General features: G+C 42.7%; 1 long non-coding RNA gene and 1 pseudogene across 1 annotated transcript; one reads left to right on the forward strand and one right to left on the reverse strand.

Moving 5' to 3' along the window:
- Positions 1–5,227: 5,227 nt before the first annotated feature.
- On the forward strand, positions 5,228–19,677 carry LOC116642434. The gene is made up of 5 exons (XR_004301339.1): positions 5,228–5,803; positions 6,458–6,767; positions 9,941–10,072; positions 16,114–16,266; positions 18,948–19,677. It is a non-coding gene; the product is annotated as an uncharacterized LOC116642434 (long non-coding RNA).
- Positions 19,678–25,773: 6,096 nt separating this feature from the next.
- On the reverse strand, positions 25,774–29,194 carry LOC116642634 (annotated as a pseudogene).
- Between the last annotated feature and the right edge of the window lie 42,895 nt (positions 29,195–72,089).

The raw sequence follows: 72,089 nt of genomic DNA on the forward strand, positions 1-72,089 counted from the left end.
CTAGTTAGCTGTCTGAGAGCAGGCTGGGCTTTCACAACATTGATTAAAGTCAGCATTAAAGTGAATCTGGCCCAAGAACTGCATGAATAGGCTTTTATTCTTTTCCGAGTTAATGAATTTTTGATCTATCTCCAGGAGTCAATAAAGGTTTGCTTTGTCTAAGATTTCACTTCCAAAGTTATATGTGGATTTTCCTCAGTCAGCCTCTTCTATTCAAATGAACTATGGTCGCACCATGTGCAAGTGGGGATAAGATCACGGTCAACCCCCAAATAGCCTGGTTTGCTTTTTCTGCAGGCTTGGCGTGGTGTGATGTTCCGTAGTTAGGGAAGTCTCTCTTACCCTCAGCCAGTATGACCACATAGCAGACAATTCCTGAACTAGGAGTTCTTTGCTCTGGATTCAACCTTGCTGGTTGGAACACAAATATCACCAGGAAGGGGGGCTCCTGGGTAGCTCAGTCGGTTAAGCGTCTGCCTTTGGCTCAGGTCATGATCTCAGGGTCCTGGAATTGAGCCCTGCATCAGGCTCCCTGCTTGGCGGGGAGCCTGCTTCTCCCTCTCCCTCTGCTCCTCCCCCCTGCTCGTGCTCTCTGTCTCTCTCAAATAAATGACTAAACTCTTTTAACAAATATATTACTGGGAAGAGAAACATATAAAACTGTTATTGAATGTTAACATCTTTGTGAGAATGAATTGTGAGCATCTTCCTTCTGCGCTAGCCAGTGTCCTTAGGGAACCAAGGGCGTGGGCATTTGGTTGTAGGGGAAGGACAAGAAGAAGGATGAGTGCCAAAAATATGCAGAGCTGGGTACTCTGGTGCTTTTGGCATGTTAATTTTCTCAACACTCACCTTTTAATTTTACAGATTGGGTCACTGAGGCACATGGAAGCTGAGTAGCTCGACTGAGATCACACTGCTGACAGTAGTAGAACTAGGTCTGCTTCCAAAGCTGTACAGCTCCCTGCACCCGCCTTGTGTAGTCTACAGATGTGGTCACATGGGGAGGGTGGTGATGGGGCGCATGGTAGGGAAAACGGGGCAAAGATGCAGAGCGTGGAGGCCCAAATTCGCTCAGGTCACAGTCACACTTGGGGCTGGCCCTGAGGATAGTACTGTCTCTCTAGTCCTGGAGTTGTCTCTTTGACCTTATTCATGTGCTGTCTATCTAGAGCCGTTGGACAGGGTAGAAGCATTATATGGATAGGCTGATAAAATTCTTGGCAAAATAAAACGTACCAGATAACCCTTTAAAGTGACCTGTGGGCTTTGCTTCTGCAGTGAATCTGTGGCTTGAAGATAATCAGAAAACCTTTTTCATCAGATGTCACATCACAGATGAGAAAAGCAGTACAAAGGAAGGCAACACGTGAGTCAGGCAAACAGTGCGAGGTACAGGTTGGCTTAAACCCATTGTCCCTCATCCTTTGCAAGGCTGGTGTGATTCTCTGCCAAGTCCCCTTCCAGCTCATCCCTTGAAAGCATCAAGCATGACTTCAGGATCTGCCACCCGGAAATGAAGACTCCAGGCCACAGGGAAATGGCCGCCTCCTGTATGTTATACATATTTGTCCTCCAGAGATTAGAGAAGATTGTGCAGGCAGCCTAAACAAAGAAGCCATTGTGTAGTTTGTGGGGAGGGGCAGCACACACACACGCCTACATGCACATGCGTGTGCACACACCCAGCACCAACGAGCTGGTCGTCTACTCCTTGTGGTGCATGCACGCCGCTGGGCTCTGACGTGCAGTTGTCTGCTCTGCAGCTCTGCTGGGGAGTCTAGCCAGCCAGTCAGGCTCTCCCAGTGTACAGCGGGCTGGGAGGTAGAACTCTGTGCTGCGACTCGGTGTCAGGTGTCCGTCCACTCTGGGACAGACCATTGTGTAACTTCTGAGAGCTGGAACCTGGGTAGTGTTCTCCCTTTCACTCCTCCAGGCAACAAGCACTGTATTCAGTGACCATGACATGTACCTTGAACACATCCGTGCCGTAGATTCAGTGGTAAAGGAGATGTTGTTGGCTCCTTCTGACACTGGACATAAATTCTCACTTTCAGCATCGGATACAATGTCCTTATTCATTTCACTCCAGCCACTCGGGCCTCCATTCTGTTTCTCAAACATGCCTTAGGCCCTTGCCTGGGACTCTCTTCCCTCATCTTGCAGGCTTCGGCTCAGGGGTTACCTCCTAAGAGAGGGCTTCCCTCATCATTCGGACTCAAGGGATCTCCCTCCCTCCCTGCCACACACCTGCTCTGGGCATTCTATATCCACTTCTTTTGCTACAGTCTTAGCATTTATCACCACCTGATTGATCCTTTTTGTTTTACCAGGTGTTTCTTGTCTGTTTTCTAACCTCTAGAATGGTAACTTCTTACAAACAGGGACCTTGCCTGTTTACTGTACTCTTAGCCCTTAGAATCTTCTAGACTAGCCTGTAGTTGTTGTTCAATAAATATTTGTGAATGAATGAATGACACGTTCCTGCATTTGTGCTTGTAGTCTAGAGAGGCAGTTTAGCATCAGAACTTAGACTTGAAAGTCAGCAAAGCTAGCAGTTTGAATCCCAGCTGTGGCGCTGATGACCCAAGGTCCCTGAAGTTCAGATTCTTCGTCTGTGAAAGGGAGGTAATAATAGCACGTACTTCAGAGGTGACGTGAGGATTAAATAAAATAATTCATCTGAAGTGCTTGGCATTGGGTTTGTGACGTAGTGACAAGTGCTGTGTTTTATTGTTACTGGGAGTGACTCTAATGAGAATGCAATAAAATGTTAGGGATGAGGGGGAGGGGGAGGGCAGGCGGCCTCAATGACATCTAAGGCGAGACCTGTTTCAGAAGGTTTCATTAAGGAACCACGTCCAGCCAATTATGCCCATGACCCAAATCAACAGATTCGAAGGAGAGGCATTCGTGAGGGTCCCCATGGGCATCATAGTACCAGAAGGACCTTACCCGAGTTCTCCCTGCCCCTGGTAGCTCTTGTCTAACTTATCTGCAGCCCAAGACTCAGGTTCCTCCTTATAGGGGAGGAAGGAGCCCTCTGGCAGCAAGCACAGCCCGGTTAGCGATGCCAGTGAGTGACGTTAATAATCTGATGGGGCTGAGATCGCTTTCACTCGTTTAGAGTCTGGGTCACGTATCGGAAGAAACATACTAGCCCTTTTTCTACTGTCGGTTCAGATTTCGTGCTTCCTTCTGCATGTGCTATCTAAATTAAATCTCGACTCCACGAGGGAGCCCTCTGGCTTTTAGCTCCTATTTTTGGAATAGTAGTTAAGACTTGGATCTCCAGAAAAGGAGGCTCTAGGGCTCCTGCTGGGGCCTGGGCTCCCCCAGGCTCTGCATGTCTGAGGGTTAGTGTTCCTCTTTTTCCTGCCCCTGGGATATTGTTCAGCCAGTGACACCAGTGATAGCTTGAAGCTAAGCCCTCGTCCACCAGTAGTTCCAGGACCTCCCCCGACAGGCTCTGAAGCCAGAGTCCCAAGGACAGCATTGAAGTCCACCTTTCATGCTTGTCTGCCTCTTTTTTGCATGAGTAGATAGACTCCCAACAAAGAATGAGACGTAGTAAGTAGCAGCTAGAGATCTGCAGGGGGAAGAAATGAGTGTGGACGCTGGGGTTTACATCCTGGATTGAGAACGTTGCCGAAGGCCAGCTGGTAACAGTACTGGCACGTGAGGCTATTTTCAGTAACACCTGTGGGTAGAGCTGGGGAAGTGGGGGATGCTCCTGTGGGCCAAGTTACGTGGAGGTCTCTCTTACAGGGCTGCAGGGGACCTGCCAGATGGGGACGTGTGGTGGGACCAAGGGCGGTGACTCATCCTAGGATCGCTACTGCCACCATGGGGCCTCGCTCCCAGGGTGGAGGGATTGAGCTGGAAAATTTGGACCCATAAACAGATACAAACCTCTTTCTTTGGTTCCCCTCAGCAGAGCTTGGACAAATTGGCATTTTCAAGAGGACTTTACCAAATTCTAAGAGCAAATGTAGACCATAAATGAGGTAGATATTAGAGGCATAAAAAGTTCAGCTCACACGGTTCCGGTCTCACGACACCCGGGTAGCCTGTTGCATTCTGCTGTGTCCTCCGGGGTCCCCTAGTCCCCTAGTCCCAGCTCTGAGACAGCCTCCCTGTGGAGGGCACCTTCTTTCTTCCCTGAGGCCACAGTCTGGCTTCCTGGATGTCAGCACCTGGTTTCCTTGACACTTTCAGCTCTTCAAGGTCAAGGCCAAGGAAAAATGCTACTGCTGCCTGTCTTGTAGGGACTTCCCACTGAGTTTTAGATTCTGGTCTGAAGATGGGTATTTCTCCAGCCACCCCAGAAGATGATGCATTTCAGGGGAGACCTTTCCTCTGCTTAGAAAAAGCAGTTTGTTCTTAACACGTCCAAGGAGGAAACAATAAATACAAGCATTTAAGAACTACCCACTTACAGCTTCGTAAGGAAGTCACTGGTCCATGGTGCTCCACGGGGGGCAACTCTAAACAGAGTGAAGGCCTGGAAAGACACAGTTGGGCAAACTCCCCCTCTTCCTCAGTGCCTTTCTCAGAGTGTGTTTGTTCTGGTATCACCCACTTAGGGCATTTCTGCATTGTCACTCATTATGCCCCTGAGCTTCCATAGGCTTCTCAGTAGGTGTGTATGGTGTGTGCAGTATTGCCTTGCCCTGGACAGGAGGAAGCTTGTCTGGGGGTGCTGGTGGGGCTGGTGGAAGGTATTTCCTCAACTGTGAGATGAAGGGTGCGCTGGACGGGTGGGATGCTCTTAAAGGGGCCTGATCTATCTCAGTGAGCCTTTTCTTTTTCCAGCCTTTCCCACCAAACCTTGCTTTCTCACTTTTTCTTGATCCAGGACTCGGTCAGACATTGGTTTTTATGACATAACCCGTGTGACTGCATTGAGGTGGTGTAATTCCAGTGCAAAGCAGAGGAACTTGGACGTGTTAGTTAACAGCTATGTGTGCCAGCACGTGTGATCTCCCCCCTCCCCATGTTTTGAAATAGCAAGGTATCCTCAGAGGTTTTAAAGGGACACCAAAGGAGGTGGTTGGAGGAAGAGTTGGTTGATGTGGGCTGCAGTGGGTTGGTCCCGGCTGGCGTCGTTGAGGGTGGTGGGGTATGAACTCCAGAGTTCTGTTTGACCAGTTTGGAGAGGCAGCAGGGGGGCGGGGGGGGGGGGGCGCACTGCAGGAGGGTAACGTGGGAGTGGATTGTGAACGGCAGTGTCGAGTCGTGGAAGCCAGAGTTGAAAACAGAAGGGGGTAGGTTGTGAATGTGCTCAAGCATCAGACCCAGGAGTCTGGACTACAGACAAAGGGGAGCCTTTAGAGGGATTTGAGCTCCGAAGTAATCTGATGAATCTGCCTTTAGGAAATCGGTCTGGCTGCAGTGTGTAAGACGATTGTATTAATTTTAATTACAGAGTTGTAGCCAGCAGTGTATTGAACGAAGAAACCATAACATATAAATATTTTGTTTGCAAAAGCATAACTCTTACATTATGTTGTAATGTAAGGCAGGAGAATATTGTAAGATACTAATGGATATTTTTTTTTTCTCCTGGGATTCACTTCTGTCTCTTCCCCATTTAGGCCGTTAGTTGGTCCTGAGCTCCATAGCACAGGGAAGGAGATGTAGAGATATCAAGGTGTGGGAAACTTCTAGAATGTGGTTTTCAAAAGTCTAAACCTCAAGGAACAGGGAGAAGTTTCTAAAGAATGAGTAAAAGTTCCTCGCCAGAAACTGCAGGGAGGTGTGACTTCTCAAGGACCAGAAAAAGAAAACTCTCCGTGAGACGGTGAGAGGTGATGGGAGCAGAGAGCCTGTGGCCTGCTGCCCAGGCAGAGCCCTGCAGAGCCCCGCAGAGCCCCGGCAGAAACCCGCAGAGCCCCCATAGAACCCTGCAGAGCCCCCACAGGATCCCCGCAGAACCCCGCAGAGACCCCCTGCAGAGTCCCCCAGAGCCCCCGCAGAGCCCCGCAGAGCCCCCGCAGGACCCCGCAGAGTCCCCCAGAGCGCCCACAGAGCCCCGCAGAGCTCAGAGCCCCAGTCCCGCAGAGCCCCTGCAGAGCCCCCACAGAGCCCCCGCAGGACCCCGCAGAGCCTCCGCAGAGCCCCCCCAGAGCCTCCGCAGAACCCCGCAGAGCCCAGAGTCCCACAGAGCCCAGCAGAGCCCCCACATAGTCCCCGCAGAGTCCCGCAGAGCCCCTGCAGGGTCCCCCAGAGCCCCCGCAGAACCCCGCAGGACCCCACAGAGCCCCCACAGAGCCCCACAGAGCCCCCGCAGAGCCCCCACAGAGCCCCGCAGAACCCCTGCAGAGCCCCCGCAGGACCCCCACAGAGCCTCGCAGAGCACAGAGCCCCACAGAGCGGCCAGTCTCCCGGAGACTCTGCAGCGGGAAGATGTGGCCAAGGCATCTGCCCAAAGGCCTGTACCTCCGTGTCATTGCAGCATCAGGGCCGTGGGACTTGAAGGGTTTCATAGGCGGCACCCCGTGTGAGCAGATGACATGGTCACCAGAGGGAACCCTGCCCCACAGCAACCTGGCACCGGTGAGATCCAGAACTGGAGCTGAGCAGGAAGCCTCCACTTGCCCTCCTCGTATCTCCTTCCCTCTCACACCACGACCGCACCCACAGCACTTCTGATGCCAGATATGGGCAGGTTTCCACAGCGAGCAGTTCTCCCATGCCAGCTGCGGTCCTACGATTTCCTTCAGTTCTATCACCTGCTCTCTGGAGACAGCGTCCCATCTCACAGGGTAAGGGCTCGGTTGCACCAGACTGCCCCTACCTCAGATGCAATGGCAAGGAGTAGGTCTCCAGGTAGCCCACAGCTTCTGTCCCACGTGGCTACACATCAGAGGTTCCCATGACTTCCTCCCCCTTGGAACTGATTATTTGCTAGAACAGCTCACAGAACTCAGGAAAACACTTTACCTGTTTATTATATAATAAAGGATGTGATAAAGGACACAGAGGAACCACTAGGTGAAGAGGTACGTAGGTGAGGTCTGAGAGGATCCTGAGCACAGAAACTTCTGTCCCTGTGGAGTTGGAGCGTGTCACCCTCGTATTATGTGACGTGGGTGTGTTCACCAACCTGGAAGCTCTCCTAACTTCATACTTTGGGGCATAGGTATGGTCAATTATTAACTCCGTGTCCAGCCCCTCTCCCCTCTCTGGAGAATGGGCGGGGCGGGGGGGCGTGGTGTGGAAGGGGGTGGTAGAGGAGAAGGGCTGAAAATTCCCAGCTTCTAATCTCCATCCTTCTCCCCGAAACAGGTCATAAAACCCTCAGGTGAGAGTCCCTTTGTCTTCAGAGATAAGAACACTCCTTTCCTCATGGTATAGGGAGGGCACCTCTCACTTTATTTGTGTAGCTGCCTCTCATGCTCTATCAGTGTAGACTTTTCAGGGACCCCAGAGACTCAATGGATATGAGGACTGATGGGCAGGTGCAGGTGGCAAGCAGAAAACCTCTTCCTCCCCAGCCCCGTCTCCGAGCCCCGAGCCCACCCTGCCCACCCTGACGCCCAGGCAGATTTCTTCAGCCGCTCTCCTTTCTCCAGATCTGTCTAGTGTCTTCTTTACCAGTTTTCCCTCATGAGTCATTTTTAACATTGGGCAGGTTTCACTATTGAAATAATCACGCCTCTCCCTGAACTGAGGGGCTGGACCCAAGAGTGGAATCAAGTATCTGTTTGTAGGGTGAAGAACGCATTTACATCCATCAAGCTGCATGGTCTGAGCTGACATAGAAGATGCCCGTTGGGAGTGACTGCTTTTTCACTTTTTTTTTTTCAGTTGAAGTACTTGTCATTTCATGTCATGTTTCTTTAGCAGCAAATCAATGCATGTTCGTGCAAATGCATGAGTCAAACATTTCTTTAAAAAAAAAAACTGCTTTCAAACATTATAGCCTGTGGAATTCAGATGTATTATCTTATAAAATTTGACAGTGTATAAGCCTTGTTATGTAAATCCATCTGCATATGCAATGGTAAATAATTCCTTGAAACCATTGGCTGGGTGGTGAAAGAGTCTTACAGGTTGAAAAATAAATCATGCTTTCTGCTAAAAGTATAAATTTTCCCCCTTTCTTACATTAGGTTCCTGTAGAGCAAAATCCAAGGGTCGTCTGGAAGCCTCCTACATTCATTAGTTTGGTTTCCCTGGTGACTCTCTTTAGATTACCTTGTTATCCCCAAGCCTCTTTCAGTTTGCTCTTTTCTCATTTTCTCTTTCTTTCTCCCAGAAAGCTTACATAGAAAAATCCATCATTAGTGAGCACATGTTGACTGTGTCCCCATCATAGGCTCTCTATGGTCTGGAGTTTGGGGAGATGCAGATGGAAGAGTGGGGGTGGCAGCCTGTGAGGCTGACCTGGTTAAGCAGGTGGATGGAACCAGATCAGCCACCCCCCCACACTTCCAGCCTCTGCCCTCCTACCTCCTCCCACTGCACCCAGGACTTTAGACAAAGGCCCTAGAAAGAGCACAGATTTTGGAGTCACACAGAGCTGTCTTTGCATCCTGCCACCCCGTCAGCCAGGTAAGGCACTTGGTACTGCAGGTTAGGGTTTCTTTAGCTGAAACACGGGTAGGGTACCATATGCCCTGCTTTGCCCGGACCAATCTTGGTTTATGCTTTGTGTCCTGGCATACTTATGCATTGCGTCTCCTTTCAAAGTCTCAATTGTTCCAAATAGGTTATATGGTGACCCTACAAAAGGAGGCTAACTCTTACCTCCCGTTGTTGTGGTGAGGGTGGCAGTTTAAGTGTCTACTATAGTGTCTGGTACATAGATCCTCGAGATGGTACCTCTTGTTATTATTAATAATAAATGATGCTCTCACCAGATCTAAGTGGTTTCCTTGATGTGCTGAGTCCATACATGAACTTGGAACAGAAAAGTCCATTTCTGTTTTACATTCTGGAATCCATTTAGATTTTATGCTTTGCATTAGAAATGGAATTAACTCCCACCTTGGTTTTTTTTTTTTTTAAGATTTTATTTATTTATTTGACAGAGACACAGCGAGAAAGGGAACACAAGCAGGGGGAGCAGGAGCGGGAGAGGGAGAAGCAGGCTTCCCGCGGAGCAGGGAGCCCGATGCGGGGCTTGGTCCCAGGACCCTGGGATCATGACCTGAGCTGAAGGCAGATGCTTAACAACTGAGCCACCCAGGCGCCCCCCCACCTTGGTTTTTTAGGACCCCAATTAAATGTAAGGCTCACCAAAATGAATTCACCAAAGTCAGAAGCAGTAATGATCAGCTTGGATCGGAAAGGAGAAGAGAAATTAGGCACATTTTATTTCATTTTTAACAGGAAAAAAATGTGCTATTTAAAACAAAAACAAAACAAATAAAGCATTCCAGGGAAAGGTGGAATTAATCACAGGCATAGATTGCTTTTTCAAAAGTAATTCTCCTCAATGAGCTCTTTGGGTAGAGGTGAGAGCTGAACGCTCTGGTAACAAAGCCCAGAGATCAGAGATCTTCGAGAAGATGGGTGAGATGTCTTAGCAGAGAGGAGGGAGTCCAACTGATGCTTAAGGTAAAACAGACATTTGAGAAATTCTCTATAGTGGAAATGGCAGAGGAATTTATGGGAAAAAGTTTGTTAGGGAGAAAACCAAGGTTTGGTCCAGTTTGTTTTCTTTTCTGGAGTCATGAACCAGCTGCCAGACATATTAACCTCACCTAGGTACCAGACCCTGGACTAGACCCTGGTACTGTGGGGATGTGGCACAAGGCATGCAGACTACCGAGAAGGAGACAGACACATGGGCAATGGCAGGACTGTGCACCATGGTAGTGGTGTGCTATGATGGTTAGGATGGGCTAGTTGCTGTAACAAACTGTAACATTATTAACTTAATGCTATTTGACTCAGCTCAGTAGACAGTTATTTCCCTCTTGCATTACAGACTCATGCAGGTGTTTGAAAGGCAGTCATCACATGGCTCTGACAATCTCCATGGCCTTGGAGTTCTCTTCCGGATCCTCGGCATCTAGTCAACAGATGGAAGAAAGAGACAACTGGAGTGTTGCACAGAAAGGTTTTTTGGGCTAGGTTTGGAAGTGGTCCCCACAAGCCATTTGTCAGAGCTTAGTCACATTTTCTCCACAGAATGCCATGGCTAGGCAGCCACTTTCTGGCAACAATTCTACACGATGGAAGGGGAGTATTAATCCTTTGGTGAACAGTCAACTGTTTCTGGGACTTACATGCAGAGGAGGACTGTAAGGAGAGAGCTCAGAAGAGAGATAAAGCCAGCTGTGTGTGTGGTGGGGAAGGGAAGGGATATTATAGTAATGGATGGCTTCCCAGAAGAATTGATATTTAAACTGAGTTTTAGAGAAAAATAAGATTTAAGTCAGGGGGGCAGTGAGAAAGGACAATTTAAATAGTAGAAGCAACATGTGCAAAGGCACTGGAGTATTCATTCGTCTAGCCAACAAATCTTCATAAAATTGCCTTTAAGGTGCTAGGAACCATTCCAAATGCTGGGAATGCTGCTATACATAAGACAGACAAGTTTCTCACACTCATCACCCTATATTCTAGTGAAGGGAGATAAACTTTAAACAAACAAACAAAAAAGTACACAACTTGTTATACGGGGGAGAACTGCATGACTTTAAGTAGGATTGGAGCTAACGGTGTATGTTGAATGTGGTGGTGCAAGAAGTGAGAAATGATGAAATTGGAGGAGATAGAAAAGACCAGCCAGGAAAGGACCTTTCATGCATGAAGGGGCATCAGGAAGAGGAGACAGGCTCAGCTTTGAATTGTGGAAAGGCCTTTTTTCTAGAACATCACAGAAAAAAGCCAAAAAATTAGGATTTCTACTGTGTATTCTTTTATTAGACAGTAGTGGGTACAATTTATTAACTTAATGTTATTTGATTTATGCATTTAAGTTAGTTGGCTTCACTACTTCCATTTCTTACATCCTCCATCTGTCTTGGTCCTGGGTGGCCCTTGACGTTGCCTGACCAGGGAACTAGAACAGGACAGCACAGGGAAACTCCTCAGAGCCTTCTGTTGGCCCCCACCACCATCTCCGAGCCAGCCTGGAGCCAGAACCACTCTGCTGGGGTGCTCCTTTCTTTTTACCTCTTCACATTTCACTTTCATTCAGCCCTCAAATGAGATGGCTCAACATTCTTCATGACCAAGCTGGAATTTTAGCTACCATTTTTGATTTTGAACTAAAAAAAATAAATAAATAAATAAAAAATAAAAAAAAAATCAAATAGCAATGGATAGTTTAGAACTGATTTGCTATTCCAATAGACGTGTACAGATATATTTGGGGGACTAGGAAAGAAAAAGAATATTGTAGTAACAAATGCAATTATTATTACACAGAACAACTTTCTTGAAGACCAGAGTATCAACCTTTCTACGTTTTAAAATTAACTTACAAATGATGTGACTAAACGTGCCTATTCTCTGATTACAGCTCTGTGTACAGCTGTGGCTCCTGGCATTTTTAGCATGCAATTTTATAGTAATGTTTTGTAATAGGAACATGGCTGTCTTCTAAAAGAGATTTGAAATATTTCTCAGAATAAATATGACCATCAGCTGGGCAGGAGACTGTTAGAAAGAGAATTTAGTTTCCTAAGGTATATCATTAGTAGAAGTGGCTTTATGTTTAAGACTTTCCCTCCTTAGGTAGAAAAATGGAACCACAGTAGTCAAGGCAGAACATTATGCTTGTCATCTTCCGGATTCAAATGATTGGGCTTTAACCTGAGTGTAATGGAATTTCAAAGATGAAGTGAGAAGGACAACTCCGTAGAGCATGGAGGGAGGAAGAAAAAGCACCAGAGAGGCATCCCATGATAACTCTCTTCACTCCAAATGTTCTGGAAATGTGACAGATGCTGCTGCTAAGGCAGGGCTTCAGGTTGTGGAGCATTCGCTCTGGGCAGCACCAGAAGATGTCACTGTGGAAGGAGCTGGGCTCCTACACCTATCCACTGCAAAGGAAAGGAAGCAGGAAGTTTGGAGACTGACTTGTTTCCTTAGTGAAGCCGGCCAAATCTAGGCAGAGATCAGAAGCCTGAAATGAACAGTCCTTCAAAGTTCAAGGTGTCCAAGAAAGAAAACTGATTCCTTTCTGTTGTGTGTTTTTTAATGAGAAACGATGTGCTAGTTATGAGTATGAATTGAAAACCAGTGTGATCAATTGCTACATATAGACGCTACATTTAGTGTCAGGTTCTTTAGTTTCCTAAAGTCTAGAACAGTTCCTCAGTTGTTGTTTTTTTTAAGGATTTTATTTATTTATTTGTCAGAGAGAGACACAGCGGGAGAGGGAACACAAGCAGGGGGAGTGAAAGAGGGAGAAGCAGACTCCCCGCAGAGCAGGGAGCCCCATGTGGGACTCGATCCCAGGACCCTGGGATCATGACCTGAGCCAAAGGCAGACGCTTAACCAACTGAGCCACCCAGGTGCTCCAGTTCCTCAGTCTTTACTCCATGACCTTCTGAAGATTTTGAATATTGTTGACCCATTATGTTGAAGAATATCTCTTGATTTGGGTTGTCTGATATTTCCTCATGATCAGATTCAAGGCTGTGCATTTTGGGAGAAATATCACAAAAATTTTGTGTGTTCTCATTTCATAATTTCAAGTTGTTCCATTACTGATGATGTCGACTCTGATCACTTGATCAAGGTAGTCCACTATAGTTACTGTTTTTCCCTGTGTGACTAATAAATAGGTGGCGGGAAGAGACTTTGGAAGTCCTGTTCCTCAACAAACTTTGGATTAATTAATTCATATCATGGTTTCCTATTCTATTCATGGATTATGGTTTGTTACTATCATTACTTTGAGGCCCCAACGGTGCCAGATTTGACTAGTAGGAGCCTCTTCAAGATTGCTTTGGTGTCCTTTTGAGATGGTTCCATTATTCTGGGAGTATTTCCTAGCTTTCTGGCACAAGGTGTTCCAAAGTTGGACTTTCCCTGCCCCAGCCCTGGAATCAGCCACTTCTCCAAGGATACCTGGTTCCTTTTACTGGAGAATGATGTTTAGAAACTAAGATTTATGTGCTAGCTGTGCTTGGTATTATTGTGGTGTCTGCTCTCAGGCCATATCAGTGGACAGATGAATATATATATATATATATATGTGTGTGTGTGTGCGTGTGTGTATAAATTTACATCTATATTTCTATGTCTATGAATATATTGTGAAAACTGAGGTCACCTTAATAGCTCCAGTTCCTATTTAATATCACAGGATTCATTCCAGTTTTCTCTCTTTCTCTTATTTGTTACTTCTTTCTCTGACATGGAGTAATCTGGCTCCCATTTTTCTTAATAGAGTCACTTATTTGCCCAGTCCACCTTTTTGCAATCAATCTCCAATCTCCCATCTGCTTCAAGTCGAAGCTCTGTATTGTTAAATTTGAATTGGAAATTTCCATATGAACATATGATTTAAAAATATACACATGTATATTTCCTCCTACCTTTAAGCATTGAAGGGCCTAGAAGCATTGACAATCCAGGGGCAGTGAGTACCCCTAGCAAGCAGATTTTGATTTCTAACTCTCATTCTCGCTGAAAAGAACCAGGACTTTTTAGGAAAATGGCTGATTCTGGGTCTGGGTGAAGGAATGAGCCTGGGATACCTTGCTGGGCTAGAAAAAGAGCCAATTTAAAGAGGAGTCTTATAGGACAAAAGTGGAAAAATTTGAACTTCAAAAAGAGTGACTGCAATGGGATGAAACATGCTAACTATACAAATCTGTAAGTCTATAAAATGATACTCAGAAAAGAGAAAACCAAAGACAAAACAAAACAAACAAAACACCATTTGTCACCTATTCCTTACTCTGAAAAGTGATAATTCAAGATAAATAATTATTTACTTTGCCTTTCCAAAAGGAGCAGTTGATGAGATAAATCTCTCTCTTGCTCTTCCTCTCTCTCTCTCTCTCTCTCATAAAGGTCATCAGCTAATAAATATAGAATGAATGATAGAAATAGAAAAAATAATCACCATTTTTCAACCCCTAATGAAGGAATTGATTAAGGTAAGAATCATCTGTGGTTGATAAAGCCATTAGGTGCTATATTGATGGAGAATTAGATGCTGTAGTGCAGCTGAAGTATTGCTCCACAGATGATCTGATGGTTTAAAAAGAAAATGGAAATTTACAGTGGAGGGAGGAAGCTAGCTAGCTCTGGTTTACCGATAATGGTTCAATTAGATATGATACACCTCACAATGTGTTGCAATGTCATGCAGCATAAATAATATCTTGCTTAAAATGTTTAACCTGGATGTAATCCAGAGCTCCAAACAGGGAGCTTTACAGGGAATGCATGCATGAGCGGAATAAATTACATGACACTACAAATACAGAAAGTGGGCCATTCTGAGGGACGCCTGGCCTCATCTCTCCAAGTTACTATCATGCCAAAGAGTGGGGCAGGGGGAGCATTGTTTTAGGTCATAAATGATGAAAGAGATATAACAACCAAACATAATGTGGATTGGATCTTGGTAGGACTAAACTGGGAGAAACATACATTTTTGGAGCAATTGGCAAAATTTGAATATGGATTAAGTATTAGAAAATAATAATAAAGAATTATCATGATTTTTCAAAGCAGTATAATGATATTGATTTTAACAAGGAAACTATTCTTTTTTTTTTTTTAAAGATTTTATTTATTTGAGAGAGAGAATGAGAGAGAGAGAGAGAGCATGAGAAGGGGGAGGGTCAGAGGGAGAAGCAGACTCCCTGCTGAGGAGGGAGTCCGATGCGGGACTCGATCCCGGGACTCCAGGATCATGACCTGAGCCGAAGGCAGTGGCTTAACCAACTGAGCCACCCAGGCGCCCACAAGGAAAATATTCTTATTTTTGTGATGTCCATATAATTTATTTAAAATACTTCAGTAAAAAAATTGGTGAGGCAAATATGATAAAAATGTCAACAATTATTAATCTAGATGATAGCTATATGGGTGTCATTATACTCTATTTTTCTCTGTTTGAAAATATCATAATAAAAAGTTAAAAATAATTCTGTTTCCCAGTCCCCAACCCAGACCTACTGAATGAGCCTAACCCTCAGTTGGCATCTTATTTTATCAAGTGTGCTATCTCAGTGAGGGACCGGATGAATAAATGTACTTTTCATCTGTGTCATCTTCTTCAACAAATATTGATCAGGTCCCTACTGAGAGCCATGGACTTTTCTAGGTCCTAAAAATTCAGCAGTGAACAAACAGATACAAGGGATCTTAAACCCATGGACTTAGCATCTTGCCTTCTCCATAGTAGAATTCTTTAAAACAAACAAACAAGCAAACTTTTAAGAATTGTTAAATGTAACAAAAAACACAGAAAATGGATAGCGTAATGACTTGTTGGACAGTAACAGCCCTTGCCCCATACAGGACCCAGAACCCTCTCAGTCAGCCAGGACTCTTCCATGTCCCCCAGCCCCCAAGTCACAACCCTCTTCCTCCCCAGAAGAGTAGGTTTTAGAAGGCTGTCGTAAGTTCAGAACCCTGCCCTTAATATTCTTCTGAGTAGGACTCGACCCCTCAAAAGTGAGGTTTTACATTGTTCCTTTGGTTCAACAGATTTTCATCTCAAAGTTTTACAAAACAGTACAATTCAGACATGCATTATTAGACATGCGATTTTCACTTCATCATTTCAGGTAAATGGAGCAGCTCTGGGGCAGACTCATTCCTGACTCACAGCTAATTCTGAGAACATAGTATCATAAAGGATCTTCAGATGCAAACGCATAATTCTAGTGGGTTGGGATGAAGAAATTAAGATGTTATTTAAAATAACCTCAGTGCCAGCTTCAGATGAATAAACTTAGGGTCTCGAGAGACTGTCTGCAGAGTGATTATGTTGTAGTGCTGGTAAAAGGTGACCGGAGGCATTGCTCGTTACCTGGGCTGCCCGAATCAAGTGAAAAATACGCTTCTCTCCTTAGGAAAAAAACAAAAAAAAGCCCCAAAAAACAAAACCTAACAAAAAACTTTCAGAGAACTTTAATATTCTCTCTGTTTTATTTGATTTTTTTCTCTTCTCATTTAAGTCTTTCAGTTCCAGACCTGAAATATTGTAAAAATGGGCGACGTGTTCCCTGCCCGACTGTTCTCAGAATGCCCAAATCTTGGTGAACAACCACAAGGATGGAAAAGTAGAGATGAGTGCATTCCGTCTGGAAGTTTCAAAGCTCTCATCCTAGGTAATGCTAAATGCACAATGACACACCACCTTCCCCAGGCTGTTGCGTGCCCTGAATAAAATACTAAGCACATAGTGCAGCGTGGGGGGGGTACCCCCAGGAGTGCAGGAAGAGTTTGTGGGGCTGCTGAGGTGGCGGGAAGGGTTCCAGACTGGGTGGGACCTGGTCTCCCCTTCCAGCAACTCCATTTCCCACCTGGATGGCCATGGGCCCATCTCTATGAGGTGAAGCCTCAGTCCCCTCCGGGGTAAGTGGAGGCAGATTCCTCACAGGGATGCTGTGAGGATGCACGTGACACCTGCCATTGACTTCGTGCTTCCTGGGGGCCACCGTGTCCGTCACACCTGCTGTCTCCCATATTCTCAGCGTTCCCACCCGCGCCCCTGTGACTCATGAGCAGCTAGAAAACGGATGAAGCCTAAGCATTTTGAAAAGGGCGCGCTTTACCCTTTCCACTCCCAGCCCCTCAGAGAGTAGGCTGCTCGATTGCATCCTGAGTCCTCAGTTAATAGTTTTAATCTCTCTCCAATTACTTAATCTCTCGAAACCTGAATTTCCTCACATGAAAAATGAGGATGAAAGGAGGACCTCCCCACTGGGTTGCCGTGAGGATTAAATGAGGTGACGAGTTTTTGCTTTGTGAGTCAGGTGAGGGGTGAGTCAGGAATATTCCGCCAAGTCTGGAGCCTGAGGCCCCGTTGCCTGTGTGGCAGGCTTCGCTGTGCTGCGAGGACCCCCATCTCACCCCTCCTGGTCTGAAGGAGGGGGAGACGATTTGGGAGGAGCAGTCGGCGCTCTAGGATGACAAATGTCATTTTCAGTATGTGACGGGAACTCCTGCTACGGTCTAGGCTTCCCACAGCAAGCCCTGGAAAACATCGGTGAGAGATGGGGAAAACACAACTGTATTTCCCTTCTCTTTCTATCTGTCACTGCCTTTCTCTGATCAATAAACGTCTCCCAGCTCTTGCCTCTGGCAGCTTCCTTGGGGTGTAGAGCCTGGCGCTTCAAGTTTTAATGAGGAATAATAGCCACATTAAGTACCCCCTCCCACCCCCCTTGTGCAAAGCCTTATATTTGCTTTCTGGAAGAAAAATAGAAGTGTATCATGTTGTCAGTCTTGGGCTGGACATTAGATAAAAACAGTCAAATTGCAACAACATTTCAGCAATAGGCTCTGGGGTTTCGGAGAGTGAGGGGTTGGGAAGGGTGGCTCCTCACAGAAGGAGCATGGGCTGTTTCCTCTCTGAAAGTCTTAAAGGGCCTTTTGTATCCGAAAGCCATTGGGCCCTCAAGTTGTGTACTGTCTACATTTTATTTCTCTTCATGGTGCTCATTTGAATGCAGGATGTGTGCCCAGGGACTAGGGGGATCAGGCCGCCCTGAGGACCCTCACCTCCCCTGACTCTCTCCTCTGGCCATTGGCCTAAAGTTTGTCACTCGCCGTCATCCCCAGAAGGCCACTGGTGAGGGGTTACGTGGGAGGTATTCCTTCCCAATGGCGAAATCCAGAAGAGAGCTTACGTGTCCTACAAGGTTCTTTCTCACCTTAGAATTTTAAGCAGTACCTACAATTTCATCTGAAGGGATGGTCATAATGATGTGACTGCTTACACTTGTAGGAACACCTCATTACTTAGAGAAATAGAAAATCTCAGTCTTCATGACATCCCTATGCAGTAGGCTGGCAAAGAGACGTTATTCCAATCTTATAAATGAGAAGATCGACTGGGGGCTTGAGCTACTTACTTAGGAATACACGGTAGTCCACTTTGCCTCAGCAAAATCGTCAGACCAAGGGTGTAAAATAGTTCCTAAATGCACCCTGGTATCCAGTGGCTTTGGAAACAGAATCTTTGCTTGGATGGAAGGAAACTGATATTTATTGAGTGCTTACTCTGTCCAGGGCACCAATGATAAGTCGATTTACCTGTATTCTTTCATGATGGGCAACCACCTTCTTGTGTTTTTATGTATGAATTATCCCCACTTTACAGAGAGAACTGAGGTTCAGGGAGTGTATATGGCTTGCCCTAGAGGGAGGTGGAGACGGATTTGAACCCGTCTTCTCTTATTCCAAAGCCCAGAACGGCCAGGGATCATGGAACACAACTTCTGACTAGACTTTCCTAGCAGGGTCATCATAACAGAGCTTCCCTCAAGCAAGGGAGGTCTTGGCTGGGTGTGGTTGTGCAACCCGGGCCTGATTGTCCCAAGAGCCACAAACCTTCTGTGATGAACCGGGCACATCATCTTTGTGGAGATTCGTGGAAATCCTGCGTTAATGTCACTGTTGACAATTTAACGTATTTATGCTTTAGGCCATATTTCTTCATGCAGTAGTCAAATCATTTAAAAAGGCATTTAAGTAGGCCTATTTATTAGTTATGCTTCATCTGACTGATAAACACAATCTGTTGGACTGGCTTGAACTAAAAATGTATTTATTATTAAAACATTACTGAAATATAACCAATTTCCTGGTTTCTTGGGTTTACATGAAATCTCATGGTGTTGATACATTATCCACTCTGATATTTAAATATTTAATTAGGCTCAAAATAAATCATTTTTTCTCTCTTCGTAACTCTTGCTTTGTCATGAAGTTTGTTTGGCTTAATGGCTGGTTAGATATCCCCATAGCAAACTCTTTTAAAACTCCATATTTTTTTTTTTTCCAGAAGAAGACAGAAGTTATAAATATGCATGGAGCAGGAGGCTGTGGGGAAAAAGCAATTTGCAGCTCTTGGTAAATTTGGACAAACCATGCACAGCATCAGAGAACGGAGAAGTGTTGCTGTGTGCGCAAATGAGTATGGTTGTTTATTGGAAAATCAGCACTGGGGGTAAAAGTCCAATGGATTGAAAAAAAATTTACATGGAATCCTTTTTCTTCAAAGTTTTGAACTGTTTGATTCCTGAAGGAAATATATTTAGGTAGGTGCTGCTGAATTGGGTTTTTAAATGGACCCTTATGTAAAGTTTCTTCCCTGTTCAGGAATTCTGAGCTTAGGAAGAAGTGTAGAAGAAATTTGTTTCCATCCTCTTGATAGAGGTCCAAAAGGTGAAGTGACTTGTCTAAGGACACAGCTGGTTGGGGCAGAGGCAGAATGTTGTTCCTGCCCCAAATGAGGTGAGCTTGCCTGTGTAAGAAACAGGAAATTCACATGTTGGTGAATGGAAAGTTGCCCCACCTGAATGGTAACCCACAAGCGGGTGACTGGTGATGTATATATTTATAATGTTACATACCTGTAAAAATTTCAAACAATATAAATATGTATAAGGTATGTAAAAGTGAAAGCCTACCTCTTCCTGGCCCCTTCTCATCTCACTTCCCAGAGCTCACCACCAATGTCCTGGTTTATAGCCATCTGGATTTTTCTAGGCACATTTAAAACTCTCCCCTCTTGCCCAAAACACACAAAATTTACTTTTAAAAATTAAAATTACACTGTTTATATACACATAATCTTCTGTTATCTGCTTTTTCATAGCAAATTTTTAAAAAAAGTTATTATGATCTATTTTATAATCTATTTCAAGAAAATAGATCATGGGCTTCTTTCCATGTCAATATATATAAGCCTATCTCCCTTCCTTGTGTGGTATTCCAGTAGGTAGAACAGAATTTATTTAACCAGTTTCCTATTGGTATAAACCTTGCTGTATTCTATTTGCAAATCATGACCATGGCATATTCTATTAGCAGAGTCCAACACCATCCGGCCTGCCTCTTCCCTCCCCTTGTAGTTGTAAGAGTTCCTTCTACCCACCTCTGACCGTCATTCAGTCTTTGGTTCGATATTTCCAGTGAGGTATTAAAGTCACCACCAGTATACGCTGGGCACAACGCAACACGCTGCTCTAAAATGCAGCATAATTTGTGCTCCTGTAGTGATTCAGAGTTTTGCAGAACTGTAGGTTCATTATTAAGAATATGAACAGCCATTATTCCGTAGAAGCCAGGCAGTGCTGGTTACCAGAAGCTTGGACTGAGAAATGTCAAAATCAGTTATCAGCAACTCTCCAACTGAAAAATACTGCTAATTCTTTCTTCTCTTTTCTTTTAATATGACAATAGAGGAAATGAGTGTCTGAAATTAATAAACTTAAAAAATTCTACATATGATCCCTTATGTCATTCATAATTCAACGGACATTTATTGAGTGCATGCTCTATGGCAGGTTCTGTATTAGCCCTGAGGCTTCAATGCACATCACACATGGCTTCCACCCCGAGGTGCCCCAGATGCTGATGTCTGAGAAGACTGTGTTCTTTGGTAGGTATTGGATGCTTTGCTAATATTAAGAAAAGGAAAGAAAGACAGACAAGATGAACATGGAGAAAGAGGAAGAGAAGAGGAAGAGGAGGAGGAAGAGGGGAGAGGAGAACTTCCTTCTGAACCCTGTATACCTGGAGCAGTGGTTTTCATATTTCAGTGGGTATCAGAAAGGCTAGCGTGCTTGTAGTCAAGCCTCTTGCCTAAGTTATTAAGAAGGAAGGAAAGAAAGAAAAAGAAGGAAGGAAGAAGACAAAAACTCAGCTCACAGCAATCTCTCCTTTGTCTCCCCAGTGCTTCCCTCCCCTCAACCTTCTGTTCCTGCGCCCCCACCAAGGGCTTTACCGTCCCCCAGCCGCTCTCCAGGGGGAGTGAGGGGCCACATCTGCAAGAATTCAGGCTCCCTGCTTCTCCTTGCCTGCTTGGTTTATTGGACTTCCCATGTAATATTTTATTTTATCTAGTCCCACTGCTAAAAAGCAGAACAAACCAACCAAATTTGAAAGACATTGGCCTGGAGGATGAAGCCCAGGCCCCAGCCTGGCACTTAAGACCACCCCCTGTCATCTGGCTCAGCCTCTCCTTCCCAGTTCACCTCCAGCTGCTCCGCAGTGGGACCCTCCTCTCTTTGGATCTTCTTTGGAAGAGAAGAACCAAACACCCTGCCATCTTGCTGCTTTTCCTTGTGACAAGTGCATCCAGTGCCTGAGCCCTCAGCTCCAGGCCCCCCCAGATCCTACCTCCACCCACCCTGGGGAGCCAGCCAGGGCAGCCTGCTAGGTTCCTGCTGGAGCCTGCTTCTTGTGATGTCCTTTGTGTGGGTGTTAAAACCAAAATGAGGCCCTGTGGCCTGAGGACTAGGGGTTTGGACTCTGAAATCAGAGCACCTGGGTCCTTTCTCACAATCTGTGACCCTGATGAGCAAGCTCATGAGCTTTGCAAGCCTTCGATTCCTCACCTGTTAATCATTCCCATTTTATAGGATTACTGTGGGGATTAACTCTCTCCAGTGGCTTCCCATCTCACCCTGAGTAAAAAAAAAAGCTAAAGTGGTAACAAAGCCTCTTGTCCCCCAAGGTCCAACACAGTCTGCCTCCCTCGCACCCCACTCCCTTATAGCCTCATTACCTTTCCTGCCTCATCTATACTCTTTGTTGCTCATTCCTCTTGAGTTCTTCCTTAAACATGTCAAGCACACTCCTACCCCAGGGCCTTTGCACTGGCTGTTGCCTTTTCCTGGAATGTTCTTTCCCTCAATATCACATTGCTCCTTCTCATCTCCTTCCAGAATTTGCTCAAATGTGGCCTTCTCATTAAAGTCTTCCCTCCCAGGCCACTTTATCTAAAATGACCACCTCCCCCAACACACCAATGGCACTCTCTTTCCCTCTTTCAGATTTTCCTCCTCCACCGTACTATAGTACTTATCACTATCTAACTATAATTCATCTATTTATTGTATTTTTTGTCTGCCTGGATTTTTATCTCTTATTCACTCCAGCACCCAGAACACTGCCTGGCACACAGTGGGTACTCAATAAATATTTGAACACATTAATGAATGATGAAAGAGATAATGCAGGCAGATAATTTTGAGGGACATGAGCTTTTGATGATTTGGAGCCTCTGTTTGCTGGTTATGTAGCCTAGTTGTTTTTGTACACATGTGGAAAATCATATTTGGAGGGAGTCACAAGGACTAAACTCACAGGTGTTGTTCTGTCCTACTTTTTTTTTTCTTTAAGATTTTATTTATTTATTTGAGGGAGGGAGAAAGAAAGGCAGGGACAGAGGGAGAGGGAGAAGCAGACTCCCCGCTGAGCATGGAGCCCATCACGGGACTTGATCCCAGGACCCCGAGGTCATGACCTGAGCTGAAGGCAGACGCTTAACCGACTGAGCCACCCAGGCGCCGCTGTCCTACTTATTTGTTTGCAGTGAGCCACACTTGGCCCAGGTCCAGCTCCTGCCACTGGGGAAAGGAATCCTCTTGTTGGTGTACACATCTGTGCAGGAGCCCAAAGGCTCCTCAGGAGACTGCCTGATGCATGAGGAACCAGAGCAGAGAGAGCTGGGTATTCTCCAAAGACCCTTCTCATTTATGATTCATCTGTGTTTATGGTTACTTTGGTTTAAAGAATAAGGAAATGTCAGAATCTCCTTTCTTTGGAAGATCCTGAAAAACTGCTATAACTTTTTACTCTCTGACTCTGCTTTTTCTGTTCTTTGGGGGCCATGGCCTATGCTTACGAGCCAAGAGTGCTTCCTTCCTTTCATTATTTCCTCCTTTTGAGTTACATGTCTTCAAGATTACAGACCATCTTTCACTGATTTTATTGTAGGTTGCTCTTCCCTAAGGGACCTATTCCCCACCCCTACTTTTTTTAAGTAGGCTCCACGCCCAGGATGAAGCCCAACGTGGGGCTTGAACTCATGACCCTGAGATCAAGACCTGAGCTGAGATCAAGAGTCTGATGTTTAAATGACTGAGCCACCGAGGCACCCCAAAGGATCTATTTCTTAAAACCCTTGGGAAAGTGATTCAAATGTGATAGACCCCCATGCACTTTTCAGCTGAGATCAGATAACATTCCTCATAGCTTAAATAAGATGGCAGATGAATACCTTTTGCCACTGGAACTATTCTGCAATTTTTCATACTGATAAGCACTAATCCTTATCACCCTCATAACTTAAATGAACTTCATAGATGCCTCAGTTCATTCTGGCTGCTATAACAAAATATCACTGCCTGGATGGCTTATACACAATGGAAATTTATTTCTCACAATTCTGGATGCTGGAATGTCCAAGATCAAGGTGCCAACATGGTTGTGTTCTGGAGAGGGCCCTCTTCCTGGTCCATAGCTGGTGCTTCTCCCTGTGTCCTCACATGGTGGAAAGGGCTAGGGGCTTCTGTGCAGTCTTTTCTAGAAGGCTCTGATTCTATAATGCAGATACCTCATGACCTAATCACCTTCGAAAGGCCCCATCTCCTAACAGCATCACCTTTCGGGGTTAGGATTCAACATATGAGTTTGGGGAGCACAAACATTCATAGCAATAGACACAGTTCCATATGATTAGACTCAAAAAACATGAGACCCCATTTTAAAAATGACAACCATTTCATGCACTGTAGGCATTTAACCTCATTGTCATAGCTCTCTTCTCTCTATCCTGCAGTTCTGGGTTTCCAGGCTGACATTTCATATGAGGAGCAAAGGAACTTAGCCTTCCATTCATTGTGAATCCTCCAACTTGCTCTTGAAACTTTTACTGACCTCTCCTTAATACGTGGCTCTATGATAGTAGCCTGCTTTGGCTCAGGCTGAATGAGTTCTGTATGGATTCATAGTTGTCGATATTAATTTAAGTCATGATTACTATTGTAGTGACCCTTAACACCTCTATCACATCACATAATTACCATTTCTTTTTTTGTGGTGGGAAAAACTAAGATCTAGTGTCTTAGCAAGTCTGATGTTCATAATACAGGACTGTTGTCTATAATTACTATTATGTGCATGACATCTCCAGGACTTACTTATCCACTAGTTGCAAGCTTGTACCATTAAACAATATCTCTCCTTTTCTCCTACCTCCAGTTCCTGGTACCACCATTCTACGCACTGTTTTTAAGAGTTCTTCTTTTTTAGGCTGCATATATAAGTGAGATAATATAGTATTTGTCTTCCTTTATCTGACTTATCTCACTGAGCATAATGTCCTCAAGGTCCATCAATGTTGTTGCAAATAGCAGGATCTCCTTTCTCATGGGTGAATAATATTATATATACATATAAGTCACATCTTCTTTACCACTCATCTATCGACAGACACTTAGGTTGTTTCTGGCTTATCTTTTGATGATTCAACTAACAGTGTTCAGGAGCATAAAGCAGGGTTGTATTCTGCAACCCCTTTTGTATTAGTTCAATATTAATGATTTGAAACTGACTTTAGTAAATGTGGATGCTTGTTTGTTGTCCATAAAAATAGTTGAGTGAGTTTCTTCCTGTACGCTAATATTATTGTCACAAACTGGAAGTGGCCTGGGGGGTGATGCATCCTGTGATCACACCACTAAGACTAGTCTTTTTTTTTCCCACACCACTCAGAAGTGTTTTATTAAAAAAAAAGTAATGAAACAAACAGAAAAACCCTTTAAATCAGTAAGTCTGATTAAATTCAATATTAACTCAAGTTCTCAAAAACCCATCAGGGAAAGCCAACAGGTACATCAGAGAAAGCAGGCAGCTGATGACAAGTCTTCAGTGGAAAAGTCAGTTGCACACTTACTTAAGCTGCCCTAATGATTATCAAGCCCACGTTTTGTTTTTCAAAAACAGGTTTCAAGATATACCAAAGAAAGCACAGGGACACCCCCAGTAGTACAAAGATGTAACAATGAAGTTCAAGGACACAGGAAAAGCCAAATATGACAATACACACCAATAATCTATAAAATAAAATAAGTCTTTCCATCCTGGAAGAAAATGGGAAACCTCATGAAGGTAACACATAAAAAGAGAACCAACCCCTCTTGGAGCAACCCTAAACATTTTCCCAATGACTAAGCCACAAATGACAGCTTAGGACACCATTAACATATAGTTTTTACATACAATATGTATGTAAATTAGACTATTTTTTTTTTACTCAATTAGCATTTTTTTCTTTTGATCGTTTCCCTAATTTTCTCTAGCAACATTTTTCCTTTGGTTTGACCAGTTGAACTCAAAAGTTTTGGAACCTAAAGTGAGTATCAACTCCTACTGGAATACAACTTGGGAAATGCAATCTTAGAAAACGCAAATTTTAACTGAAGTGGCTTGACAAAGTTAAGCATCCATTCTCAATGTGACAATGTCCGCCATATTAATCACTAGGTGAATGGCTTCTCTTGGCTGGATCACATGACCCAGAATGATAATGGCATACTCTGTGGTGAGGTACTGCAGAACTACATGTACAAACACCCACCTATTTAAGCTTTCAATAAATACAACCATTTTAAAACATCTAAAACTCCATCTAAAACAAATAAATAAATAAAATAAATAAATAAAATAAATAAAATAAATAAAAAATAAATAAAATAAATATTTTATTTAATAAATAGTAAAATAAATAAAATAAATAAAAAAATATTGCATTTCTATTGGTCTGTTTTGCCTCTTGAACTAGCTTGGAGTGTTGTTCATGACAGAAGACACAACAGTTAATTAGTTGCTACTCCAAGCTCCTTAGGCTTCAATATTCCCTGCTCTTCAAGCTTCAGCACCTTTTTTGCAATGATAATGGTATTCTTCATCAGCATTGCCACTGTCATGGGACCAACACCCCTGGGACTGGAGTGATGTCACTGGCTTTCTTTCTGACTCCTTCAAAATCCACATCTCCAACCAACTTGGGGTTAACAGTTATGGGATCCTGAAGTCTATTTATTCCCATATTGGTGACTACTGCTCCCTCCTTTAAAAAATTTATTTTATTTTATTTAAATTCAATTAATTAACAGATAATGTATTATTAGTTTCAGAGATAGAGTTCAGTGACTCATCAGTCTTATATAACACCCAGTGCTCATTATATCATGTACCCTCCTTAATGTCCATCACCCAGTTACCCCATCCCCTCGCCCCCATCCCCTCCAGCAACCCTCAGTTTGTTTCCTATAGTTAAGAGTCTCTTATGGTTTGTCTCCCTCTCTGATTTCATCTTGTTTTATTTTTCCCTCCCTTCCCCTATGTTCCTCTGTTTTGTTTCTTAAATTCCACATATGGGTGGCTCAGTTGGTTAAGCGACTGCCTTCAGCTCAGGTCATGATCCTGGAGTCCCAGGATCGAGTCCTGCATTGGGCATCCTGCTCAGCAGGGAGTCTGCTTCTCCCTCTGACCCTCCTCCCTCTCATGTGCTCTCTCTCTCTCTCATTCTCTCTCTCTCAAATAAATAAACTCTTTTTTAAAAAAATTCCACATATGAGTGAAATCATATGATAATTGTCTTTCTCTGATTGACTTATTTTGCTTAGCATAATACTCTCTAGTTCCATCCACATCTTTGCAAATGGCAAGATTGCATTTTTTTGATGTCTGAGTAATATTCCATTGGAGGTATATACCACATCTTCTTTATCCATTCATCTGTCAATAGACATCTAGGTTCTTTCCATAGTTTGGCTATTGTGGACATTGTTGCTATAAACATTGGGGTGAAGGTGCCCCTTTGCATCACTACATTCGTATCTTTGGGGTAAATACCCAGTAGTGCAATTGCTGAGTTGTAGGGTAGCTCTATTTTCAACTTTTTGAGGAACCTCCATAGTGTTTTCTGGAGTAGCTACACCAGCTTGCATTCCCACCAACAGTGTAAGAGGGTTCCCCTTTCTCCACCTCCTTGCCAACATTTGTTGTTTCCTGACTTGTTAATTTTAGCCATTCTGACTGGTGTGAGGTGGTATCTCATTGTGGTTCCTATTTGTATTTCCCTGATGCCAAGTGATGTTGTGCTGCTCCCTCCTTGATCATAGCTGCTGTGATCAGATTTGGACTGCCCGTAGCAGAGACCACTATATCTGCAAGAACCGTATGTTTCTTCGGTCGCTCTTTGGGAGTGTTCGGATGAGACACAGTAACAGTGGCATCGCCTCCAGGGCATTCACACGCCCCATCTTTGTGTAGTAGCTGTGCAATGGGCATGCCAACATTTTTGACCTTCCAGCCACAACCACATTCTTCCCTGGGATTGGAATGCCAATTTGCTTAATTATTTCCTAGACACTCCATGAGGTCATCGGTAACATGGACTACTGTCCAAACACATTTGCCCTACACAAATGACATGAAAGCCATCAACATCCTTGTCTGGAGAAACAGCATTATAGATCTCTTCCTCGTCAGTGTGCTCTGGAAGAGGCAGCTGAACAAGGAGGCCACCTGTGTTATCATTATTTAAAGATTTTATTTATTTATTTATTTGAGAGAGAGAGAGAGAGAAACAGCATGAGAGGGGAGAGGGTCAGAGGGAGAAGCAGGCTCCCCGCTGAGCCGGGAGCCCGATGTGGGACTCGATCCCAGGACTCCGGGACCATGACCTGAGCCGAAGGCAGTCGCTTAACCAACTGAGCCACCCAGGCGCCCATGTGTTATCATTATTTAATTTATTGATTCAATTCAACAGTTCTTCCTCTGAAACTGAAGCCGGTTTCACAATGGTGAGGTGATTTCCACATCTGCAGCTGCCCTGGTTTTGTTGAGGTTGGAGGGGTGACTTGCAGGATTCTCACCAACCAGAACCACACTCCCAACCACCTTGCAGCTTGTGGCCCAATGTCACCCATTCTTCCACCTCCTGCCACACTTCCTGCTTGATCTGTGGGCAAGTTTCCTTCCAGAAATGACAACAGCTTCATTTCGAATTACCGAGAGGTGGAAAGGGCAATGGCAGAGGTGGCAGCTCTTTGGGGGCCAGGGGGGCAGCCGGGGGACAGCCGATGGCCAGTGTGGACATGGGGGGGGATGCAGCTGCCCTCACCCATGCCGGTGTCTGCCTGGTGAGTCTAGTCTTCAGTCAACTATTTTAATTTTAAAATAATTATTATGTGGTTGTTCTCCAAATGTAGTGATTCTAAGCTTAATAATTCCATTCAACCAGCTAATTTTTAAATTAAAGCAGCAATATCCCAACTGTTTTAATTACATCCTCATGGATGAAAATATGTATCCGCATGCTCTCCCAATCCGTATGGATTTATTTATAAATTATATACCCATGCCAGGATATCAATGTTATTTACATTAGAAAGCATGCATAAAACGGCAATTTAAAAAGATGACATACAGATAAAAATGAGTGGTTTTTTTCTTACTTTACTCATTACTAGAACAATATCACTCAATTATGATGATGACTGTTTAAGCTGCTTCCTTTTAAAAATGCCTTGCTAATCCCGATGGTTTCATGCTCCCCCGGGTAGCTAATAGAACAGGCACAACACAAAGTCAAGGCACAGCTAATAATCAACAAGAGGGGAGGTAAATCCATATTTTAGGTAGTCTTTCTATTAAGCTTAAGTTTGGAGGTTGATGTTTGGTCGGATAGATCAGAACCTTGCTTTACCTCATAACGTGGCTGATAAAAAGCTCGCCCCTCTGAAGGATCAGAGACGTGTAGGTTGTGCCATTTCCTTTTTGTTTACTTATGCTTGTTATTTGGGGGGATTTGTCTTTAATCCTGTCCATTTTGTGAAAGGTAGTTTAGTTGAAACCAGATGCTCCATGCCATACACCCACCGAGACACATCTGAACTCCAACATGTGGCCATTGGGTGAAAGTGAACAGCAACAACAAAAAATGTGTCAACTCCTTGCTTAGGGAACTTTCCCCATCCCCATACCTAGAGAACCACGGAGGGGGGTGGGGTTGGGTCCCAGGCAGGTCACACCTGGCAAGCTGACCAAGCAGGTGAGGGGCCCGTATCAACGAAAATATTTAAATAGTAGTACAACTCGACTCATTTCATGGTTACGTATAGATGTAGATCTAAGTGCATCCCGTCTTACAGGGCCCCTACCGTGCACAGACTCCAGGCAGAAAGATATTTGCTACTAACTCACCCTGGAAAGTTCACTGGGAACCATTGCTGCTTATCAATGGACGTCCCAGAAAGCTGCTTCTCAGGCGTCAGGTGCTTCCACCGTAACTTCACAAGTGTGCCTTACCTATACATCCTCTGTACTCTTCATATTGATATCGATGTTGACGTATTTTTTTAAGTTAAATTTATTTAAAAAATTTTTAAAAAGAAACATTGTGCTGCCGGCATGAATGGAAAAATTCGTCTCACTTCCCTCTCTCTTGTTTCACAAACCCCCGTTCTTCTGACCGCAGTGTGCACCTCGCAGCTGCGAGCGCAGAGGCTCCTTGCCCGCCTCCCTGCAATACCCAGCATTCCGTGCGGCCCGGCGACACCCCGGACGGGAAAGTGCCTCGCACTGCACCTGCTGACGGGCTTCTCCGCAATCACTGCCCAGAGGGTGGGGAGGGGGAATGCGCTGGCCGGCTTGTGCCTTCACAGATCAACTTGTAGACCATATTTGAGGAAGCACCTCTTTTTTTTGTTTACTTCTAGGAAATACAGAACCAAATATAAGACTCAAATATAGTCGTGGTATTGTCCTTATGGCTTGGGTATTTGGGCTAGTGTCCCTTATCACTCCTAACCCTGGGTCTTGATTTCCAACCATCAATTATGTTTTTCTCAGTTCTTATTCATTGTTTGTATTTATGGTTTGCTGGCATTTTTGTGGCTGCATTCTTGTACCAAGCCACCGCAAAGCTTTGTGGAATGGGGCAGAAGTACATAAGATATCTCACATGACATTCCCTGCCCCCAGAGGTCATTACTGACTTCATCTCTCATGAGGATAGAAGTCTGTGTATCTTATGGAGGACAGCAGTAAGGACGTGTTGGATGTCTTATTATATCTACTTCATGACATTTCACAATCTACTGTATAAATTCTACACAGAGACCGACCCGCTTGTTACTCAAAACAAGCCTGTGTAAAGGGCACACCAAAAGAATGTGGTAGAAGTGTTAGATGGCCAGTTCTCCCAAGAGACCATTTTCTCTCTCTGTCTCTAGCTTGCTTTCTTTCCCTCCCTCTCTCCCTTCCTCCCTCTTTCTCTGATCCCTTCTATTCCCCTCCTTTCCCTCCTCTCCCCTTCTTCCCTCCTCTCTTCCCCTGTTTCTCCTTCATCCCCCACCCCCACCATAAGAACAATCCTGGACTAGCCTGCTGGAGGTTGAGATAAATCTCCTGAAACAGAACCAGTTTGTCACAGCTGAAAGCCATCTTAAAATTGCCAGTGGACCCCAGCTGAGCTCAGCTGAGCCTCTCCCAGAACCACCTAGCCATAGATTTGTGAGAAATCATAAGTGGCGGTTGTTTTTAGCCACTAAGTTCTGGGGTGGTTTGCTGCGTGGCAATAGCTAACTGATCTAGAGATTCAGAGGTTGAGGTTACGTGACAGTCTGTTGGTGGCAGAGCTAGGAGAAGAATCCGGCTGCTTCTTATTCCTGGTCTAGGAGTTTGTCTATCATAGCATACTTCTGAATCGATCCACCCGCCTGCTCCTCGAGGAGCTGAGCTTTTGTCCTTGGAAGAGTGACCGGTGGTGTATTCTGTCCCCTCACGGAGTCAATGGCGGCCACATGGATGCCCGCATGACATCCTTAGGCAACGAAGGTCTGTTTAGATTTTGTAGAACGAAAAAAAATGTGTGTTTTGGAAGACATATCAAATGTCTCCACAAATCAATCTCTGTTTTGGAAGACATATCAAAAAATCTTTGGTGGTTCTGTAACTATCTGGCATCTCCATCTGCCCGTTTTTTTACATAAAAATCTCATAAACCAAATCAAATTAGCTCTACTTGATTTTCCATCTTAACATGTAGTGGTAAAATAAAACACGCGCATTGTCATCTGGAGGTCACGGAATACATCAATTCCCCATGTTGTTGTGACTCTGAGATGCCTTCAGGGAACGTTGGGAGGTGGCTCTCCCTCCCACTGCACCTTGGCTGGCTGCTTCACTTCTGGCTGTGGTACAAAATGTCAGCCTACGGCTGATACTCGGCTTGATTTCTAAGACCAGGCTCATTGGCATGCTTTGTAAAATCTCCTATCAGCATAGTAAGAAAGGTCACTTAACAATGAGACAGTCAATACGTTTCCACACCAAGAATGAAGTTTGGTGTAAAAAGAAGTAAAAATAGTGCCAGGAATAAATTATCAGCTTATCAACATGTTTATTAAATGCATCATACTTGGAGCACCAGATGTGAGAAAGGCAAAGGCTAAATGCCCGCAGCAGGGTTGCTAAGTAAATTATTTGGCTTGTTGCTGGTAATGAGAGGTTCTACTTGGTGGGAGTTGCCATGAAATTATATGTTTCTGCTGTTTTGTTCCTCAATGAACCGTGATCAACTCTAGGAACTGTTTGGATTAAGTTTTCCCTTTGGTGTTGATAGAAAAGAAAATTCCCTCTAAAAGAAAACCTTTATAAGCTCCAATTTTTTTTTTTTTCTGAATTCACAATTTCCTTATGTCTTCATTTTGGGGTGTTGGTGACAGAGCAATACATGAATTCAACTGATTAATAAATGTATCAAATGTAATTTTATGATTACCTCCAAGTCTCCCTTTTCCTTATACCTTGCAAAAAAACTACTGTTGACTTGAGTTATGCTCAAGACTTAGAATGGGCAGAAAGAAAGAAGATCCTGGAAAGATGAGACTTTTGTTAGCGTTTTCAAGTCATATTTCTGCTGGAGAAATGGGAAAATCTTACAATAAAGCTGCTGATTTGATTAGGAAGACTACTAATTACACATTGTAGCAACACCCTCATGCACAATCTCCTATTCATAGATCTGGCAGTTTCCCCATTTCTTGTTTAGAAAAACATTTTCTGGCTTAGTTGAGAAGAACAAGTCATTAGAACCTCCAGTAAACAATTCTGTGTGGGGTGTCCATTTGAGCAAGCAGCTGTCCTTTGAAAATTGCCCTTTATTGTTTGAAGCTCCCAATTTTGCAGTCAGGAGGTCGTATAAAATCAATTAAGTCAGAGGATCTCTGGGTAATCAGTTCCAAGAACTGTTGCCCCAGCTGCGATTATTTGCTGACTGTGGCAGCTTACGCCCTGTTCCTGTCACTGGCGCCCACACGTTAGCCTTCACCTCCTGGCAGGAGTGTGGTCCCGCCCCCCTGAGCTTGTCTCCTTCGCCACCCTTGCTGGGTGGGCGGTTGGGCGCAGGCTGCCAGTCCCTGAGTCTTCCCCCGGCTGCACTCTCCAGAGATGCCAGGAGGATGCCCTGCTGCGTTAACAGGTTGTGGCTTTCACTTCCTCCTCACTGGCAGGTAGGAAGCTGGAAGGAAGGACCGCAAATTGCTGTGTTGCTATGGCAACCAGAGCTGCTCCTCAGAAAAGCTGTTGAAGAGGAAAAGCTTCTCTAGTCTTCTGATTATCCTTCTGTATTTTCCCCCTTTCTTCTCCCCTTATTAGGCACCTCAAGCAGTCATTTCTCCTAATAACTCTGTACACCTCCCCCTTAAGGAAATCACTCACACCGAGGCTTAAGCAACTGACAAGTGTTCATCCTTTAATTTAAGGTACAAATTCTTAAACCAAAAGAAGAAACTCTCATAATATCGAATATTCTGATTTTATGCATCATTTGGCTGGGTGAAGAAGTATTTTTGATGTAGAGGGTAGAGACTTCATCATTCATTTATTCATTCACCAAACATGTATTAAATACTCACCAATAAGTACCAGGTGAAATGCTAAGCCTTGAGGATTCAGAGACAAAGAAGACATTGTTGCTATCTCAGTCTGGTGGAAAGGCAGATATGAAAATAAATAGTCACAATAAGGTAGCGCTGGCGTCTGATAAAAGCCCATCTGGCCCTGTGGGGCCTCAGGGATGGGTGAGTCATTCTGCTGGGAAGGGTGTGAGCGTCAGGAAAGGCTCAGGACGCAGGCGAGTGGAGAGGCACGCACAGGTGTGTGGTATGCACCCCTTACACGCCCTCCTGAGCTCATTCTCTCAGTTTCATTTACTGGCTAGTGGGTTGAGACCGTAGAAAGCCCAGGCAGTCTTTGCGAGATAAAGTGTAAATATGATTCAAAGAAAGCTGGGGTGTCACTTGTGAGTGTTTGGAAGCCACATGGAGATGGTAGTGACGGAAGCCAGGAGGCTGGAGGCTGGCAATGAGGGGAACCACTTGGGGACCCTCATGGGGGAAAGTCCAGGCTAGAACATTCAACTGGACCTGGGGGTGGGGGCAGAGTTGGGGACAACCGGAGGCTAGTGTGGGAGGCGTAGTTGGTGTGAAGTGATCAAACCTGTGGGGGTATGGGAGCGTGAGATTGGTGGGGACACCAATGAGAAAAGATCCATCTGACTATTATGAAGGCCAGGAGTGTAGTGGCATGGTTAACAGCTGGGCTCGGGAATTCAACAGATGTGGTTTGTCTCTGCTCTACTACCACTAGCTGGAGCCTTTGAACAAATAGGAATCTTTCCGGGCCTGTCTTCTCAGCTGTACAGTGGGGAATAGAGATCTGTTATGGGTTGAATAGTGTCCTCCTTCCCAATTCACATGTTGAAGTCCTACCCCACTCCCGGCATTGTGTTTGGAGATAGGGTCTCCAGAATGTGACTCTATTTGGAGACAGAGTCTTTTAAAGTTTAAATGAGCTCATTAGGGTGGGCCCGCGTACCATATGACCCGTGTCCTTATATGAATTTGGACACAGACACAGACAGAAGGAAGATAATGTGAGGACCCAGGGAGAAGATAGCCATCTACAGCCAAGGAGAGAGGCCCGGAGCAGCCCCTTCCCTTACAGCCCTTGGTAGGACACCTTGACCTGGGACTTCTAAGCTCCAGAACTGTGAGAAAATAAATCTCTCTTGTTAAGTACCACCCAGTCTGTGGTGCTTTAACTAATACGTAGAGTTGTCGTGAGGATTAAATAATTTATATAATATAGCAAAGCACCCGATAATATTCAATATGTGGTAGCTGTTATCAATAACAATGAAATTGGCTCCACTTTAAACAAAAATAAATCCTAACTCACTTGCATTATTGGACTGATAAGGCTATCAAAATTACTGTGTCTCTGCTTAACTGAGTGTCAGAGGGTCCTTTTTTTCCATTCTGATGTTTAAATCTTTTAAATATGCCTCATCCATCCTTATACTGATTAAAATTAAAGCTTTTTTTTTTTTACTTACAGGCCCGAGTGCCTCTATTTAATTGCAAGAGATTGAAATTGAACGTGTCCTGCTTATAGAAAGAAGTTTTGTTTTGTTTTGTTTTTAATAAGTCAGTCAAGTTGTCAATGTTTTCTAATGACTTGCTTCTTTTTTTTTTTTTACAACGGAGTGCTGAAAATTCCAGTTAACTTTAAGGTTCTAGGCAATTGAATAAATCCAATGTGTCAACATTCTTTGCTTTCCTTGGGCGCATTCTGCAAAACACAGTCTTACATAACTGCTCTACATTGTGAGGACTCAAACTTGTGTCTGGAACTTTAATTATAATAAAAAAACATATGCAAATTACTATCATTGTCTCTATTTATTTTGGACCAGCTGCTTCTAAACAATTAACAAACAAATCATGTAAATGTAATTAGGAGAAATACCAGGCTCGGAGCAGAAAACAGAAAAAATTGAATTCTGTTTACAATCTTCCAGATTATGCTTCTCTGTTGCATTTATAAGAGCTGGTACCAAACAGTAAATTTCACTTTATCATTGCCCTGATCTGACATTTCTACTTATCTTCTAAGAGTGAAATTTATTTAGTTTCTTTCTCTCCCTTGAGAAGAAGGTTATAAACCACAGAACAAATGATCTTTATTGGTTCTTATCTACCCAAGAAAAGTCTGTGCCCAGAATTTCAAGGAAAGAAGAATGGGGAAGGAAGATTATGGGAAGATGTAACTCAGACTGTCAGGAGGAGGGAATACAGGACCTTTAATGGGTAGGGTGGATTAAAATGCCATTTCTCCCAACAGGATGTGAAGCCTAGTGCACTACTCCTTGAATCTGGGCTGTACTTTGCAACTAGCTTTGGCAAATTGAACAGTGTGATTTCCACGCAAGGCCTCAAGAGTACTTACAGCTTCTGCTCTCATTTTCCTGCATCATTGTCCTGAGATTGCCATGTAAAGAAGTTTGCTTAAGTCACCTGGAAAATGACAGAGCACATGAAAAGAGACCCAGTTGACAGTCAGCACCAACTGCCAGACATATGAGGGAGGCCATCTTAGACTATCCAGCTCCAGTCCCAGGCAAGTCCAGGAGAAGAATAATCTAGCTGAGTCTAGCCCATATTGCTGTCCTACCAGATTGAGAGTCAGTAAAAGGAATGTGGTTTTAAGTCACTAAGTTTTGGGTTATTTGTTACACAGCAATAAATATCTGATACAAAAGCACATAGGATATTGACAAAACATTTTACAAAATCCAACAGTCTGTCATGATGAAAACACCCAACAAAAATTTACAAAAATTGTAAAGTTGTTAATTAAATGTGTAGATTATGTAAAACATACTGACTAGAAAATATAAATTGAATTTGGCAAGGCAAGGGAAGGCAAACCTGAAAATAATCAAACATTTTAGGTGTAGAAGACAATTTGACCTATGTAGTTGTTTCAAAACTTGTCAGTTTCTTGAAAATCATTGTTAAGGCTGATACAAAAAGTACATTTCTAGTTTTACAGATTCTAATTTAATGGTTAAATTACTATGCATTATGCAGGCTGTAAAACTGGTCTTATTTATTTTATATACTTTCCTCATTCAGAACACTTTTCATTACGTTTCATTGTGTTGAAAGGACTGTCTTATCCATCTGTTTCAGTGCCTTATTTTGAAAGCAATCTTTTGCTAACAGTTAAAGAACTGTTGTCTTAAGAGTGAAATAATAATTCATTAAAAGGATCTGTGAAATAAAAAAAAAATCTTATTAGAAGGTAATTTCCTTAACCTGATAAAAGCTATCTATGAAAAACCCTTGAAGAACATCATACTTAATTGTGAAAGACCGAATGCTTCCCCTCTAAGGTCATAAACTCAACAAGGATGTCCACTCTCACCACTTCCATTCAACATTGTGCTGAAGATTCTAGCTAAGACAATTAGTGAAGAAAAAGAAATAAAATGCATCCGGATTGTAAAGGAAGAAATAAGATATTCTACTTGCAGAAGATATGATCTCCCATATGGAAAATCCTAAGGAATCCACTAAAAAATTATTAGAACTGACAAATGAGTTTAGGAAGGAGCAAGGTGCCAGATCAATGTACAAATATAATTGTGTTTCTATACACTTGCAATGAATAGTCAGAAAATGAAATTAAGAAAACAATTCCATTGACAATAGCATCAACAAGAATAAAATACTTATATATTTGTTTAACATAAGAAATCCAAGACTTGTATAGTTAAAACTGTAAAACACTGTTGAAAGAAAACAAAGATCTAAATAAATGGAAAGACATCATGTTCATTAATGAGAAGACTTAACATTGTTGAGATGGCAATACTCCCCAAACAGATCTACAGATTCAACAAAATCCTTACAGTCCTTATCAAATCACAGCTGACCTTTTTTGTAGAAATTGACAAGCTGATCATAAAATTCATGTACAAATGCAAAATACCCAGATTCGATCAAACAATCTTGAAAAAGAAGAGCAAAGTTAGACTCACTTCCAGATTGAAGAAGTTACTACAAACCTACAGCAGTCAGGACAGTGTGTTACTGGCTAAGTATAGACATATAGGTAAGTGGAATAGACTTAATGGTCCAGAAATAAACCTTCATATTTACGTTCAACTGATTTTTGACAATGCACCCAGATAATCATGCAGAGAAAGAATGGTCTTCTCAAGAAATGGTACTGGGACAAATGGATATGTACATACAAATTAATAACTTTAGAGCCCTACCTTACACCACACATACACAGTAACTCAAAATGGATGATAGAAGAGCTAAAACTATAAATCTCCTGGAAAAAATATAGGAACAAATCTTTATGACTGGGTTAGGCAACTGTTTCTTTTTCTTTCTTTTTTTGTTTTAGAGATTTATTTATTTATTTGAGAGAGAGCAAGAGAGAGGCAGAGGGAGAGGGAGAAGGGGAGAGAGAATCCTAAGCAGACTCCAAGCTAAGCGCAGAGCCCAACATGGGGCTCAATCCCAGGACCCTGTGATCATGACCTGAGCCAAAATCAAGAGTCAGATACTGAACTGACTGAGTCATCCAGGTGCCCCCAACTGTTCCTTAGACAAAAAAATCAAAAGCACAAGTGACAAAAGAAAAAATAAATACGATTTCATCAAAATTATAAACATTTGTGCCTCAAAGGACACCATTAAGAAAGTAAAAGGAAAACATGCAGAATGTGAGAAAACACTTGCAAATCATATTTCTGATAAGGGACTTTTATTCACCATATATAAAGTAACTTCCAACTCTAATAAAAAGAGAAATAACTCAATTTAAAGATGGGCAAAGGATTTCAATAGACATTTCTCCAAAGAAGATCTATAGATGGCCAGTAAGGACAAAGAAAAGTGCTCTACATGACTAGTCTTTAGGGAAATCAAAACCACAGTGACATACCATTTCACATCCACTAGTCTGGCTATAATAAAAAAGACAGAAAACAGGTATTTGGAAAGATGTGTAGAAATTGGAACCCTCTACACGTTGCTGGTCAGAATGTAAAATAGTGTGGCCACTTTTGAAAACAGTTTGGTATTTTCTCAAAATGTTAAACATAGAGTTACCATATAGCCCAGCAATTCCACGCCTAGGTATATACCCAAGAGAAAGAAAAATGGATGTCCAGACAAAAATGTGTACATTCCTGTTCAAAGCAGTATTATTCATAATAGCGAGAAACTAAAACAACCCACATTTCTATCAGAATGGATAAACAAAATGTGGTATATCCATCCAATGGAATATTATTCAGCCATAAAAAAATGAAGTACTGATATGTGCTCTGACATGGGGGAACCTGGAACACAACTACACTGAGTGGAAGAAGCCGGTCATAAAAGACCACGTATTGCATGATCTCATTTATATGAAATGTTCAGAATTGGCAAATCTATAGAGACAGAAAGTAGATTCGTATTTGCTGAGGCCTCGGGGTAGGTTGGGGGAGGGGGTTGGAGAATGTTGAGTGCCAGCTAGCAGCCATGGGGTTTCATTTTGAGGTGACAAAAATGTTCTCAAATCAGATTTTGGTGACAGTCGCACAACTTCAAATAAACTAAGAAATCACTGAGCTGCACGCTTTAATGGATGAATTTTATAGCATGTGAATAATATGATAACAAAGCTATTTTTTAAAAAGCGCACAGGAGCTTACCCATCTATACAGCATGTTTTTGCCATCAATGCCTCTGCCTCATTCCATTTTCAGTGTCCTGGAACGGTGTGAGCTGCCTGTCACTCGATAAAGGAGATCTTCAGTGACGTCCCCTAAAGGCCCCTCCACAGATAATACCCAAATCTCATTTCAGATAGGTGGCTTACCCACACAGGCTTCACGGCTGCAGCAAGTTTACGTGGTGTGTCGTCATGCCAGCCACTGTGATGAGCTGGGACATGGCGGGGGGGTGATGGGGGACACGGGACCCAGTCCTTTCCCACAGGGAGCATCTGGCCGCCTGGAAATTCAGACCTGCAGACAATGATGGGGCAGAGTCTTATGACTACAGTTCCCTGAGTGGTGGAGGTGGCAATGCAGAGGGTGAGGGACGATTGAATTTGGAAGAACCAGCTAAGAGTCACTAAGAAAGTGACCTATGAGCTCGGGCTTGAGGACTCGGTGGGGGCTGTCGAGTGTCCAGGGCTGAGTATGTGTGAGGAAAGGGCATCGCTGGGGAGCTCTTTCTCCTGTCGTTCTCTGTGCTCGCCACCCCTCTCCTCCCCACCCCTAGTGGTTTATTGTGTCAGCTCAGGGCTCTCTTCCCATGGGGGGTCATCCTAGAATTGCAGCTCTGGCCGCAGACGGAAGCGAAGCTGGAGCCGGGTCCTGACTATTCTCGATGTCTGCTTAGCTGTGTGGCCTTGTGTAACCTCCAGACCTCAGGTAACTGCTGGTGGCAGCTTTTATTTCCGGCCCTCTTTTGCTGTTGGGACAGCCCTACCCCAGCCCCTGAGTTTTAAGAAGCAAGTCTGGCTCCAGGTCCCTCCCTTCAATGAGACACTGTTAGTCTCTCTGATCTCATGGGACCTAACATGTCCGGCTATTCGGCCTGCTCTGGAAACCGAGGCCTGTGACTGCTGCCTGCTTATCACTTTGACTTTCTGCTCCACGTTGTGCCCTCAGAGGTGTTATTCTTGTTTTCGAAGCTGACAAAGTTCTTTTGGTTTTCTTTTTATAAGTTCATGCCATGTCTAAGAGGGAGACCAAGCGTGAATTTACAGCGATGCCCTTGGACAATATACCCCAGTCAGGATGTGATGCACTGGTAAGCGAAGGGCGGATTGGATACCTAGATAGGTTACCAAAATAAATTACAACCTAATCTGTGACCTAAAAGAAAGAGCATTAATTTTATGAGGAGCTCTCTGATCAAAGAATTCCAGGGGGAAAGAGCTTTGGGAAATGGCACATAGCGTATTCTACTCAGAGTTTCAAAGTGAATATTAGCAGACTAAGACTCTGAAAAGTCTTATAGTAAGTAAACTTCTTTGTCTTTATTTAATCTGGTATTTCTCAAATTTTCTTGACCATGTAACAATTTTTTTTTTTCCATAAAGCCCATTAATAGCTCATGAACACTTTGGCAAATACCGGCTCCCAAAATCCTCTCGTTATTAACATAGAATCACATTGCTTCCAAAGCTAGTTTCTAGAAGATGTAGGAAGAAATGGATAGTGTATCAATTACAATGAAGTTTAGAGGGCGCCTGGGCGGCTCAGTTGGTTAGACACCTGCCTTCGGCTCAGGTCATGATCTCAGGGTCCTGGGATCGAGCCCTGCGTCGGGCTCCCTGCTCAGCGGGAAGCCTGCTTCTCCCTCTCCCTCTGCCTGCCACTCCCCCTGCTCGTGTTGTCTCTCTCTCTCTGTCAAATAAATAAACAAAATCTTAAAAAAAAATAAAATGAAATTTAGAGACTCAGAAGACTCTAGGCCCATTTAAAGTCTTTTGGCTCCTCTCTTTGCTCTGAACAAATTTTCTAACAGTCTCTCAGAATTTGGACATGGTTTATTCTGGAACCACTCCTTCTCTGGTTAGAAGGCTTCCTGGGGCGCCTTTGCATGGCAGCTCTGTCCTGCTTCAGTTGCTATGAGCATCAGCTTGTCAGACAGCTGGCTTGCTCCTCTTGTCTCTGTTGGTGCCCACTTTTCACAATGAGCAACTGTAGGGGGCACAGGAATTTCTCTTTCAGCTCCCGAATGGGTTCCAGAAGAAAGCGAGCTCTTGAGCAAGATGAGGGCTGTTTAACACTGTCCATTCCTGAAAGGCACATATGCTGTTTGCCCAACTACGGACTCGGCAATACCCAATGCGTGATGGGCACATGGGGTTCATGTACTGGTTCTCCGCTGCTGGTCTGCCCCTCCCCCGTTTCCATTCCTAACCCAAAGGATCTTTAAGAATCTTCTGAGAGCTAAAGACAAGAGTAATGTACCTAAGCTCACCATGCTGTCAGAAAATGCTTTCTGTTTAAATGTTTGTCTCCTCTGCTGGTCACTAAGGATAGAAGCTGTGTCTCATTTCTCTTATTTCTTCCACAACAGGCACAGATGATAATCCATAGTAGCTGCTCAGTAAATAAATGTAATATGAATGAATGCTTTCCACAGGGGTTAAAATGATTTTTGAATAATATCAAACTTCTAAAAAAGTACATGAGGGATCCCTGGGTGGCTCAGTCAGTTAAGTGTCTCACTCCTGATTTTGGCTACGGTCATGATCTCAGGGTGGTGAGATCGAGCCCTGCGTCGGGCTCCACGCTCTGTGCAGTCTGCTTGGGATTCTCTCTGTCCCTCTGCCCCTCCCCCTGCTCGCACGTCTGCTCTCTCTCTCTCTCTAAATGAAATCTTAAAAAAAAAAAAGTACTTGAATCGGACAGTGACCATTACCAAAGATTTGAAATAGTAGTTTCTCCCCAAACAGTAAAATGACAGGGATTGATTCTTAACTTGGGTCCATTTCTCCTCAGTCCCTTCTCTTCTATCCTCCCAATCCCTAGCTTTTGTTTTTGAAAAAAATGTGAACTGCAGAAAAGTTGAAAGAATAATATAGTGAATACCTGGAATACTTTCACCTAGAGTCCCCAGTAATTATCATTATTATATGCAAGAAAATTAACATTATTTGAAACACAGTCCGTATTCTAATTTCCCCAACTGTCCCCCTCCCCCCCCCCCCTTTTTTCCCCCCCCCCCCCCCCCCCCCATTCAAGATTCCATCAGGGATTTCGCATTGCATTTGATGATGGAGGACCTGCCACAGGGCTCCACAGGGCCCGGAATAGTAGCACCTCCCTAGTGGGCTGGGCCCGCTGACTACTCAGGGCGCTATTTTATTATCCAGCGTACCTTGCCAGGTCCCTCTCTCCAGCTTGTGCTGCCTATAAATTACAACCAGGTTTCTCTGTGTTTTCAATTTGTTAGAGATTTTAATGAAATAGCGTTTAAGATGCTGACATTCCTAAGATGAATAAATCTTAACCCAGCCCAAACAATAGTGACTTCAACATTCCCGATTTTATTTCCTTGTGTACAAGGAGTCTAAAAATAGCAAGTTTCCTATTAGCCCTCCTTTCCATCATCACTAGAGTTTGGTATTTGTTCTCATGGTAGAAAATGGCTGCCAGAACTTCAGCCATCACATCTGTGTTTCAGGTAGTAGGACTGAGAAAGGGAAAGAGAAGGTCTGGTCCCCGTTTTAAAAAGGAAACTCCCTGGAAACAGCACTGAAACTCCCCCCTCACATAAGAAGTGTCCTACTTAAAGCTTGAGATCCAGGCAGCCTCACCCAGAGAGGCACACGAGTCAGCAAATGGCCCCTTTGGTAACAGAACCCCAATTTTTGCTAGGCACATTACCACCTAGCTAAGATTACATTTTTTAAAAATCTCCCTTGCAGATAGCTGTGGTCATGTGACTACTTTTTTGACAATGAGATGTAAGAAGGACAAGGTATTGGGTGACAACTAGCAGTCTTTGTCTGCCATATCTCCCTTATTAGGGGGTGGTGCATAGGTCTTCAGCTTAAAAAAGATTAAAAATTAATACCCCCTAGGACCCGTATTCGTTGGTTCTGGTTCCTTGGGGGAAGATGCAGTATTAAGTGTTGTGAGGGCTTACATTTCCCATTTTATTTAACAATATTAGGTCTAGGGGGGAGTAAATATTTATCAATCGATTTAGTATAAAAATTCTTCGTCATTTCATTAAAACCATAATAATTTATGTAAGCATGGTTGAGAAAGCATGGGCTTGGGTCAGAGAGACTGGGTTTGCCCTGTGCCCACCGTGAGGGTCCAATGGTACACCTGAATGGGTTCAATAACTAGTCAACAAATAGTAAGTGTTCGCCCGCCTTCCTGTCTTCCTGTCTTCCCTTCTTCCTCTCTTCCTCCCATCAGGATTCCATGTCCTGGCAGAGAGGCCTCATTAAGATCTGCTGCGTCCCAATTGCTCTTTAAAGCCAGCTGTGTCTGGCTAAATGGAAAAGGACGCGGCCAGGGGGCCATCTGCTGACTCGTGTGCCTCTCTGGGTGAGGCTGCCTGGATCTCGAGCTTGAAGTAGGACACTTCTTATGTGAGGGGGGAGTTTCAGTAAGAGCTTAGAATAAACATACCCTCCATTTTTTTTGTTGGTTTTGTTTTCATGTAGCAAGCTTTCAGCTATGGAGGCAGGAGGAAGAGGTTCAGTGAGTGATTTAGGTTTCCTGGGCCCCTGACTTTATGTAGAGTGCACCCTCTTTCTGAGGTAGACCCACAAAAGGCTCAGGAACATCCCCTTCAGTTCCAGACAATTCCCAGCTCAGCTGTTTCTCTGGAAACCACTGCCTGAATCATGTAAGCTGCTGAGCACAAAGAGTAGAAGGGGAAGCTTTTTTGGAAAACATCTGTACAGCGTCCACTTCGAGCGGGGATGGGAGTGGTGGGGAAAATGAATGGTTATTTTGACAGGCCGACTCTTTAAGCTGAGGCACTAAAAGTACGTTTCACATTGTTAAATACAACTTCCCTTCTTTACTCAAAGCTGAGACGTGACAATGGTTGATTATTACGTACAGGCTACTGTATTTGACTCTTTCTTAGTAGTTCACATGGGAGGATATTAATCACAGATGTCTTCTGAGGCTTGGATAGAGTGATTTTGGTCTTCTTAATAGGTTTGACATGAAATTGGGGCAAGTACCTACTAAAATGTTGACAACCTCGCCACCATGTTAGGAATATTTATTATCTTTGGGAATCTCAGGGACTAAACATATGAATAATTTTGGGGACTACCTCTTTAGCTAGATGCCTTTTAAGTGGAAGGATTGATTCTTGATTCCCTGAGTAGTCAATGTGGAGAACCAGAGTGGTGAAGTGGATAGAGTTTTGGATTTAGAGTTGGACAACGTGGTTGAAAGTCCCGCCTTAGAAATTGGAGTGAACTTGATAAGGGTCACTATGAGATTCATGATAAGTAATTTGGGGGTCAGGCATTGACTCTGGTGTTTCAGCTATGCTCTATTATTTAATTCTGACACTGATTCTAGAAAGTGCTTTCACTTTAATCTCGAATATTTGGTTAGTCTCACAGTTAGATCCACCTGATGCGTTCCCCTATGCTGCATGTCTTTACGTGGGACACTTAATGCTATTTTTGTAACCATAAAGACTAAAGCCACACACAAAAGATGGCAGAGCCAAAATGAGAAGTAGCTTAGGTCCATGATCATACCATAGAACAACTCTCCTAACCTTGGACTAAAGAACCTAGGACTTCTGGTAATACGAGGAAAACAAATCTCTATGTGTTTAGTTTCTCTTGGTTGGGTTTCTGTTATTTGTGGCTAAGTACATTTCTAACTGATGCTGCCCCTTCCCCATAAATTGTGTATTGTGATCGCTCAGAAAGGGGGACAGATTAGGCAAACTTTCATGTAACACAGTTTGAATATAAAGAAATGTGTTTTTCTCCCCCTCTCACTTCCTTTTCTGAAATGGTTCCTTGACATGTGTTTGTTATGACAAAAGGAATTACGTTCAGAAACCAGGACTCTTTTTTCTTTGCTATAATGTTGATGATTTCTTCAATTCTAAAGTTTTTTCCTGCTTCTCACAATTTGGTAAAAATTAAAGATGATGTCTTCCTTAGAGATCAGCAGCTTTTGCTCCATTTATGACAAAAATCATTTAAAAATGAGAATTATTAAGTTATTTTTTCTGACATAACTATGTTTGCTGAACAATTTGTGAACAAATCAGACTGTAACCTTTTCTGGTCCTAAATGAACGAGGTTTCCTACAGCTTTAAAGGCTGCTGAATTTTTTAAAAAAATTCACTAAAATTATCCTTAGAGGTTTATAAATTAAAAGAGACTTTATGGAAATATCAACCAGTTGCAATTCATGGGGACCTTATTTGGATACTGACTTGAACAAACAATATGTTAAACAAATTTATGAAACATTAAGACAGTAGTGGAATGTTTGTGACTTTTATGGAATTATCATTAATTTTTCGGTGTGGTGATAATAGTGCGGTGATATTTTGGAGCCTTTATCTTTCAGAGATACATAGTGAACTATTTATGGACAAAACATCTTAGATTTGTCCATGAATTCATAACATGGCCATGAGGCTCATTGTTGATTCTGGGCGCTGAGGTTCATTGTTCTAGTCTCTCAGCTGTTGTATACAGTTGACATTTCCTGTAATAACAATATGAAAGCAAGCAAACAAAGGTGATTAGAGGAGTGATGGCATTACAAAGGAAAAATTCATTGGGGGTTCCACACACTGTCCCAACAACAAGTAAAAAGCTGAACACATTGAAAAATCAATAAGTCTTCCAGGAGCCATGAGAGAAGTGGTGAAGCAGGGCACACAGCAGCCCCCAGGAGTGGAGAACAGGCAGCAAATACAGAGAATCACAGCTTACCTGAGCAGAGACTCAGAAACTACCATGGGAAGCAGTGCTGGGTAGGCAAACCACAACTGTAATTGGCCAATTGCTGGAGGCTCTGTGTGGACAAGTCCGAGTTAAAAACTCCACAGTCTTTAGTTTTTTTGTGAGATTTACCTCTAGGAGCTTGTTCAGGTTCTTACAGTAAATATCAAAGGAAAATCCCCTCATGCTCTTAGCCAGGGAAAGGGAAAAAAAAAATCATTTTGAAATACACCAGAGCACTCTGTCCCTAACAAGGTCTGTCCTCAGGAGAGACTAGTTAATGAGACCTGACCTGCTGGGCTGTTATCAGAGCCTAACTGACCTGGGGAAATTCTAGTCTACTCTAGTCATCCTCGTCCACACAGAGGGAGAGAGAAAAAATTTAAACACCTGTGACGTTCACAGTTCAGAGGCATTGGCTCACCAAAGACTGAGACTTAATCATAAGACTGCAGAATGCCCTCCCCTCTGTGCACATCTTACCAGCACGTTGCTAAAGGCCTACTTACAGCAGTTCCTTTTACTTGGTATATCATGTCTGGCTATCAAGAAAAATATTATAAAACATACTCAAAAGCAAAAAACACAATTTGAAGAGACAGAGCAAATATCAGAACTAGATATGGCAGGGATTTTGGAATTATCAGACCTAAAATATATAACAACTATGATTAATATACTAAGGGATCTAATGGATAAAGTAGATAGCATACAAGGACATATAGGCAATGTAAGTAGACAGATGGAAATCCAAAAAGAAAACCAAAAAGAAATACTAGAGAGAAAAAAAAAAGCACTGGAAAAGAAACAAAGACTGCTTTTGATGGGCTTACTAGTAGTCTGCACATGACTGAGGAAAGAATTTCTGAGCTTGAGGATATCTCAATAGAAACTTCCAAAACTGAAAAACAAAGATAAAAAAGTCTGAAGAAACAGAACAGAATATCCAAGGACTGTGGAAGAACTACAACAGTGTAACATACATGTAATAGGACTGCTGGAGAAGAAGAGAGAAAGAAACAGAAGATGTATTTGTAGTATAATTACTGATAATTTCCCTAAATTAATGTCAGACACCAAACCACAGATCCAGGGAGCTCAGAGAACACCAAGCATGATAAATATCCCCAAAACTACACCTAGGTATATCATTTTCAAACTACAGGAAATCGAAGTGCTGAAAAAAGCCAGAGGAAAAACACCTTCATTATAGAGGAATGAAGATAAGAATTACAGCTGACTTTTCCTCAGAAACCATGCAAACAAGAAGACAGTGGGGGCAATATTTAAAGTGTTGGGAGAAACAACTACCAACATACAATTCTGCATCCTTCAAAAATGAAGGAGATATAAAGACTTTTCAGACAAAAATTGAGGAATTTGTTGCCAGTAGACCTGCCTTGAAAGAAATGTTAAAAGAAGTTCTTTAGAGAGAAGGAACATGACATAGATCAGAAACTCAGATCTACATAAAGAAAGGAAGAGCATCAAAGAAAGATTAAGTCAGAGTAAAATAAAACTCTTATTTTTCTTATTCTTAATCGATCTCTCTCGGATAATAGTTTGTTCAAAATAATAATACTAATATATATATATAATTATATATGCTTATGTGTAAGTGAAATGAATGACAGTGGCACAAGGGATGGGTAAGAGGAATTAATTATTTTTGTTATTATAATGTACTCACACTACCTGTGAAATGATACAGTGTTATTTGAAAGTGGACTTCTGTGAGTTGTAAATGTATATTGCAAACTGGGAAAACACTCCTGTGTTTCTCCTTTGTGTTTACACTGCTATCTTACAATAATTCTAATTGTGGGATTTTCCATATGTCAAACAATTTTGTCAAACACCAGCTGGTTGTCCTATAATTTGATTTAATTCAGACACTAACATGAGTTAGTGCAGACAATACAGGTTAAGGGCTCAGTCCCACAAGTCTGCCTTCCACTTTAGGTGCCAACCACAAGTAGTAGGTCCCCAGGTTACCCACAACTTCTGCTGACTTGGCTGCAAATTGGAGGTTTCCATGATCCCCTCCTTGAATTCAATCATTTGCTAGAACAGCTCATAGAACTCAGGGAAACACTTATTTATATTTACCAGTTTATGTTGCATAATAAATATGTTTATGTTTATCAATTTCTATTGTATAATAAAGGATATGATAAAGGATACAGATAAAGAGCCAGATGTAGGGTGAGATCTGAAAGGGTCTTGATCACAGGAGCTTCTGTTTCTGTGGAGCTGAGCTGCACCCCCCTCCTGGCATGTAAATATGTTCATCAAACTGAAAGCTCCCTGAACACTGTACTTTTGAAATTTTTATGGAGGTCTCATCATGTAGGTATTATGGATTAGTAACTCAATCTCCAGCCCCTCTAACCCTTCCCAGAGGATGGGTGTTGGGGCTGAAAGTTCTGAGCTTCTAATCATGGCTTGATCTTTCTGGTGTTCAACCGCCCCCCCATGCAGGAGCCCACCAAGAGTCTCATTAGAACAAAAAACATTCTTATCACCCAGGAAATTCTAAGAAATCTAGGAATTTGGAGTCAGATGTTCCTAGCATAAATAAATGGAGAGATATTCCATGTTCATGGATAGGAAGATTCAATATTGTCAAAATGTCAATTCTTTCCAACTTGTTCTATAAATTCAAAGAAAACCCAAACAAAACCCTAGCAAGTTATTTTGTAAGTAATGACAACTGATTCTAAAGTTTGTATGAAGAATCAAAAGACCCAAAAGAGCAAACACAATATTGGAGAGGAAAAATTAATTTGGAGAACTGACATTATATGCTTTCAAGACTTACCACAAAGTTACGGAAATAAAGATGGTATGGTATTGGTAAAAGAACAGACAGATAGATAAATGGAATAGAATAGAGAGCTCAGCAATAGACCCACATAAATATAGTCAACTGATCTTTGACAAAGAAGCCAAGGCAATACAATGGAGCAAAGATAGTGTCTTTGACAAATGGCGCCAAACAACTAGACTACCACAGGCAAATAAATGAATCTAGACATAGACCTTACATCTTTCACAAAAATTAACTCAAAATCAATCATACACCTAAATGTAATATGCCAAGCTATAAAACTCCTAAAAGAAAACACAGGAGCAAATTTAGATAAATTTGGGTATGGTAACAACTTTTTAGTTATATCTAAAGACATTATCGATGAAAGAAATAATTGATAAGATAGACTCGATTAAAGTAAGAAAAACTTCAACCCTGTGATAGGTAATGTCAAGAGAATCAGAAGACGAGCCATAGACTGGGAGAGAATATTTGCAAAAGACACATCTGATAAAGGACTAGTGGGAAGGGATGAATAGGCAGAGCACAGAGGATTTAAGGGCAGTGAAAATAGTTGGTATGATATTATAATAATGGATATATGTCATTATACATTTGTCCAAACCATAGAATGTATAATACCAAAGCGAACCCTCATATAAACTATGGACTTTGGGTGATTATGATGTGCCAGTATAAGTTCATCAGTTCTAAGGAATATTTCACTTTGGTGAGTGATGTTGATAATGGGAGAAGCTCTGCATGTGTAAGGACATGGGTAAATGGGGAATCTCTGTACTTTCCTCTCAGTTTTGCTGTAAACCTAAAAACTGCTGCCAAAAAAGTTTTTTTTAAAGTACTAAATAGATTGAAGTCGGAAATGTTACTCACCTCTTAAAAAATTGGGAAAAAAAATCCCCAATTTTCTTCATGAGAACCTTCATATAGCTAACCCAGCCTCTAAAGACCTCTCGTGTGATGCTTCTTACATCATAGCTGTTCCAGTCATTTTCCAGTTTCTGGACTTCCATTTCAGTGATGCTTTCTGTGGTTTATCAGACCCCCAGCATAGCTTCTTGCACAAAAGGCAGAAGATGCCAATATCCTGGGAACTCAGAAAGACAAAGGAGAATTGAAGGGAGCTGCCTATTAGAATGCATTCCCTTCCAAACTAGTTGTGCACATATGCCCTGGAGGCCAGAAGAAATACCAGCTGGCCGTGCTGAGTCCATCCCATGAAGTGCAGCGTGTCTCAGCCCTTGCCCCTCGGTGGTGTGGTCTGAGAGGGTGAGCTCCTGGAGGGCCACCGTGGATCTTTGAGTGTTTCCCTCTGTAATCCCCACCACTTGCACCAGACAAAGGCAGGTGCTTGAGCGCTTTTAAAGTAAAATATGTCTGTTCTTGAAAAACACCTCTCTGGAGGGTCCAAGGGAGGATGTTACATAGCACAGCACATGGCTCCATTCCCCCAAATCACTTTTAGAGGTCTCTCCCTCCCCTACAATTCTCACAAAAGCTGCCCTCAAATTGTCCCCCCTCCTCCTGTCAGGTCCAAGCTGCACCATCCCCGACCCCTCTCCCCATACCACTCCCCATCCCCCCACCTCCGCCCTCTGGTTAGGACCCTTTTTCCAAATAGTGTAATCTCTAGGCCCAACCTCTTTAAAAGAGAGGAGAGAGAACATGGTAAATAATATATTTATAGTTTAATATTTTTATTCTAATTCAAACAATACAGAAGTGCCAAGTAAAATATTAATATTTCCTCCTGCCCTCTTCTCCTCAATCCCACTCACCAGATTTTAAAGATCACCCACAAAGATGGCCTTGGAGCCTTCTACACTCTCCTCTATTCAAAGGTAATCATCCATTTCTAGATCTGTATATAGTTTCAGCAGAAACAGGAAAAATGGATCTTTCAAAGCTGTCAGATGTATGTGCCCCTTGTTCTAGGAAGAGATCGAGCTTTTGTTTAGGGAAATAAAACCCTTTTATGGGCTTTTTGTAAATGCAGAGCCACGGTCTAGAGCCCAGTTCACAGGGAGAGACGGAGACTGAGAAGCACTAAGCTGCTTTGCATGATACAATAAAAGGATGTCCTCAGTAAGTGGAGAATGGTATGACTTGGGATTCCTTAAGAATCTTTGAAAATATTGGGAGGCCCCTGGAATTGGGAGGCTACTATCCTAGAGGATGAAGGCTTGAATCATTCTCTGGATGTCATAGGTAAGGGTGGCCCGGGAAGGCCGGAGAACTGGCAGCATCAGCTGCTCTGAGACTGTGCTGTATACACTCTTTTGCCCCTTGGTGCTTCCCCTTAGCATTCTGCGCATCTTCCCTGTCCAAGCTTAGTGGGCTTATCACAACTTCTCAGTGATAGTGAGTGAAGTAGCCATCCAGAATACAAGGAGATAGCTCATTAGTAGGTGAAAATAAATGGATATTACTGGGCAGGGAAGTAAATTAACTTTGCTTCAAATGTAAATGTTCCTGCGGGAGCTGGAAGTGCATTTTAATGACCTTCTTATGGCCGAATATAAAACACATCAGCAGACCAGTGTCTGTCTTCTTTTCTAGACTTTAATTTCCTCCTTTGAACAAAAGGACAATGAAATATCTGATTCGGAACAGAATGTGTTGCACGGTTGTTAAATGTGAAGGGGAAAAGACTGAGGCTCTAAAAATGTGTGCTCAGTTTTTTCATCAACAGGAGGTCTCTGCAAAATTATCACCCTCAATGAGGGCTCTGTTGTTATCAGACGTCCCAGGCCCTCGGGAAATGAAAGGACTTGAGGTTGGTTGCCGTCTGTTGCTGGGCACCGCCCCCCCAACCCCCAACGCCCTTGGTTGCCCTCTGGACTGGCTCCTTGCCTCGGTACACACTTGGCCTTTCTCCCAAGTCCTGTCCTCAGGACCTGTGGGCTCTCCAGAAACACTCACCTGCTGTTCTAATTCCTGAGACTCCACTTGGTCATGAACAGAAGGTTCATCTTGGAGTTTAAGACCTGGGCTCGAGCCTTGTTTCATCTCTGCCTTTCAAACTGTTTTATCCTCTGGGAAGTGGATTAATAGTAGGTCCTTACAACCTTAGAATGGTGATGGGTGATAATAGATGTGGACACACTTACTAAGTTTTTGAGAGTTATAGAAGAGCAAGACATTTGGCATTTACCAAAGCATCTGGATTTACAACCCCTGTCACAGTGGTGATGACTTCTTAAATGTCATCACCCTCTGGGCCTTGGATAGGTAAGTGGTTTGATTCACAGTCCTGGGCTCCTCCCTCCTTCCATGATGCCTTTCCTGGCTCTTGTCCTTTGTCCAAACATTCAGTCCCCCATCACCCATTTCTCCAGGATGCTGCTGAGGAAGTTGTGTTCTGAACTCTTACTGAGAAATTAAACAAAAATAATGGCCTGATGCCTTTATTGTTCCACATGATAACTGTGTATATCTATCTCATGAATCTTATTTATTGTAAAGCAGTATAACAGTAACAGGAAATGAAAAAAAACTCCCCCACCGTTCCACCCTTGACCATGCCAACCGTTTCCATTCCTTGAGTTCCCTGCTGGTCTTTGTCCATATGCTACTGGCTTACAGAGCAGTAACTCGTAGCACAGCTACAATACAGCCTCTGCTTTAGTTGTACGAGTATGTTAGTTTGCCATGTTGTTACATAGCTCTCAGAATCATAATATTTAATGGTCATATGATATTTCATACCATAGCTATATTAGGACTTATTTAACCATTCTTCCCTTTTTGGATATGTGGGTTGTTTCCATTTTTCTCCATTATCAGCAGCTTTGAGAAATAGATACCCTCAATTCTTTTCTCCTTTTGAATGATTTCCAAAGAATAAATTCCAAAGAACTGAGTCAAAGGCTAAGAACAATTTTAGGGATGAACAATTCACTTAACGACCATGTTCTGAGGATCTGCTGTGCTAGGTCTTGAATTGTTACACATGAAAGTCTACAGCCTGCACTCAATGAACTCAGCATCTAGTGGCAAAAAAAGACATCTGTTATCACAATTACCCCCCATTAAGTGTCTGTTCAGTGCCAGGCAGTATGCCACCAGGTGTTTACATATATTATTTTAATCCCACAATATCGCTAAGGGTAACATTGTTGCATTCCTATTTGGCAGAAAACTGAGGTTCAGAGAAGTTAAGTAACTTGCCCAAGGTCACACAGCCAGTGAGAGACTGAGCTGGGGATTCAAACCAAGGTCTACCTGATTTCAAAGCTCATGGGCTCTCATCAGGCTGCCCAGTCCCTCTTCGTACACAGATATTTGCTAAATTGTTTCCCCCGAAGAGTGTGCAATGTTGTAGTCATTTTTGGTCAACAGCATGAGTCTTTGTATTTCATTTCTACTGACAGCGTAAGGTGTAATTATTTTCCCAACCAATTATGTAGGTTTTTCAAATGTAAAAGTATAAGTATTATTATGCTTTTAAAGAGAGGCTTTCAAGAGCTTAATGCAAAGGATTGACTAATACAATGCCTCAGAGAGTGTGGAAAGGCCCGCCCTCAAATCCCACTCTGGGAGGGGCCGCTTAGTCCTAGGGTTTTGCCTTGATGAAGGCAGAACTCATTCACGTGGTTTCTGGAACTGGTCCAGATAATGTCATCATCCCTACCATAAAGGGATTTGTGGGATGTACTCAATCATTAGCAGATTTCAAAGGCTATGAGGTTCTTCAGCTTATCGGGATGCTCCAGGGCATGCAAACTGCATCATAATACATTTTGTTTTTAAAACTTTTATTACACAAGGGATTCATATTCACTGTAGACAAACCATGTAATCAAATAAGCCAAAGAAGATAAAAAGCAGTCATAATTCCACCTCTGAGATACAGTATCACTGTATGTATTTTGTACTATATCCCTATATATATGATCTTTCCATACACAGTTTTCTGTGAACTGGTTTCCGCATTCAAAATATTCCCTACACATCTCCCCAAGTCACTGAGATACTTCGATAGTGTTCTCTAATGGCTTTAGTGGTGTTTTGTTCTGGCATAATATACTTAATAAATTCTCTATTATTGGATATTTAGGTGGATTTTATCATTTTGCCACAGCGCTACAATAAGCAGTCTTATAGTTAAATCTCTTATCCACATGTTTACTTGCTTTCTCAGGTTAAATTCCTCTAAGTATAACTACTGGGTCAGAAGGCATGTGGTTTTTAAAAGGCTTTTATCAATATTGATAAATTATCTGCCGCAAAGACTTTATCAATTTACACTTCCCAAACTCTTGGACACTATTACATACAGTACTTAATTTTGTTCCCACCACCTTAATAGTCCTATACATGATCTCATTTTAGTTTTAATCTGTATTTCTCTGGCTAAAGGGATGCTGAGTATTTTTTCATGCATTTTTTTTTTTGGCAAAATGCCCTTGTTTTAAATACATGTTTGACCAAATGCCCGTTTCTAACTCACCACGTGTGGTTAGGCTAGCTTCAATGCACCATGAAATCTGGAAGCTTCCATTCTAGAGGTGTTTGGGAACATGGCAGCCATGATGAACACCTTGGAGAGGAAAAGATGACAGAAAGAGATTTTTCTGGAAGTAGGATTTTACTGTGCTGCTGTGGCTGGAATCAAATTATTGTTGAATGAAAAAATGGTGAGAGTCCTAAAGGGTCTTGTGTTTAACCTACAAGAGCTTCAGCAGCTGTGAATTCTTGAGCTGCTGACTTACCCACATACCATTTCTATTTGTTGGTGCTTCACTCTGGCAATCTGTTGCCAAATGTTACTTTTCTTCTCCTCTGGAGAGTTACACATTTTAATTAGTCAAGGAGGGAGTGGGATGTTCTGTTGCCTGCCAGATGACAAGTCTTGGCTAAGAAAGGAAATCACTAAAAACATTAAGGCCATTTAAATAGAGTTGCCTCTGTTTCCGGAAATGAAATCTCTCAAGGAAGTCTTAGCGTGACGGGACTGTAATAAGGACTTTGTATTTTACTTATGCTTATTTCAGTAAACATCTTTAGAATTATGGACCAGAGGCAGATAATGCTAGTGCTTACAGTTACATATGACTGAATATCAGCACCATGTCTTTAATACACAAAACTGAAAAATAATATTTAAGGCAATACTCGCTATGAAAGCCAAAGTGATGGCCAACGTGCTTATATCTTACGTGTCAACACCAGTTGTATTTTCAAGGTATTCAACTTGAATACTAAACCTTTTCACTTATTTATTTATTTATTTATGCAAAAGACAGTTTTTAGAGTCCAGTTTATGCCAGAGACGATACTAAGCAGTGAAGATAGTGAGATATGGCTGCAATCCAACAGGAAATTATATCTGGAGAGGGCAGTCGGATAGACAAACAGCTGTAATATAAAGCATGACACAAATGCTGAGCAAGAGAGAAACAAAATATAAAGTGGGTCTAAAAGGGTAAAATCACTGCATGAAAAAGTTAACTCTATGCCTCATTTCCGGTATTATGAGTATATGAGATTCAAACAACTTAAAACACACAACTTAAATTGTGTTGTTAAAGGTGGTTATCTCTGCAGGGTGGGTTGATAGGCAGAATACAGGAGCCTTTCCTTGCCCTCAGCCTCCGAAGCAGTCCTGGCCTTGAACCCCAGTCTGTGTCTGCTGAAGTTTCTGGACCTCCTGGGTGCTGAAGGCTGGTAGCTGGGGCCGTGAGTATTTAAAGACGTCTTATTTCCAAGCTTAGCCACATTGGATCATAGGGAATTCTGTTTTCTAGGTTTTGACAAATTCAGTTACACCCCAATACATGTCTACTGGGATTGAGAAAACCCAACTTTACAGGCTATATTATTTTAGTTCCTTACTTTGGCTTCAGAGGCATTAGAATATATGAAGACCCATATGGACTCAGGAGCCTTGTGAGTCGCAGAATGCCAGGAGACGTGAGTCACCCATCGTGTCTTCTGGGCAGTTGTATACGTGGCTTGTCTCACGCAAAAGTCTGTTCTCAGAGCATTGCTGACTTCTGGTTTACAATTGTGACTGTCTTGTGGATCACTTAAGAAAATCTATTCTGTGGTTTTTTTTTTTTTTTTTTGCATTAAAGATTATAAGCATTGAGTGTTATATGTATAGTTCATATGTTGGCTAAATGAAGTCATTGTGTTTTATTCCAGTAGTAATTATATTTTCAATGTAATTACTATGAAGAGAATACATAGCTTTCAGCAGGTCATCAAAGGGGTCAACGATCCCCCAAAATGTTGAGGTGAATTTCAGCCCAGGTACAGGTCTCTGAGTACAAGTAGGGGAGGGTTTTCTGATGCATAGGACACTGTCAGAAGCTGTGAAATCACACCAATATGGCACCCACTGATTTTCCAGGTCAACACTGTCTGTGCTTCTGAAGAAATGCCATTTATGTTCTATGGTGCTGCCTGTGAATTACTGCTTATATTTTCTTTTATTAGGTTGAACAATATGAAATTGCTGCTATTTGACTACCTTTTTACCTGCAAAAATCTGAATGCAAATGGTTCAACGCAATAGAGAAAACCAAGTACTTAGGTTGAGCCCTTTCAAGAAGGAAAATGGAAATTCCTCTTAAATCCATTTGTGACTTTGCCACTTTTTCTCCTTTTTCTCAGGACTGCCATGCCAAACATCTGAATCACAACAACCACCAACTCTCTGCAAGGAGTTCGATGACTGATTCTTAAGGACAAGACTTTAACCATGACAAGATGAATTCTGGGCTCCGGGGCCAGCTAGAACAGATGCTAGGATTAAGGAAAGAGAAGAGAAGAGAATAATTTCATGTCAAAACCTTACTGGGCTGAGCTATAGGAATGTAACATGCAAGAGCTGGGAAATGCTCTGTATACTTTACTTGACATTAGTCTGGCCCTCACACAAGCATTTTGTATAGTTTGCAGCCCTGTGATTTGACAGGTGAGGGGAAACAGGAGTGAGGACCAGAGAAATGCTACACCATTGATTAAAGGGCCAGAACATCATTCCTTTGAATAAAAGGATAAAGAGCCTGGCGTTCTTTCACCTGGAAAAGAGAAGGATGGGAAGTGATTTAGTATCTGTTGTATTTAAGGCATCACTAGGACCCCTGCTGTGATTCTCTACCTCAACAGAGGCCTGACTAAGGAGGAATGGACTTCAACCACAGGCAGGGATGGCTTCTTGATCATTATGGCAACAAATATAGGAGGTGCTAGGTGACATTTCAAATGATCTTTTCCCCACCAACTGCGGAATCTTAGCATCATCCTTTTAAGATATCAAATCTGTTTCATCTTTATCTCTAACCAGTAGGAACAAGTGTCTTGGAGTGAGTCTTTAGGAATTAGGAACAGGCTGGAGGCAAAGAGTTTAGGGAGGAGCAGAGACCTTTATGTTGTCTTAAACATGCTTGAGCTAAGGTCAGTCCTGCCTGTGGTAAAATCATATAATCTCCCTGGATCTTTTCCCACCTGTCAATGGAAGGTGAATCAGGAAAAAATACCATCATCATATAATTGAGATGAAATCCATATGGCTTAAAATTAACCACATTAAAGTGAATAATTCAGTGGGTTTTGTGCACTCGCAATATTGTACAAACACCACCTCTATCTAGTTTCAAAACATTTCCATTAATCCAAAGTAAAACCTCTTACCCTTTTAGCAGTTTCTCCCCATTCTCTCCTCCCCCGGTTAACCCCTGGCAATCACCTAATCTGCATTTTCTTTCTACAGATGTATTTATTCTGGATGTTTCATATAAATGGAATCATGCGATATGTGACCTTCTGTGTCTGGCTTCTTTGTCTTAGCATGATGTTTTCAAGTTTCATCAACATTGAAGCCTATAGCAGTATTTTGTTCCTTTTTATGACTGAATAATATTCCAGTGCACATTTTTACCACAATTTGCTTATTCATTCATCAGTTGATGGGCATTTGGGCTACTTCCTCCCAGCGTGGGGTCTGAACTCACGACCCTGAGATCAAGACCTGAGCTGGGATCAAGAGTCGGACGTTCAACTGACTGAGCCATCCAGACACCCTGGGCTATTTCTACCTTTTGGCTATTGTGAACAGGGATGCTATACACATGTATGCACACATACTGGTCTGAGCACCTGTTTTCAATTTTGGGGGTACATACCTAGCAGTTGAATTGTGGGGTCATATAGTAATTCTATGTTTAACTTTTTGAGGAACTGCCAGACTATTCTTCATAGTGGCCATTCCCATCAGTAATGGACTAGGGCTCCAGTTTCTCCACATCCTTGTCAACACCTGTTATTATCTAACTTTTGCTATGAGCCATCATAGTGGGTCTGAAGTAATATCTTATGGTGGTTTTGATTTGCATTTCCTTAATGACTAATGATACTGATCTTTTCATGTTTTTGTTGGCCTTTTGTATCTTCTTTGGAGAAATGGCTATTCAAGCCCTTTGTCCATTTAAAAAATTGAATTGTTTGTCTTTTTGTTGTTGAGCCATCTAATTCTCTATGTATGGTAGTCTAATTCTCCTCCAGGATTTTTAGAGGGTATTTTTTTTTCTTTGTCATGGATGCAAAATATAGTATGCATAAGAATCACCCAGAAAGTTTGTGTTAAAACATAGATTCATGGCCCCCCTACCTCTCCTCTCCTAGATTCTGACTCCAAAGGTCTGGGATGAGGCCAAGATTTTGCATTTCCAACCAACTCCCAGATGATGCTGATGGTGTTGACCCATGGACCACATTTTGAGTAGTACTATTAAGATAGACAGGTTGTTGAGTGGCTGCCCCATCCTTAAATTCCTATTCTGAGACCCTCCTCTTATTTTTTTCAGAATAATAGGTTCCTGTGGCCATACGTGTACTCCATGATTGCTTCCCTCAGCCACAGGCTGGTAGCTCATAGGAGGGCGCCTGACCCAAGCTGGACCAGCCAGATTTTCTCTCTTGGCAATTTGTAATTGGGACTCAGAGATACTAGTCAGTTTTCTACTGGTTTCATGAATTGGATTGTGTAAGTGCTAAGCTGGGGTGTGACCATCCTCTGTCGTGTGCTTATAGAAAAGTTACAAGGATAATGTAGAACTCCTGTGTATGTTTCACCCAGTTTCTCCTCATAGTAACATCTTAAATGACCACAGTATACACATCAAAACTAAGAATTTAATATTGGTATATTACCATTAACTAAATTTCAGATTTTTTTTTGGATTTTTACCAGTTTTTGCACTAAATTATCTGTCCCCCCCCCCCCCCACCTTTTGGATCCAATCCAGGATACCTCATTGAGTTTAGTCATCATGTTTCCTTAGTGTCTGGGTTTCTGACAATTTCCCAGATGTCCCTTGTTTACCATGACCTTGACAGTTTTAAGGAGTACGGACCAGATATTTTGTAGAATAATCCCAATTTGAATTTGCCTGATGTTTTTCTTATGGAGAAACTGAGGTTAGTCATTTCTGGGAAGAAGTCCATAGAGGTGAGGTGCCCTCCTCATCATTTCTTATCGGGAGTATTATGATATCTACTTGACTTACTGCAGGTGATGTCAACCTCTATCATTTGGTTAAGGTACTGTCTGCCAGGTTGCTCCACTGATTTATCTCTTTTCATTCTGTTCTTTGGAAGTGAGTCATTAAGTCCAATCTCTACTCATGGAGAGGGGAATTAAGCTCTACCTCCTATTTTTTTTTAACGATTTTATTTATTTATTTGACAGATAGAGACATAGCGAGAGAGGGAACACGAGCAGGGGGGAGTGTGAGAGGGAGAAGCAGGCCTCCCGCCGTGCAGGGAGCCCGATGCAGGACTTGATCCCAGGACCCTGGGACCACGACCTGAGCCGAAGGCAGACGCTTAATGACTGAGCCACCCGGGCACCCTAAGCTCTACCTCCTGGAGGGAGCAATATCTACATATATTATTTGAAATTTTGTAAGGAAGAATTGTCCTTTTTCCTTAAAAATGATTATTTATTCAATCATCTAATTATATTAATATGGGCTAGCCAATACGTTTATGCTTTGGTTTATGATCTAGTACTATGTTATTTGTTTTGCTGCTCAAATTGTTCCAGCTTTGGCCATTGGGAGCTCTTTTAGTTTGGCTTCTGTGTCCCTTTGACACCCTTGCCTCCTCCTTCCCTTCCTCCTCCTTTTCTTCTTCTTTTTGTACTTCTTTACTTTCCAGGCACTGGAAGAAGTCTCTCTCAATTTGTTCACTTAACAGAACAACCCCATGAGATAGGTTCCCAATATTCTCCCCATTCTACAGATGAGGAAACAGAGGTAACAGAGGTGGCCATGTGCTCCGTGTGCCTGTGCTTGCAGGCATGTCACAGACACAGGGGGAATGGGAGAGGCTGCCCAGTGCCTGAGGGCTTTCTAGTTCTTGATTCCTGTGTCCCCTGAAACCTATCTGTACTTTTCTGGGGTTCTATGAGAAGTCCCTGTATCTTTACATGATTCTTTCTCTCCCCAGAGAGCTGCTTTGAGTGGAATTCTGTACATGCTGCTGGGTCAGAATTGACCCCACCATAGCTCACAGAGTCATCTTAAAACCTGAAGGAAGCAGAGTCACCATCATTTTATAGATGAAGCATCTAAAGTGCAATGAGAATCGGTGGATCAGAAATCAGCCCACGGACTGAGTGCCAGTCCAGAGTTAACTCTACGGGATTTCGCCACCTACTGAAGAGCTGGGCATATAAGGAAGGAGCTCAGAGTTTAGGTGAGCAGACAGTCCAGTGTTGAAATAGCACTGTGCACCCAGTGCAACGCGGCTCAATGGAGAGACCCACTACCTCTCCCAGGCGTTGAGAGAAAAGACTTCCCCAAGAAGGCACTGTTGAAGCTCAGGAAGCAGATGAGTCTTACCAGGGGGGGGGGGGGGGGGGGGGAGAGACAGAGAAGTGCAGGCAAAGACCACTCAAGCACAGTGGGGTGGTGGTGGTGGTGGCAAGAGCTGGGAGAGATGAGTGCTTCTGGTCACAGAAGATGATGGGGAAAATTCCGCTGAGTGTTGGTTGTGACATTTGTATGGGGTTTATAGTTGACAACATGGACTCATTTACACTAAGCTGGTGGCACCTCTGAACACTCTTCAGCATTGGCAAACAGGAGGGGCATTTACTTGTTCTTTTTCTGCTTCGTCTCGGGAACCGCCATTAGCCAGGTAGAAGTTGTAGCTTTTTCAGAAGACCATTGAAGGAACAGGCTGCTTTTATTTTTTATTTTATTTTATTTAAGATTTTATTTATTTATTTATTTGACGGGGGGGAGGGGCAAAGGGAGAGGGAGAGAGAGAATCCTAAGCAGAATTCCCACTGAGTATGGAGCCCCACGTGGGGCTCAATTCCATGACCCTGAGATCATGACCTGAGCTGAAATCAAGAGTCGTACACTTAACTGACTGAGCCATCCAGGTGCCCCATGGAACATGGCTGCTTTTAGAAAGGACTTTTCCCAAAAAGATCATAGAAGTGTTTGGCAACTTTGTAACGTGCAGGTTCCATAGCTTATTCACACTTTGAAGTGGAAGATCATTTGAACCTCAGCCTTTAGCCTACTGTCTTACTGATTTACAAACTGCTAGCACTGAGGGACATATGAATTCGGTGAGAGGAAACCAGAACACTTGTTCATGGTTGCTTTTAAAGGCAGATATTTACTGTATTTTTATGGCAGGCGGGAGAAAAAGTGTTAAAATGGTTTCTAATGAATTCAGATATTTAAATGATGAATGACTAATGTGTTTTGTAAGATACAAAATAAATGTCAATATTAAAATGCCAATAAATGATCAATGATTAAAAAAAATTTATCCAGTCTCCTAATTCTGGACCTCCCTGTACCCTGTCACCAAAGTCCCCTGTCTGAGTGAGGTGTAGTGAGGGGTCAGGGGTCCTCACTGGCCCCACCTGCTACGGTGGGGCATAAGACACTCACCAATCCTGTTCCACGTGGCAGCTGATAAAATCAGGTTGCCCCCGTCACTCTCCCTCTCCCACATACACCTAGCACATGTGGATGACTTAGTGTGGAAGGAATTGTACGTGTTAGGATGAATAAAGATAATAATAATAAATGATAAGAACAGCTAACATTTAAGCATTTACTATGTGGCAGATAACGTTCTAAGCACTTTACCTTCATTAACTCAGTTCTCAGAATCTGTCATAGAAAGTGCACTAATAACATCCTCAATTTACAGATGAGGAAACTGAGGCACAAAGAACGTCACACAGCGTGTAGGTGGCACAGTGAGCACTGTGTCCCTGGCCACCGTAGTCACAGCCTTATATACTGCCCTTCGTACGGCTCCAATTCACATTGATATGTGTTCCCCATGTCTTTCTCTCATGGAATATGGTCTTTGTGGACATAGTTCTGTACTTCTGGAGACTTCTGAGGGGTGGAATTGGCAGAGAGCACCAAACTCAACTGCTGTAACTCTTCCTCCAAGATCGTTAGAAATGCAACATGGTGAAGAAATCTCTATTCCTCTCACGGATGGTTTGTGGATGCTTTACAGAGATTGCCGACATTGGTTAAGAGGATAGTGCGATAAACTTGCTTTGGTGAAGAATCTGGGCCTCCTGCGCTTGGCAGAGGGTTGACTGGCTCTGTGGTTTCAGGGAAGAAGCATGTGCATTGGGGGAAGGGGTGTAGTGGGTGTTGGGGGGTAGCTGTTGGGTAGGAAACAAGAAGGAAAGGTGTCCCCACTTTGAAGAGGGACGGCAGAGACCAAGGGGGAGCAGGAATCCCAAATGGCAGCATGAGAGCGAAAGCTCTGGAGAGAAAAATGCAAGAGGAAGATTCATTTTTATTTTTTTTTTAAAGATTTTATTTATTTATTTGAGAGAGAGCGAGAGTGAGAGAGAGCATGAGCAGGGGGAGAGGCAGATGGAGAGGGAGAGGCAGACTCCCCGCTGAGCAGGGACCCCGATGCGAGACTCAATCCCAGGGCCCTGAGATCATGACCTGAGCCAAAGGCAGCTGCTTAAACCAACTGAGCCACCCAGGCGTCCCGCAAGAGGAAGATTTTGCGAGTGAAATGATGCGTGCTCTGCAGTGTGATCCCCTTGTAACTTCCCCGCACTCAGTCTTCAGTAACATTCATGAAAACTGGCAACGGGTTATAGCACTGGTGCGGGGTCGAGACAGAAGCAGCCAGCTTGAACACAGGGAGGGTGACAGCTAGGTACAGGAGGAAGTAAGTAAAAGAAGCATGCATCAAGTTACCAGTGTTCTGTGATGCACACATATGTGTTATATATATAATAATATACAGGCTAATTACAGAGAAAAAGGCGTGTGTAATGAGCATGAAGTCAGGAGATGATTGACAAAAGCCATTTTTGCTTTGCCTTCACCTCACTGCCCCCCTGGGATAAGACCATGGTCCCTTCCGGAGTCAGCTTCCACTGCCCTAGGATGTGCCACCTGGCTTCTTTCATGAAGGTCAGAAGCAAAGTCCCTTCCTCTGTGCCACCACCCTTCTCCTGCATGACACTTAGCCATTTCTCATCCCTGGAGACTCCCTCCTTGCCAGCAAGCTGTGGACGTGTGGCTTGGTGGTACCCACTGGGTGGCTCTGCTTAGCTTCACACCTGGTGACAGGGCCTTGGCTGAAATTGTAAGCTGGCCCCAGGTTTCCAGCCTCCTAAAGAACGAGGATCACCAGGGCAAATGCACCCGCAAAGCCTTTGGGTGGCTAACACGCAATTGTAAGGATTTTGATCAAAGTGACTTTTGTTCTAATTTAAGCTTCCAGTAAAGAAAGAAGTGGAGTGACATCATAAATTTAGTGGCTGGTTGTGCTCTGCAGCTTCACCAACTCTGGGTTCCTTCTGACCTGTTGGAGGTGAATCCTTCTGCAGAGAAGCCACGTCCCTGGGACCCACGCCGTGGAGGAAACAGGCCAAGTCTTCCAGCGAGGGCCTCCCACTTCATGCCAGCAGCAAAGGAAGTGTGTGCCAAGCAGGGATTTTCTGGCTGTCAAAGCACTGAGGATGGGAGGCTTTCTTGAATAAGTCACAAAGGACATAGTCACGTCAACAGTGTGTGCTGTTTAGGCTGTCCTATTGCAAGGGGCGCAGACTCACTCATGCTACTCCAGGCAGTGATGGGGAATTTGCATTTAGGATTCTAGAGATAATTAGGGACTTGGCCACATGGCGAGGCCACATGGGCACTGAAGTATGATAAAACACCCAGTCTCCAGGAGGACGTGTGACCAATGTTCCTCAGGATGCAGAGCCACCTGAGGATTTTCTGGCCTTCACTGAGTGTTCTCCAAGTCCCAGGACCCAGTGCCTTGCTCTTCCTCTGCTCCTCTTTGTGCATCATTTTGTTTCTTTTTTCCTGAGCCCCTAACTGATTCTCTGCACAGCATGGCGCTCACTTTTCCCAGAGCCAGAGATCTGACAGAGAGAGTACTCTGAAGACAGAAGCGATAGTTTTTTCCTAACCCAATCTTAGAAGTGACATATCTTCACTTCCACCATATCTTAGTGGTCACAAAGACCAACCCCGGTAATAGGTGGGCGTGGTCTACACGTGTAGATACCTGGAGGTGGAGATCATCGAGAGCCAAGTTGGAGGCTGGCTGCTGCATTACCTCTAGAACCATCGGATATTTTCTGCTCAGTACACTTGCCCTCTGACAACTATCCCAGTCCTCTTATGCTTCCTCCTGGGAGGAGCTACATTTCTCAGACTCCCTTCCCAACAGGGTTCTGGATATGATTTAGATTCGGCCAATGGGTTGATATTTGGGAAGCAGATGGAAGCAGAAGCCATTCATCCTCCAGTACATACAGCCTTTAGGGGATGAGTTTTCCAGTGTCTAGCCAGACCCCACCTCCCTCTGCCATTTGGTGGCTTTGGGGCTGCGGGGCAACGCTGATTTCAGCTGTGGCTCCTGAAGCTTTCTGTATGTCTGGTCAGCAACAACAACGTCCTAAACTCTGGGTTGTAGCTTGTGGCCATATGACCCAAACAACTTATTAGCAACCCCCTGGCTTTTGTTCTTCCAGGCCTCCTAACTCTTTTGTGAGCACATAATTCATATGATTTAAAAGCACATAGCTGTAAGCACATAATTCTAACCGTTTTGTAAGCATGTCATAGTACACATGCTTGTATACCTAGAAAGGTTTCTGTTTTTCTGGGCCGGGAGAAATAACAGTAGTATAGTAGTGAAATACATGGTCAGACTGCCTCTTCAAATTCTATCTCCACCACTTACTTGCTGGGTGGCATTGAACAATTACCTAACCTCATGAAACTTTGGTTCCTCATCTATAAAATTGGGATAATAATAGAATCTGTCTCATAGGGATGTTATGAGGATTAATGTGTTGAGACAGTGAATAAAAAAGACTTAACACTGGGGCGCCTGGGTGACTCAGTTGGTTAAGCGACTGCCTTTGGCTCAGGTCATGATCCTGGAGTCCCAGGATGGAGTCCCGCATCGGGCTCCCTGCTCAGCAGGGAGTCTGCTTCTCCCTCTGACCCTCCTCCCTCTCATGCTCTCTGTCTCTCATTCTCTCTCTCTCAGATAAATAAAATCTTTAAAAAAAAAAAAACTTAGCATGTACCTGGTGCATAGTAAGGGCTTAATAAATATGTATTATTATTATTATTATTATTATTATTATTTATTGCTACTACTGATATGCAGGTCAGAGACCCCAATCTCTAGAGCCCACATGAGAAGGCTTAGAGGGAAACCATGGACAAACCCAAGCTGTCTGGTCTCTCGTCTAAGTGGAGCAAGCATGTGGTATTTAGAATTGAAAGGGACAAGCATATGGCTGGGAGTTTAGTGAAGGTCAGCTCAGAAGCCCTGCTATAGGAGGGGAGCCAGAGAGCACAGACAGCAGGCCAGGTGTTGGAGGATGACCCACGACAGCAGGCTAGTTCTGAACCGCTAAACAGAGGACCACGTGCTCGTACCACTACAAATGAATCCAGCCTCTCTACCAATGGCTGGAAACCCCAGTAAGGTAGAGACAAGTAGGGCTTTTTCTGAGTCAAAAGATTGTCCACCCCATGAAGCAGAGAGACGGATGGAACCCACATCCTCTCTCTAGACCCAAGAACCAAGACCAAGCACCTGAGCTCTCAGTGGAGAACCAAGTCAAGTTCTTTCTGTGGTCAAGATGGCCAGGGTACCTTGCAAAGTTGACAGTGAACCTGGGGACATCTTCATCTCACAAAGCACAAGGAGGACAAGTAGCCTGCCCAAGGTTACACAGCCAATTAACCCAAATCTCCTCACCCCTATTCTGGCACATTCTTTTCTTATACCTGGCTATACTGAGAAGTCAGTGGATATCTCAAGTTTGCTGGGCCTTTAATTACTGGGTTATTTGGTGAAGGAGCAAGAGGAAGGCTATAAGTTTCCCTTAATTTTTGAGATTTATGTTGTGTTAGAACATGAGGAAGCAAGAAAGGTAATTACAAACATTCAAATTTCTGCCATTTGACAGAGTTATTAAGTTCCAGACAGAGGAGACATAATTGCTATGATGAAAGGCTATAGAAGTTCTTCACTTGGGGTCTAAGTATCCTTAGAGGTTCTGTGCATGACTCCAAAGTGATGTGAGATTTTGTGATTATGTGAGAATAAAGGCTTACAGCTTTCAATATATTCACAAGAGAATCCATAACCCAGAAAAGTTTAAGAAGAATGCTATTGAATTTCACATCCCAACAGCACCGGCTGGCTAGTTTATTCATTCATTAAGCGGACATTTATTGAACCTACTTGATACCATAAAGGCATTTAAAGTTCAGCACATTTAAAACCTGAGTCAGGATCTTCCCACGCAAACCTCCGCTCTTCTTGGGTTCTCTCTATTATCAATAAGTGGCACCTGCACCCAGGAGCTCTGAAGGTCAGAAGTCTGGGAGTCATCCTGGACACCTCCCAATCCCCAGCCCCCATTTCCAGTCCATCAGCAAACCCTGTCCCTGCTACCTCCTAACTCTCTCTCATATTCCACCATATCCCATCAAATCAGATCAAGTTGCTAATAATAGATTAATGTCTCATATTTTAGTAAGAGTGGCAATTTTTAAAAAATTTTATTTTATTATGTTATTTTAGTCACCATACAATACATCATTAGTTTCTGATGCAGTGTTCCATGATTCATTGTTTGCGTATAACACCCAGTGCTCCATGCAGTACGTGCCCTCCTTAATACCCATCACCAGGCTAACAATTCCCCCCACCCCCTCCCCTCTAAAATCCTCAGTTCGTTTCTCAGAGTCCATAGTCTCTCATGGTTCGTCTCCCTTTCCGATCTCCCCCTCTTCATTTTTCCCTTCCTACTATCTTCTTTTTTTTTTTTTTATTAACATATAATGTATTATTTGTTTCAGAGGTACAGGTCTGTGATTCATCAGTCTTACACAATTCACAACGTTCACCATCGCACATACCCTCCCCAATGTCCATCACCCAGCCACCCCATCCCTCCTACCCCCCACGACTCCAGCAACCCTCAGTTTGTTTCCCGAGATTAAGAGTCTCTTATGGTTTGTATCCCTCTCTGGTTTTATCTTGTTTCATTTTTTCCTCACTTCCCCTATGATCCTCTGTCTTGTTTCTCAAATTCCTCATATCAGTGAGATCATATGATACTTGTCTTTCCTTGATTGACTTATTTCGCTTAGCATAATACCCTCTAGTTCCATCCACGTCATTGCAAATAGCAAGATTTCGTTTTTTTGATGGTTGCATAATATTCCATTGTATATATATACACCACATCTTCTTTATCCATTCATCTGTTGATGGACATCTTGGCTCTTTCCATAGTTTGGCTATTGTGGACATTGCTGCTATAGACATTGGGGTGCATGTGCCTCTTCAGATCACTACATTTATATCTTTGGGATAAATACCCAGTAGTGCAATTGCTGGGTCGTAGGGTAGCTCTATTTTCAACTTAAAAGTGACCATGTTTTATGTAAGCTTTTTATCAGGGAAAATTTTAACCCAATACTAAAGTAGTACCCCTTCCCCTGACACCCATATACTAGCTTTAACAATTGTCAACTCATGGCCCATCTTGTTTCATCTACAGCCCCTCATGTTCCCCTCTCCTCAATGGATTATTCTGAAGCAAATTCCAGACATCACATCACGTGATCAGTAAATATTTAAGTATCCTTGAAAGTAATGAACTCCTGTTAAAAATCACACCTGGAAATTTATGCCTCTTAATCCCCTTCATCTATTTCAGCCATCCCTGCAACCACCTCCCCTCTTGCAACCACCAGTTTGTTCTCTGTATTTATGATTCTTTTTCTGTTTTTGGGTTTTTTTTTAAAAATCTGCTTTATTTCTTTAGATTCCACATGTAAATGAAATCATATGGTATTTGTCTTTCTTTCTTTGACTTATTTCACTTAGCATAATACCCTCCAGGTCCATCCATTGTTGTCACAAACGCAAGATCTCATTCTTTTTATGGCTAATATTCCACTGTATCTATATCCATATCTATCTACCTGTACCTATCACATCTTTATCCATTCATCTATCAATGGACATCTAGTTTGCTTCTATTCTAGTTTTCTTTCACTCTAGTTTTCTTCTAGTTTGCTATTGTAAATAATGCTGCAATAAACATAGAGGGGATTATATCTGTTTGAATTAGTGTTTTCATTTTCTTTGGGTAAATATTCAGTAGTGGAATTACTAGATCCTATGGTATTTCTACTTTTAATTTTTTGAGGAAACTTCATACTGATTTTCACAGTGGTTGCACCAATTTACATTCCAACCAACAGTGCACAAGTGTTCCCTTTTCTCCACATCCTTGCCCAAACTTGTATTTTTGATACTAGTCATTCTGAATGGTGTAAGTTGAGCATTCTTTTTATGTGCCTGTTGGCCATCTGTATGTCTTCTTTGGAAAAATGTCTATTCAAGTCCTCTATCCATTTTTAAATTGGATTATTTGTTTTTTTGGTGTTGAGTTGTAAAATTCTTTATATATTTTAAATATTAACCCTTATTTGGATACATCATTTGCAAATATCTTCTCCCATTCAGTAGGTCGCCTTTTGTTTTGTTGGTTTCCTTTGCTGTGCAAAAGCTTTTAATTTTGTTGTAGTTCCCAATAGTTATTTTTGCTTTTGTTTTTCTCGCCTGAGGAGAAATATTCAGACAAATGTTACTAAGGTTGATTTCCAATATTGCTTATGTTTTCTTTTAAAAGTCTGTGGTTTCAGGGACGTCTGGGTGGCTCAGTCATTAAGCGTCTGCCTTCGGCTCAGGTCATGATCCCAGGGTCCTGGGAGAGAGCTCCACATAGGGCTCCCTGCTCAGCGGGAAGCCTGCTTCTCCCTCTCCCACTCCCCCTGCTTGAGTCCCTCTCTCACTGTCTCTCTGTCAAAAAATCTTTAAAAAAAGATAAAAAAAAAAGAAGTTTTATGGTTTCAAGATTCACATTTAGGTCTTTAATCCATTTTGAGTTTATTTGTGTGTATGGTGTGAGAAAGTGGTCTACTTTCATTCTTTTGCGTGTAGCTGTCCGGTTTCCCCAGCACACTTATTGAAGAGACTGTCTTTCCCCATTTTATATTCTTGCCTCCTTTGTCATAAATTAATTGACCATATGAGCATGGGTTTATTTCTCGGCTCTCTATCCTGTTCTATTGATCTATGTGTCTATTTTTGTGTTAGTACCATATGGTTTTGATTACTATTGTATTTCTTGAAATCAAGGATTATGACACCTCTAGTTTTGTTCTTCCTTTTCAAGATTGATTTGGCTATTTGGGGTCTCTGATGGTTTCATACAAATTTTAGGATTATTTATTCTAGTTCTGTGAAAAATTCTATTGAGAGAAATTTCATTGAATCTGTAGATTGTTTTGGGTAGTATGGACCTTTTAATAATATTAAACCTTCCAATCCATGAGCTATACCTTTCCATTTGTGTTGCTTTCAATTTCTTCATTAGTGTTTTATAATTTTTAGAGTACAGTTCTTTCACCTCCTTGGTTCAATTTATTCCTAGGTTTTTTTATTTTTTTTTGGTGCAATCGTAAATGGAATTGTTTTCCTGATTTCTCTTTCTGCTACTTCATTATTAATATATAGAAACACAGCAGATTTCTCTATATTAATTTTGTATCCTGCAATGTAACTGAATTCATTTATTAGTTATAATAGTTTTTTGATGGAGTCTTTAGGGTTTTCTATATACAGTATCGTGTCATCTGCGAATAATAAGTTTTATTTCTTTCTTACCAATTTGGATGCCTTTTATTTCTTTTTGTTGTGTGATTGCTGTGGCTAGGACTTTCAGTATTATGTTGAATAAAAGTGGGAACAGTGGACATCCTCATCTTGTTTCTGATCTTAGAGGAAAAGCTTTCAGCCTTTCCACATTAAGTATGATGTTAGCCATGTCATATATGACCTGTCATATATGGTATGACATATATGTCAAATAATACACTGTTTGATTTGGAAGGGATGTTGGAGGCTGCCAGCCTTCTTGTTTTACATGTGTAGAGATTGATGCCTTTGAGTGCCAGGCATGAGGCCAACAGGGCAAACTGCAGACATAACCAGGGCTCTGTGCTCCTGTCTCTGGATTTAACTACTTTCTTTTTCACCACTCTTACTGTTCTATTCAGCATCCATCAAACAGGAATCACTATTTGTTGGCATTTTCATATTTCACTTGCACCAGGATAGTTGAGGTTTCCAGTGGTGACCCAAGAGAGCAACAGGTAAAACTGTGTTCAATGTTTGATTGTTCCATCATATCCTGAAAACTGAGCAATTCTCGTTACTGCACTTGGTAACACTTCCTAGGCACTAACCTCATTTCAGTCTCATTCTATACTGGAATGGTTCAGGAGGTATTTTAGGAGGATTCCTCACTCCTTCTTTGCTGTCCTCATTTTTGTCTTAGTGGAACTTGAAATATCTCTTCTTTTGGGTAGGCAATCCTTTGGTTCCCCACATGGCAAACCCTTAATTGGAATTTTTAGGAAGCTATTTAATTAGGCAATGTGGATTAAGGTAAGGGTTGGACTGTGCATAAACTTAAGAATCACACCTCAGGTTTTAAGAGTCCCTCAACATTGCTCACAAGTACTGGCTGGACCACATTTCACTTTCTTGGCACCAACTTCCCCCCCTACCCCAATCTATCCAGCCTTCCTCAGCTCCCCTTAATGCAATTCTCCAAGGCAGTCATCTGATATGTAAAATCTCTTAATGTAAAATAAAAAAAAAATTGAGAGAACAAACTAACTCTCTGGCTCCTTTATAACTATGTTGTCCTTTTTTTTAACTTCCAGGCTCCTGGCTCAGCCTGTACCTCTTTCTGATCTCTCATGGATCTTGCCCCTTTTAGGAAAAAAAAATCAACATATATTCCTCTGAAACAGCATTCTCTGTAGAGGTGATCTCAGACATCTAAGAATACCGTATTCCTTTACCAGAATAGTTTAGAGACAGTATTTTAATAAATCAATAGCTATTACAAACACAATTAATGTTTGCTCGGCACTGTGCTCAAAGCTGTGGATTTACAAGCCAGTATGAGGTATGATCCCTGCTCCCATGTTACAGAAAGGAGCATGATTTAGGACCCAAGTTTAAAACCACTTACTCTTTGATCTTGAGCTTGCTCCACTTCTTCAGGTCTTAGTTTCCTTGCCTGTAAATGAGGTTAATAATCCTTCTGTTTTATGGAATTTTAGTCAGGATTTCATGAAAGAGTGAACAAATGAGTTGAACATAGTGCCAGCTGCATACTAAGGGCTCAATAAATTGCCTAAATTACCATTGTTATTTAGAGAAGTAGAAACATATATTCGGGGTAAATGATGAAAACTGCAATGAAGAATTTAGATTTAATGGGGTTCGGAACGTCGGGAAAGTCATTTAATGATCCTGAATGGGTGATATTAAGGCAGATATTTAGAAATCTAGATGTATCTTACCAGGGGAAGTGGATGAGAGAGGCAGAGAAGCCAGCTAGCTGTGGGGCAAAGAAGAGGGACTTAAGCTTTACTGAAGAGTAGAGGGGCACTCTGAGTAGCATTTCCAGAAAGAACAAAGGAACTTGTGTCCATTTTGATTCAGGGAAGGAGGATGAGAGGAGAGCCAACATCACCTCCCATCCCCCTAAGGTGGGACGAGGAGAAAGAACTGTCCATGGTAGCCATCAGGTATTCGGGTAAACACATCTCTTTGTGTAGGAAGTATGACTTCCTACTTTGTGTAGGAAGTATGATGAGGTTTTTGTTGGTTTGACAGCCAAAATATTTACCTGCAGTCCTTCTCAGAAGTTGGCCCTGAAGCGGCCTCACTATGTGGCTATTCCCAAAGGTAGATGATGGGGCCAGCATTCGAGTGAGAATCCAGTGCTTTCTTTTAGGGGAGCTTGGTCTATTTGTAATAAAAATCCCAACTAATTTGTACTTATAGACTTCATATTTATGAATGTAAATCACAAACAGGCAACTGGAAATCAGATCACAGATGCTTTCCCACTGAAACTCAGCATCTTGAGCTCAGAAACTTGGTAAATTAAAGGGCTGACCAGGGCTCATCCTACACACAGCCAGAGTGCTTTGCTTCCTAAAGAGAAATGTCTTTCATTTGTGCAGAATTTGAGAGCAAACAAATTGCTCTTCCCTTTTCCCCCTCACTGGTATATCTCCAGTCTTTCAAGGTAAACAGGTCTCACTATCCTAATTTTCAGCGGAGGAAACTAAGGTCAGAAAAGTTGTAATGTAGCCAAGATCTTGAAAGAAATGTACACAGACACAAAGATTAGAATACAGGCCTTCTAATTCCAAGTGTTTTGTTCTTTGTTCCAAGTTGTAGGACGCTGCAGAGCCCACCCTCTCCCTCTCTCACCTCCTGCAGGGACCAAAATGCCTTGAGGTAGCACAAATTCAAGCACAGATGGCTCTCAGCAC

This window comes from Phoca vitulina, unplaced genomic scaffold, assembly GCF_004348235.1.
Source record: "Phoca vitulina isolate PV1807 unplaced genomic scaffold, GSC_HSeal_1.0 scaffold23, whole genome shotgun sequence".
Taxonomy (NCBI): domain Eukaryota; kingdom Metazoa; phylum Chordata; class Mammalia; order Carnivora; family Phocidae; genus Phoca; species Phoca vitulina.